The 71,379-nt window shown below is 41.0% G+C and overlaps 6 protein-coding genes across 7 annotated transcripts; 3 read left to right on the forward strand and 3 right to left on the reverse strand.

The window, feature by feature from the left end:
* Positions 1 to 2,450: 2,450 nt before the first annotated feature.
* rps24 (ribosomal protein S24) lies at positions 2,451 to 6,132 on the reverse strand. Of its 2 annotated transcripts, XM_079230194.1 has the most exons (6): positions 6,065 to 6,132; positions 5,249 to 5,314; positions 4,950 to 5,159; positions 4,044 to 4,157; positions 3,074 to 3,094; positions 2,451 to 2,500 (listed from the first exon to the last, which is right to left on the reverse strand). In XM_079230194.1, the coding sequence occupies exons 1-5, from the start codon at positions 6,065 to 6,067 to the stop codon at positions 3,089 to 3,091; spliced, it is 399 nt and encodes a 132-aa protein (XP_079086320.1). In that variant the 5' UTR covers positions 6,068 to 6,132; the 3' UTR covers positions 2,451 to 2,500; positions 3,074 to 3,088. The 2 variants fall into 2 exon arrangements, with proteins under 2 accessions (XP_079086320.1, XP_079086321.1); XM_079230195.1 differs by lacking the exon at positions 3,074 to 3,094.
* A 1,553-nt stretch (positions 6,133 to 7,685) lies between these two features.
* eif4ebp2 (eukaryotic translation initiation factor 4E binding protein 2) lies at positions 7,686 to 13,120 on the reverse strand. Its single transcript, XM_079230135.1, has 3 exons — positions 12,889 to 13,120; positions 10,323 to 10,502; positions 7,686 to 10,036 (listed from the first exon to the last, which is right to left on the reverse strand). Exons 1-3 carry the CDS (start codon positions 13,019 to 13,021, stop codon positions 10,005 to 10,007), a joined length of 345 nt encoding a protein of 114 aa, XP_079086261.1. The 5' UTR covers positions 13,022 to 13,120; the 3' UTR covers positions 7,686 to 10,004.
* A 3,035-nt stretch (positions 13,121 to 16,155) lies between these two features.
* On the forward strand, positions 16,156 to 20,011 carry ppa1b (inorganic pyrophosphatase 1b). The gene is made up of 11 exons (XM_079230173.1): positions 16,156 to 16,245; positions 17,198 to 17,262; positions 17,703 to 17,756; positions 18,024 to 18,143; positions 18,303 to 18,389; positions 18,522 to 18,648; positions 18,740 to 18,867; positions 19,145 to 19,230; positions 19,359 to 19,434; positions 19,545 to 19,584; positions 19,690 to 20,011. Exons 1-11 carry the CDS (start codon positions 16,185 to 16,187, stop codon positions 19,719 to 19,721), a joined length of 876 nt encoding a protein of 291 aa, XP_079086299.1. The 5' UTR covers positions 16,156 to 16,184; the 3' UTR covers positions 19,722 to 20,011.
* Positions 20,012 to 21,792: 1,781 nt separating this feature from the next.
* On the forward strand, positions 21,793 to 24,765 carry sar1ab (secretion associated, Ras related GTPase 1Ab). Its single transcript, XM_079229428.1, has 6 exons — positions 21,793 to 21,956; positions 22,493 to 22,612; positions 22,705 to 22,770; positions 22,848 to 22,951; positions 23,036 to 23,167; positions 23,512 to 24,765. The coding sequence occupies exons 1-6, from the start codon at positions 21,842 to 21,844 to the stop codon at positions 23,626 to 23,628; spliced, it is 654 nt and encodes a 217-aa protein (XP_079085554.1). The 5' UTR covers positions 21,793 to 21,841; the 3' UTR covers positions 23,629 to 24,765.
* Positions 24,766 to 25,535: 770 nt separating this feature from the next.
* Positions 25,536 to 28,217, forward strand: tysnd1 (trypsin like peroxisomal matrix peptidase 1; the record flags this gene model as incomplete). Its single annotated transcript, XM_079230031.1, has 4 exons — positions 25,536 to 26,605; positions 27,169 to 27,299; positions 27,430 to 27,615; positions 27,784 to 28,217. 4 exons carry the CDS (start codon positions 25,536 to 25,538, stop codon positions 27,984 to 27,986), a joined length of 1,590 nt encoding a protein of 529 aa, XP_079086157.1. The 3' UTR covers positions 27,987 to 28,217.
* Positions 28,218 to 29,573: 1,356 nt separating this feature from the next.
* spock2 (SPARC (osteonectin), cwcv and kazal like domains proteoglycan 2) lies at positions 29,574 to 55,069 on the reverse strand (the record flags this gene model as incomplete). The annotated part of the gene is made up of 10 exons (XM_079230219.1): positions 29,574 to 30,582; positions 31,149 to 31,280; positions 32,200 to 32,262; positions 32,861 to 33,079; positions 33,680 to 33,814; positions 33,964 to 34,072; positions 35,798 to 35,903; positions 36,256 to 36,370; positions 43,110 to 43,155; positions 54,881 to 55,069. The coding sequence occupies 10 exons, from the start codon at positions 55,067 to 55,069 to the stop codon at positions 30,428 to 30,430; spliced, it is 1,269 nt and encodes a 422-aa protein (XP_079086345.1). The 3' UTR covers positions 29,574 to 30,427.
* Between the last annotated feature and the right edge of the window lie 16,310 nt (positions 55,070 to 71,379).

The following is a 71,379-nucleotide window of genomic DNA, read 5'->3' on the forward strand; positions in this document are numbered from 1 at the left end:
CCTATGCAGCCCACACACTCTCATCCTCCAACAGTGGCACCAACATACACTTTAGCTGAGATAAATGAGTCTGCCTGCTATTATTTGGGTCAGAGAGGGTTTTAAGATTCTGTACCAGAAGAAATAAAGCATAATTACTTAGGCACCAACATGTTAGATGCCCTTGTGCTCTCCAGGAAAATGGATTTTCCTTTAATATATTCACCTTCATGCCAGGTCACTGTCCACTTAATCAATGGGGTCTTGATACAGTGACTCCCGTTTCTATTGTGTTGGGAGTCAAAATTATCTTGATAAACTGTCAGTGTTTAATCTTAGCCGGCTGGCATCGATTGAAGCAAAGTCCACAGGGAATGCTGGGTGTATATATAGGTCTTTCTGGGAAAGAAGGGTCCACAACTCAAAATGTGTCAATGGAAGTGCCTCCAAGCTACTGTTTCTCCCTTCTTTTCCTTGTAATGTGGGCACTGAGGACTCTGGTGGTGAAGTGTCTGGCCTACATTCAAGACTTAGTAGAGGCTTGAAAATATGTCAAATTGCAGGGAAGACAATTATACAGAGCGTAAGTGCAGTCTCAAATAATAATGCTTGAGGAGGGTGTTACCTTTAAGAAAGTGATGGTCAGAAATCATAGCACTTTAATGCATGGCACATCCACAACATGACATCCATAAAAGAACGAGAGACAGTGTGTGTGTGTGTGTGTGTGTGTGTGTGTGTGTGTGTGTGTGTGTGTGTGTGTGTGTGTGTGTGTGTGTGTGTGTGTGTTGGGGGGTTACCCTGAGGACAACCATTCCCTGGCATTTTAATCACTTCTTTTACACGCTCTCTCAGGGTATTTCTATGCAAATTATCTGAAAAGGTCACGATGCAAAGAGGGATATCTATTATGTTCCAAACAGTGTTTATAAACAGAAAATGGTAAACGTCCACACATAATAGCTTATCTGTGCATTAGTCATAAGGGGTTTTGCCTCTAGGACGAATTACTGATTAATATTTTATCAAACAGGTAAATACTTTTAGTAACTGCTTCAGTGTATCCAACTAGTTATGCATCTTCATCAGTAAAGGGAGTCCTCGTGTGGCCATTTGGGTTACTACAGCTACATCTTTAAACCCATTTAAAACATCACTGTAATACTAATACGTTCAGAATACATTTTACTGGTCATGACGGGAATACGGCTACCAATAAGAAAATCAAACCTTAAAATTAAATTAAAAGTTAAGTACAAAATAGAGAAATATCCCAAAGACGTAAAAAGAAATACAAAGAGGCACAAATAACTTACAAGCACTTTATGAACCCAGTAAGGAATTTCTATTTTAAATCCCAGTTAAAATGCCTATAAATAAATGTCTGAGAAGAAGATCAGTTGTTTGGCTACTGTGAGGTAATGTCCCTGCAGGGCCACTAGATGTCACTATCACCCAGATTCAAGTATGTTCAAGTCAAATATGAAACCAGAAACAAAAGTACACAAATATCTTAGAAAGAATGCAACACACTGATGGCAAAGTCCTGTAAGTTGCTTGAGGATGGCAGCCTCCAAACAACTTGAGTCACAGAGTAGTGAAAGCTGTCTGTAATTCAGACGTTTACAGAGACACCCTGAAACCTGCAAACTTGTTTTATAGCTGAGGGCCTTAACCCTTGTGTGGTGTTCATATTTTTGTTATTCAGCCAGTGTTCGTGTGTCTGATGGACCCCCTGCATTTTTTTTTTTTTTTTTAAATTCAACACGATCACACAATTGTATGTTAAAATTCACATTCTCCCGTAGTGTACTCATGCGTACCACATTCTGGCCTCTTTGGCACGTAGGATACACAAACTTGGAAGAGTTGACTGGCCTGTTCTGTGTAGTCAGCACTGGTGGTGGAGCTCAGACTGGTTTTACCGTATCGTTCCCACCTCGGTCAGCTTCCTCTTTAGGAGCTCCTGTTCCAGCTTTTGAGGTAAAATTGTTGCATGTGATGTTGTGTTCACTAAGTCATGTTCAGGACAACTCTCATTCCTTGATTCTTCTGAGGGGCTCCTCCATCAGGTGCCTGTGTCAACGTCTAAGTTCCAACTATATGAGGAAGTGGCATCACAGGCAGCCAGATCTTTATTCAAGGTTGCAACATTGTCGATGTGATTTCATCGACAATGTTGCAACCTTCTTGAATAAAGATCCGACACTCGTCTGCTCTCACGTTCCCGCACATTTTAGCCTCTTCTCTTGTCTTGCTCATACTCCAATGACGCACTTCAATGTCACACGTTTTTGACATTCATATGTATTCACTTGCTGGCTGATGACAGGGTGGTTCTGGTCTTCATATTGGAACTAGTTGAGGTCAGAACATAGAACCTTGAGGTCAGAGCATAGATATCAAAATGTATGTTCAAATGAATAAGCCCAAGGATAGAGATTTTTTTTCCAAAGTTTATTTGATGACAATATACAAGAACATCTTGAGCACGGAGACCCTCCCTGGTTGTCCGGGCTCACTGTGGGGACAGAACAGCAAAATTAATACAGGGAAAATAAAATTTCTCCAACAACAAATCAACTTCCTTGACAATGTGAGTAACACAAAGTTAAAGAGCGCAAACCGAGCCAACAAATGTTACTTATTTATAATGGCAAGGCAAATTGTTTTAACTCCAACATCATAGTTTGAAGCCTTGTTGAACATTATGACTGAAGTTAGAATTCACACATTGGCAGGCTTTTAGTTCAACTGACCCACACTCCACACACTGAAAAACTAAGGTACACATGCTACACCCTGCCTCTAATAACTAGAGATCTGAAGCATTATCAAAGTGCTTGTGTCTGTTTAAATGTAAGGCAGAGTGTGCAAAGCCTAATGGGTATGCTATTCTAGTGGCACAAAGGACTGGGGGAAGAGGGAAAAACCTATTAGCAGGGAGTTTGAAACAACGTAAGAAGAAGGGGGCGGGGGGGCACTGACGGAGAGATGGCAGGGTAGGTACGGTACATCATGCATTGCACAGCTCAGGCCTTTCAGCTTTTGATGTGCAACACAACGGCACACCATGCTTGTTCAGCTTCTATACCTGCACACTGACACTTCACTTCTGCAAAAGAAATCCATGGGAAGCAAAATCAAGAGCAAAAGATGAAAGAAAATAATGTTAACATGTTGAAAATAAAAACATGGAATAGAAAAGATCTCTGAATGGATTTGTCACAGCTGTACTCAACAAGTCAGATAGAACCAAGCCAATTAAAACTATGGTAGCCAGTTTGTGCTGGCGCTATTACAGATGCAGCTGTGTTGTAAAATTCAGAGACCTTTTCTAGGTGACTTTAGGCAAGAGACGTGTAACATAGAGGGCACAAGAGTATGTTGGGTTTTATCGAAACAAAAAGTACACCAGGGGTTTCTACAGACACCATGTTTTAAGTAATTTCCCCTTTTGGCTGTGGGGTCGTTAGCTTTCCAAAACACGGTCTAGAATACCATTAGTTTTCAGGTCAAGCTATTAATTATTAGTATTAAGAGAAGGATAAGCCAGGTAATTATTCACTAGTGGGTCTAATAATTGTATATCTGATGCATCATGTACATCCAGGGGAAAAGCATTAAGGGTTCATCTCTCAGATGGGTAGGTGAGGGTGTAAAGGGAGAATACTGCTGGTATTTATCACTAACGGATTGTCTGCATACTAAAATTGGTCTATTTATGCACCACTGTTACCTTCTACAGATCCCAAAGAAGATTTGACACGATTGGCAAGATGGAAAAGGAAATGTAAACAGCAAAGGTTGTGAAAAAGAAATGGCAGAAAAAGGTAAGAATAGTTGCAATGAAAGTATAAAAAAAGTGCCCTGAAAATAATTATGGCTTTTGCTTCTTTGTTTCCATTAAGAAAGACATTAAATAAAGTATATTTCCTGATGGCATACTATCACAGGAACACTGTCTTGTTAACAAGCCAGGGCGAGCCAATAGGAGACTACACGCGTTTAGTTACTGTTCATTTTTACTGTTCATTTGTAAGAAAGTAAAACAATCACTATACCTTTTTGCCAGCAGCGCCCACACTGGCCTTCTTGGTGCCTCGTACTTTCTTCATTCTGTTCTTGCGTTCCTTGCGCTGTTTCCTTGAGGTCTTCTTTTTCTCATAGAGACCATGCTGAGGAACACAAATTAACAAGTGTTTAATTTCACATGATATTTTAGTAATTATAACCTACTGATGCTAAGGATACCGTCACAATGATCACATTACTGAAGAAAAAACTAAAACTTGTCATCATACATGCATGAAATTTGACCTCTGCATTTAACCAATCCTACATTTTTTGGAGCAGTTGACTGATATAGGTTGAGCTCAGGGACTTGCAGGGGGCCCAGGGATCGCACCACTACCATCTTGGTTAAAAGCCCACCGAGCCACAGCCGCACTCAGTATTGCCAACCCATAAGATTATACTGGTGGCATACATCAGATGTCTGCATTGGCTGATTAGCTTTTAATAAAATAAAAACTCAAATTGTGCACACCAAAAAAGATGACCTGCATTCAAAACGAATAGGCCACACTATCCACCATCGATGTTTGATATTAATTGTGGATAAGCAACATAAGATAAGATTATCCTTCATTAATCCTGCAGTGGGGAAATTGCAGGTATATCATGTATATCTATTCATACCATCAGGAGCTGATCTGCAAACTATTCAACATGATGTACATGAAAAATGCATCTAGTCAGTGGCCGACAGCTCTGAGGGGAGTTAAGAGTCTCTGTATAAAAGAAAAGGCTGTCCGGTAAAACAATATTTGCCATGAAACTGCCTTTGAGGGGCAGAACAATTCAGCTGCTTGTGTAAGAAAAGTTAAAACGGCTATGCCTTCTGCAGTCATACACCAGTGATTAAATCTATCAAATAATTCACACAGACACAAAGGGACAAGACTCACTCTGGCCAGTCTGTGTTTTGGCTCGTTCTTCTTTGCGTAGTCTAGAGAGTCGTACACCATCGCAAAGCCTGTTGTCTTGCCGCCACCAAACTGAGTCCTGAAGCCGAATACGAACACGACATCAGGGGTGGTCTTGTACATCTTGGCGAGTTTCTCCCTGATTTCAGTCTTGGGGACCGTTGCCTTGCCGGGATGCAAGACATCGACGACCTACAGAGAGGACAGGCAGTGAATACATGACCGTGTCACAGAAAACATGTCTCTTGGTGGCATCAACACAATTAACATTGAACACTTACCATTTGCTTCCTTTGAAGCAGCCGGTTCGTCATGAACTTGCGGGTCCTGACTGTCACTGTGTCATTCTGAAGGAGGGAGAAAGGAGAAGATGAAGCACACTAATGGACAATATTTCAACCAAAAGTTAATTTCCAGCCTGAAACTACTGATATTAACACACCAAAAAAAATAAACCAGGCCGAGCATTAAACTGCAGCTTCCCTCACCCGGCATCAAGCAGTACATGCTGGCACGTTATATTCTAGCTTCTCACGTTGACTAACTGGCTAATATAGCTTGCTAACCAGGACACGTATACGTTTCCACGGCCTCAATGCAGCCCGAAATATAAACACAACCAGTTGATATAGCTGAGCAATATTACAGCTGTTTAATTTCCCTGTTCGTGTAACATGAGGGCCCAGCCATGGCTAACAGTGGAGAGTATGCTAACGTTAGTGGCTGGGAGCTCGGACTTCACGTCCCTTTATTGACAACTAATACAAGTCTAAATACTTCGCTGCGTCCTTTGAGCATCCGTGTAGTTTAACGAGACTTCACGGGGAATATACGGTAATGAAAACACGTGGAGGAAAGTATATAAACCACCCCAACGGAGGTAAATAGTGTGTGTAGCGTCCTGACAAGCATACACTGGGTTAGCATTTTGATGGTGTCGCTGAATTTCCTCTCAGCTCGCGTCAAACCTCGTCAATATCGAGACTAAACGACAGCGCGACCTTAAACCATCACGTATAGGGAATGAATTGTGTTTATATGAACGGATGGCCTCGATGATCATCGGATTTTACTTTATATTTTACCACCAGACTCACCATCTTGACGCCGGGCTCGCTCAGGGACGTAGAAAAGGAGGAAGGACCAGCAGGCGACCGGATTAATGCCTGCACGAAATTGAGTGGGCACGTACTTGTTTTGCCTGATGTAAAAACGTAAACATAATCTAAGAACTCGGCGGAGTTGTTTTTTGTTTTTCTCTAAGCAAACGTAATATAGAGTTAGGACATTATATTGTATTTATAATGCATTACAAATAATTAACCCATAGCATTTGCGTATTTAGGCAAAGTCTGATGTTTATTTCCGCCACCAAAATATTACTTTTTATTTCTGCGTTCATGCTGACAGATCAATAGAAAACATGAAATTTGTAAGAACACACACTAGGCCGTTTAGTTAGACACATTGTAAAACTGTAAAAGTGAAAGAATAAACTGACATTTAGCAAATCGTCACCTGCAGTTCCTCTTTAGTCCACTGGACGTCAGTAATGCGCGTCTGAGTATTGAAGTTGATGCCATTCAGCGTTAGCAAGATGTCAATAACGACAGTATTCATTATTAAGGTATCTACGTTGTAGTTGTGAAAAGGTACAACATAATTGTGTCTTGGGCGTGTAACTACTGTCTAGATGCACCTGTGTACAGCCCTAGCACCACTTTTGTTGTTTAGTTAGGCACTGTATGCGTTTATGTCATTGTATATACTTATATACACTTCATATACACTGCATATACATTTTTTGCACTTTCTTTTTTTTTATTTCCTTAAATGAATAGCTCTGCTGTTTTGTTGTATATATTGAGTATTTTTCATACCTGATATTTGTGTGTCTTCTATGTAACTTTGCTTGCTGCTGCCACAAACAAATTTCCCCTTGGGGATGAATAAAGTATACATCTATCTATCCATCCATCCATCTTATAGTGGCCCAGGGCCAGGGTTTGATGTTGGACCGCCACTGACTGCCACCTCCACCCCTGTGAATGTACCCTGTTGCCTTTATGTTTCCATGGAGTACAGTACATTGGCCATAGCAGAATATGCATGGCAGCGTAATAATTTGCACGGACACCCAGAAACTACCAGAAGTGCTGTACTCCATTAACACCAGCTAGCACCGTTTTCCACATCACAGTTTGTGTTCATTTGCTTAAATACATTTTTATTTTGGAATATGCACCATCTGAACACAATATGAGTAAGTAGGGCTTTAAGGTCAAGTTTCAGGTCTGAAAAAAAAACGTTAAACTAAATGTTGGCATAGGGTCGCCCCTATGAGACTACGGTGGTGTAAATGAATTCTCATCAAATTACCAAAACCAGTTTAGACGCAGTGATCCTGGGATGTTTCAAAGAAATATCTAACTCGGATCGTTGTAGACTGTTTGACCCACTGAAGCATTGTTCTAATAAATGTGCTCGTCTTACTCGTCAGTTGTGTAGCATCTTAACAACTTAAATATGCTTTAACTTGCACCTTTCTATACAACGTGAACAGCTTGAACGCTCTTCTTTCTGACGAATACATTGAAAGAACATCACATGTAGTTCCCTACCCTCCATACAGTTAGTTGTCTAAATAAAGTAAAAATAGAAAAAGGAATCGGTGCAATGTGTGTAAAGAGATTTTATTTTTAGTTTGGTAATGAGTACTTGTGATTTGACATTTCAGATGTGGAAAGAGGGCTCCGCTATGTTGCACAGCATGAAACAGTGTTCCTGAGACAACAAATTGAGAGATATTATGGTGAAATTATACAGAAGAGATTCCTAATCCTCATTGACACAGGAAGCATATTGGCCCTTTCTTACTCGCAATAATAAGTGATTCCATCCATGTTTTTGTCACATCAAAAATAGCAAAAGAAACATACCAAACAGATAATTAAAAACACAACATCTGATTTTCTTTGTTACGGAACTTTATTGATCTTGCAGCAACAGAGTCCACTGGCATTGGAGTTTCATTTAAAAGAAAATTACTTAAAATAAGAGCAGAAAGTTACAGTAAGTTTTGTTTCAAATCCCCTTCAACACAATGTTAAGCCCTCATTGTCAAACCAAACTGATTTGAAATGAATCTGCAATTTGAATTATCATGTTATACAAAGTTTTACCGCCAAAAATGTTCAACGCAAATTGGGTTTAAGCGACCCCTGAATGTATTTGTCACCAAACATGGCCAAAATAAATTACAAAGCCAAAAAGAAAACCTTTGATAGACATCATTTCAGCCATTCAGTGGTTCCGCTCACACAGAGAGACAACGGTGTGTTGTGAATTCATTTTGAGTAAAATGGAAACTTCCTGGTGATGTATTTTCCAAGTAAAGAACTATTACTTGGACACAGTACAAATAACAGACATGACTATGATTGTGATGTAACACAAACAAACAAATTCAATATTTTTGGACTAAGTGAGCATATGGCAGTTTTTAAACTATCTGAACTTCAGAATCGCAAAATTAAATTTGTGCTGCTTGGGGAAGGAACCATTATAATAATAAAAATAAAAAACTTACTTGTTTTGCCAAATTGCCAAGAACAATGTTACCTGTTCAATGTTACAGTGAAAAAATAAACATCTGTTGGAAAGTACAAATTGGTGACTAGGAACCTAATTTGGGTTACTGCATTTGATGTAAAGTAAGGCATGGACAGACATGACACGTGGACAGAATAAGGTTTTGTCCGATGGGTTAAGGACACTAGGGACAGATCGGTACCGTATATGATCAAGCCTGGTGAAAACAATGTCTACTGGTTCTTTGACACTTCATCCAAAAGGCTCGACAGTGCTGATACCCAAACAAATACCCTCAATACTAAAAAACTAAAATGCATTTAAATGCATGTAAGACATCTGGATTTTTTTCAAGTTTAAAAAAAATCTTGTTTTTCATCCAAAAAGTGCCATTGTGATATTAACCATTTCCACATTAATCGAAATATTTATCTGGTCTGGATATTCAAAAACACCTGACAGATGTTGCAGAGTAAAAACTAATTTCTTAGAATTATCAAATTGTGAACAGAGAGCTCCTGCCAACAAAACAAAGTTTCAGCAAAGCTGGAGAAAACGTGTGTTGACTTCTCTCAGCAGGAGAGGAATGTGTAAATAACAGTTTGAGCAAGGTCACATTAGTGATGAATCATTTCTGAAAGTCTTTTCAAAATGAAAATCTTGTTTTTAAATTGCAGGTTGATTATAGGAAATACAATAATTTGATTATTACTAAACAATTAAATCACTGTCTAAAACCCCTTTTAAAAAAGTTTTGGAAACTCTGTTCACAGGCTCGTGTTAGTAATGGAAATGGAAGTCTTGGAATGGCATCTTCACCTTATTGCAAAATAAAAACAACAATAGCATCCCTTTGCATACCATCACTGGAAATTAAACAGACCAAACCATCAATTATAGATTGTGGAGTTTTTCAAGTACTTCCAAAAAACAAAAAGACAGAAAAATCCCGGAAAAAAGATGCTTTCAATGTCTTCAAAACAAAACCAAAGACTGTGATGAATATCAAAGCTTTCAACTGATTCTAAGGCCAGTACTAAAAATGACCACTTCCTCTCCCAATTAACTTGAAATCATGTGTTTTATAGTGTGCTCTGTTAAAGATCCGGACTCACAGAAAGCTGGAAGATGAGCACTGCAATCTGTTAATTGGACAAAGTGTCTGGGTACATAATATTCAGGCCGGCTCCCTCATTGTGTGGTTTGTACAGCGACTGGTAACCAGGGAAATGTATACAAATAAACATAGTTTCCAGAGTTGGCCCCACTGCACATGTATGTATGATACACTGAATCCCCATGAGTTACACACATAACATCCAGCAGCGAGACAGAGAGCGAAAGAAGATGGCTGCCATGAGGGCTCACAACATTGGTTTCTACAAGCCAAGCCACTGGCACATGGGATGCCAGGTCATTTGCTTTTGCTGGTGCGGTTCCAGTCGGTTAGATGTCCATTTCAAACTGAGCATCATCACCTTAAAAACAAAACAAAGACAACACGGTGTCAAGGCATGTCTGGAACAGGGCTGTGTTGTTTGATTACCATGGTGGTCGGCCTTTACTTTAGTTTAGTTTGACATAAAGTCAGGACTGAAATCTCTATGTTGATACAATTCTTGGCACCTTTAAGTAAAACAATCGCAGTACATCATCAGGTGTGTGTGTTTGTCACATTCTTGAGAAGAACAGGACTGGGGACTCTACCAACGGAACACTCCCTGTTACATAAGTCGGTCACTCGATCCATGTCGTAACTCTTACCGGTTGTGGGCTTGCCATCATGGTTGTTAATGTGGTTGTTGGCTTCATTCTTCTTGTTCTCTCTCAGGACATTTTGGCTGGTCACTCCAGGGATGACAGGCAGGTGAACTGGGGGAGTCTGGGCAATGGGAGAATTACGCCTGTCCAGGAGGAACTTACGATCATAGATAATCCGCGTTCCTGCAACAACACACACATAGAAGTTTCAGTTACTCATGCTCTGTTCGAGGAAGCATCTATCAAATGTGCTGTGGGTGGAAACGCTGGCCTTAATCCAGAAGGCCCGGATTAAAGCCATCTGGTCTAAAGCGTCGACCTTTCTTCCAAGTAGTCTTTAGTTAAACACCTCCCCTAGTTTCAGTCTTTTCTGAGGCAGATGCACAAATATACCCCCCAAAAAATATAAATACCCCCAAGAAGTAAATGTGAAAGATAAGAACATTGGCCCGCCAGTGTGGCTGCACTTGTTCTAAGTCAGTAACTCCCAATTTTATTTAACTGCATGTTACTTTTCCCACAAGGTACGAAAGGTAAACTCAAACTGTCAAACTGTCAGAGTTTATACACACAAAAGACAAACGGTTCTGACACTAAAAGCAAGATAGCCTTCTTCATGATTTGGATTTGACTGACAAGTTTGCTAATGGGTTTTTCTTTTCTGCCAAACATCCCTCCATCATGTACTGTACATGGTATTTGCTTTCTAAATAATGCCTTGTTGGCATCACAGCACGTTTGCTTATTTATCATTCCCACATTAACCAGATTCACTGACCTCTTTCACAAACAAAAAGAAAAACACAGGTGTAAAAAATAACGCTGGCTCAGTAACAGTAGTTATTGAAATGCAATATAGCAAATCATTTTGGTCAGTAACACCTGTGTTTGACTGGTGAAAATGTCTGCTGTGACCAAAGGCTGTTTAACTCCCGTTTCACTTCACACTCTCCTCTGGTTATGTCCCCCCTTCCCCCTCCTGCAATCGTCCATGAGCCAAGTTTGAAAAACACTGCTTTAGAAAAGACTCATAACAAAATAATAGTGTCAAACAAAATGTGTATTTGAATTGGATCTAAAATGAGTAGTTAGTTAATTATTTTCATAATCAATTATTATTTAACAGTTTGAGCAGTTTTTCCAAGTGAAAATGACACATATTATTTGTCTCTAGCTTCTCTTATGTGAACATTTGCTGGCTTTTCACGGTTTTGTAGGATTGTAAACTTAATATACTTTGAGGTTTGGACTGTTTTTTGGACAAAACAAGACAATGGAAGAAGTTACATTGAACTATAATGGACATCTTTTTACATGTTTTAAGCATACTATACAAAACCCATTGACAGAAATACTCTATAACATTGTTATACAGTGTCTGTGGTGCTATAAAGCATTTCAGCAGCACAGTGTTGACATATCACATGCTCATGATATATGTGGACGGTATCCCTGATTGATTGAATCATACGTGGAATATGACGAGGCTGACATATACATCATTTGCTTTAAGCTGTTGGTTATCACGCTCCTGTTTGCCATGGGTGTCAAACACCACATGTCCTCCTTATTCTTTAGTAAGTAGAAATGATAAAGTTGTGTTTGCTCTTTCGGAAAACCTGACAAGGTGCCCAAACATGTCATCTGGTATATAAGCATAACAAAGCTTTGAGTTGGTGAGGCAACGCCCTCTCTGATTATCAGGCATTAGTAAACCCTGTGTTAATATTTAATATAATATATCGCGTTAATAAACCCTATTGGTATTGATAAACGCAAAACTGCGAGCTGTTAAGCGGTTACACAAGCGTTAATGATCACTTTAGTTGCTTAGACTGATTATAGTATAGTAGATTATAATGTGTATTTGAGTTGGATCTGAAATGATTAGTCAGTTAATTTATTAACAGAAAATATATGGGAAAATATATGGGCAAATATGTTATTTAAATAATTAACAGTTTGAGCAGTTTTTCCAAGTGAAAATGCCACATTCTTTGGCTCCAGCTTCTTGTAAGTGAACATTTACTGGCTTTTCACAGGTTTGTAGGATTGTAAACGTAATATACTTTAGACTTTTGTTTGGACAAAACAAGACGCTGGAAGAAGTTACATTGAACTATAATGGACATTTTTTACTCATACTATACAAAACCCATTGACAGAAATACACATTTCCATACAGTGCCTGTGGAGCTATAAAGCATTTCAGCAGCACAGTGTTGACATATCACATGCTCATGATATTTGTGGACGTATCGCTACTTGATTTAAAGCACGTCCTTATCTACACTGCAGTGAATCATACGTGGAATATGACGAAGCTGACATATACTGTACATCACTCCTTCTTAACTGCATGATGCATTTTATACAGAATCTCTGCGCTGCAGACCAGCCAATCAGACAGCCGCGAGATGAGCACATGGGCGGGTCTTCACTTTGTTTTTGTTTTGATCATGATGACAAGGCAGCCTATAGGCCACAGTGACATAACAGAGTACAAACGCCACTTCATGACAATGCTCCTCCGATCTGCTTGTAAATAAAAGATACCGCATCGTCCTACCTCCGGGAGTGGTAGAGAATAAAGTGCCTCCAGGGGTGGTGCAATAGTCATGAGGTAGCTGCGTTGTGTCGTTGATCAACACCGTCCTGGTCGGGATAGCCCTGCACTCGCTAAACTGACGACTGGTCGACATTTTCAGCGCCGATACGGTGACAAATCCAGCAGCTAAACAGACAATTTGCGGACGGTGGAAACCCGGGCCGTTTCCCACTCTCTGGTCTCCCTAAAAGCGTTCCTGTCTTGTCCTGTCGTCCCAGCCGTCAGCACCTCCCTCAGCAAAGGCAGGAAGCACGACGAGCAGCGGGCGGATGTGAAGTCAGCTGTGAGGAGCATCAGCAGCCTACTTTGTATTCAGTGGGAAACACATGTCACATTTTTTTGTTTTTGTTTAGAATAAATGATGCATGCGTGTCTATGACCCGTCGGATTCAGAGTCCTCCCTACCTAAAAATATTCTGTTCATAAAACTTTCACAACATAAATAACTTGCCTCATCTTGAACCTGCATATTCTTCTCATCCTTTGTTTCACTCAAAAGTGTTTGCTCGCTCAAGTTCTGCAACGTTGTCGAACAAAAAGACTTAAAACAAGCAGACAACTTAGGCCCAACATTAGATCGCAACATTAGATTCAAGATTCAAGATATCTTTATTGTCATATGCACAGATAACAGACAGTTGTGATGATATATGTGGACGGTATCCCTGCTTGATTTATAGCATGTCCTTATCTGAAAGGGCCTTCTCTACACTGCATGAATCATACTTGGAATATGACTGATACATTATTTGCTTTAAGCTGTCGGTTATCACGCTCCTGTTTGCCATGGGTGGAATAAATAGCGGTGGAATAAATACTAAGTTATGTATCCTGGGTTACTTTCAGAACATATGAGGTACTTTTTGGACAACCTTCCATCTTTTCATCCTACTTTCTAGCCTACTTCTACTCCACAACATTTCTATTTTTATTTCACTACAATTATTGGAAATCTTCTCTCACAATGTTGGTTTGTCTGGTGTCCAGTCTTATTGTGAAGTCCCTGTCTTGTGTGTCCTCTGTGTTCCTGCATGTCCTCCCTTGTGATTGTCTGTGATTGTCTGTCTGCCCTGTTCCCTGTGCATTCCTTTCACCTGTGCTGCCCTCAGTGTTTCCACCTGTTCCTCGTTACCCTCCTCTTGTATTTAAACCCTGTTTGTCTTCTGCCCCCCTCGTAAACGGTCTCATCGTGAGTAGTCTTGTCCTTTGGAGTCCTGGGTTTGTTTTTGTACTTTCCACGTCCCGTTTTTGAAGCCTATCCTAAGTTTTGTTTATTAAATAAATTTACTATGAAACCGTTGCTCTGGCATTTGGGTCCTCTCCTTCCCCCCTCCGTGACATCTTCAGTTAGTTAGTTACTTACTAACATATGATATACAAGTAGCCTACATCTTAGCCAATTAATCAATTAGCCAAATAGACAGATAATGCACTGGCTAATTTCATATTGTTTGTGTGTTGCAAAAGATGCCAAACATTGCATGGTTCCAGCCTCTCAAATATGAGCATTTCCTTTTTTTGGTATCATCATTTTTGAAAAATTAAATATATTTTAAATAATCTTTTGAGGTTTAGACTGTTGGTTGGACAGAACAATTACTGTGAAGGTGTCACTTTGGGCTCAAGGTAATTGTGATTCTATATCTCACTATCTACATTAATTGTTCAAATCAAACCATCAGTCCAATAATGGAAACAATGATTAGCAGATTTGCCCATAATATAAACAAGTATTAGTTGCAGTCCTATACAGCATAATTAAAAATAATCTCCCTCAACAATAGTAAAATATTGCTTTTAAATGAATCTATACTCATTTAAAAGCAATATTTTACTATTGTTGAGGGGGATCATCTTCGGTGGGTTTTTTTTGGCAATGAGTTATTTACTTTTAATATACGAGTTCATTTTCCTGATTACATGCATATACTGTGATTACATGCATATACTGTCAATGCATGTTCGAGGCTGCATTCAAGTGCATCTCGTAATATGTCCACAGATAGAGGCAGAAAATAAGATGACTATATTAACAGTCAAATTATGAACTACTGAACACACACACACACACACACACACACACACACACACACACACACACACACACACACACACACACACACACACATTTAAGAAGATGGAAAGTGTCATTTTACAACAAGCATACATTTCATAGTATATTTAGATAATTTCTTATCCAAACGGAAACTACTTGAAAATAGTTTAAATCTAGTCTAAACTTAAATTCGATCAAGATTGCGTTCGGCACATTTCTCTGAACTTTCCATATTATATTTGCAAAGAATTTTGTCATTTGTGTAGAAAGACTAGCGGGATGCTTTACTTCCCGGTTTTCGTCAGCCCACTATTTCTCCCGACATGCACTTAGACTTTTCTGTACCCTATTATTATAAGTGTCTCTGATGGAGATGCACAACCTATAACTCAGTCATGTGAGATCACAACCTACGCAGCTGGTTTTAATTAAATAACTAAAAGCAAAAAACAAATTCTATTGACTCAGGGCATACATGTTTTAAATATTCAAGGTTTCAGAGTTTAGATATATTTTAACCCTCTGAACCCCCAAACCGGCCGGCGGGATTCAAAAGTCTTATTTAAACAATCGCTAAGACTACAGAGTTCATCATAATCTGTAAAATACAATATTTGGGTCAGATTTACATAATTTCCGACAGTCGTTGAACATATCATGTGGGGAAAACGCAGCCAAAACAAAGCCTAAATACAGCTTTCTTTTTCTTGAAAGTCGTTGGCTCTTCTTCTTCTGTCTCCTCATTGGGTCTTTTCACCTTTCCAAAGAAGCTCTCGAAAGAAGTTTTTTTTTCAAGTGTGTCAAGAGGCACACATTTCAAAATAAGACATCTTTCAGACCTTGATAATTATTCAAACATTTGTTTAATTCATTCTTTCTGTGCGGCCTGGTAACACATCGTGGCTGGGGCTGATTAAATGTCTTTGGTGCCTAAAAATAATCTTTATTTATTTAATACTTTTATAACCACGATAACAGATGACATCATGTGTCATAGTACAACTACACTGACATCGCTGTTCATCCATAGGTTTTGCCTTTCGTCTGTAAGTGCGATAATTCCGATAGCTCCCTGAAGGCATCTTATGCAAAGAGCGCATGCGCCGTGCCCTCTCTTTCAACGCTACCTACTATTACCGAGCGCAGACGTCTCATTCCGCCGCCATCCTCCATCCCAGAGCCAGCTAACCTGCACTCAAACATGAGCTTCACCGTGGAAGAGAGGGGAAACCTCCACTCCCTGAGCTACCGCTTATTCTTCAGTAAGTACACATGATAAAGTTGTGTCATTGTTTGCTACTTTGAGGTATTTTTCACAAACCCCACGGGCTAGCTGCAAACTCCCACGTGTCACTCATTCATTATTGTTGCTGTTATTTGTGTCATCCTGCCAGCGATAGTTTTGACATATGTTCGTACGCAAATCTCCACTTGTTTTAATAATCGTCAATGCTCGTTTTGAGCCCTTTTAAGTTGCGCTTACCATTTTAAAATAGTGAGATAGTAAGATAGTAGGTTTCTGACAACGTCACTGTAAATCTAGGTACTCGTCGAGTTTGCTCTACCATTCTTGTCCTGGACTTTGGAGAAGGAAGTTTGCTCTTTCGGAAAATCTGACAAGGTGCTCAAACACGTCATCTGGTATAAAAGCATAAAACGAAATTTGAGTTGGTGACACAACGCCCTCTCTGATTATCAGGCGTTAATAAACCCCGCGTTAATATGTAATATAATATATCGCGCTAATACACCCCATTGGTATTGATAAACGCAAGACTGCGAGCTCTTAAGCGGTTACACGAACCTTAATGATGACTTTAGTTGTTTAGACAGTTTAGCCCTGTTTACCATTTTCATCATTTCTTGTAGCTCCCCTCGTAGTTTGTAGCCATAATTTAATTCAAGCCTCGTCTGTACTACTAGGTGCACTGCCCTAGATGTGTCATGTAACCATGCATTGAGAGAGGTCATGCTATAAAGACTAAAATGCATTACCTGTAATCCGTGTTTTATTTATTTAGCAACTCAATGGCACACCTTCAGATATAATTGAAAGTATGCACCAATGAAAACCTGTGCACTCCTTTGGCAAATCCACCATGCACAATGATCCGATCTGCTCTGCTCTAGCACACTGGGTTGTTGATAAGCGACCGATAAGAGCCGTCTGTATCTGTCTGCCATGTTCATACAGTGTTTTCATCTGTTTTACAGAGAATGCTGATGGAAAGTATGTTTCACCGTTCCATGACATACCAATGTACGCTGATGAGAGTCAGGTACGGTAGCATCTGTCACCTTTACCCCAGTAAAAATAAATAACTAAATATATATATTTATAGATGTATTTTGTGTACCCTTTAAATATACCCACTGTTTAGCATGTGACTTAAAAAATGCTGCCATTAATATGTAGTTTTTAAAAAACTAAAACTGTTGCAGACACTGAACTGTTAATCAGAAGTAAGGTCATAGTCTATTTGTAAAGGCAATGACCTTTACTCTACAGTGCTATGCCAATACTTATTGTGATTGCAGTGAATTAAGTATTATCTTATCTTTATGAAACAATTATCCTCTTAATGTTTGGACCTAAGCAATTTAAGTAAAAGCCAGAATGTTGCACATTATACAAGCATGTGTTGTGTCATCTTCAGTTGTGTCCGGTACCATTTCAGAGCAATTAGAGATTGTTATGACAGATTATTGTCTCTTACAGAACATCTTCCACGTGGTTGTCGAAGTACCAAGGTGGACAAATGCAAAAATGGAGGTATGAGTTTCAGATAATCTGCCACCATCAACTTTTAGATCAGATCAGATTTGAATAGCTTTGACTTTAGTTTGATCACAATGTCTTGAACAGTTTATCAACCGTTTTTAAATGTTTTCATTAACTAAAAGGGTAATCCGTCATCTGAAAGTTCAACAAGATTAAAAATTGTGATTAACAGTGAATAATTGTGATGAAATAATACTTCTTCTTTTTTTAGCACAAATCAGTTCTTTAAAATTAACAGCAATACATTTTTATTTTCAGATCGCTACAAAAGACCCTTTGAACCCAGTAAAGCAAGATGTGAAGAAGGGAAAGGTGCGATATGTTGCCAATGTTTTCCCACACAAGGGCTACATATGGAACTATGGAGCCATTCCTCAGGTTAGTTTTGAGTTTTTCCAATTTGAATGTGTCCTCCCTAAAAACTGTGATGGCTTTAGGTCGTTCTTGAAGCGTTTAAGATGTACAACAGCAAATGTAATATGTATAAATGTAATTGTACTTGATTCTGTTGGCATTCTTTGTTCTGGGGCGCTTCAGACATGGGAAGATCCCGCCCACAAAGATGAGCACACCGGCTTCTGCGGTGACAACGACCCTATTGATGTCTGCGAGATCGGCACTAAGGTATGTCCTCGTTCATTAAGTAAGTGTGATTATCGACTTCATTGTTTGCTGTGTACATTCATTTTATTGGAAAAAAGTTAATACTGCTGATGTCAACAGAAAATTAACTGCAAAGTCAAACGTCCTCTCTAGGTGTGTTCCCGTGGGGAGGTAATCAAAGTAAAGGTGCTCGGCATCCTGGCCATGGTCGATGAGGGCGAGACTGATTGGAAAGTGATTGTAATCAACGTAGAGGACCCTGAAGCCAACGACATCAACAGTAAGAACCCTAATTATTTCCCTTTTAAAGTTTCTTGGCAGTCCTTCATCAGTCCGACTGAACCTATTATGTTGTCCTCATGAACGTTCAGATATCAGCGATGTGCGGCGCCTGAAACCTGGTTACCTGGAGTCCACGGTCGACTGGTTCAAGATGTACAAAGTACCAGATGGGAAGCCAGAGAACGAGTTTGCTTTCAACGGGGAGTTCAAAGACAAGGTCTGCACCCTAGCACTTCTTATTTAACCTTCCTTTTTACAGTGTCAAATAGTTTTGGATTCATCTTGAGCACTTTGCCAGAAATGCTTTGCTGCCTTTTCAAACCATTATCTCTGCTGTGATCAAACATACTTTAAATGAACAGTGCATGCCCTTTTCAAACATGTGGAAACTTCACTTGAACTACTTTAAATAAATTATTAACAGACTGTTCTTGCATGAACGTTATAAAAAACAACGTACTTTCAACTAAGCACTGTTTTTGTTTTTGTTTTAGGACTTTGCCATTGGAATAATCAAGAGCACTCACAAATTCTGGAAAGATCTCATTTCCCAGAAGACCAACGCTGGTGAACTGAACTGGTGAACACTGTTCTTACTACTTTGACCACGGCTAAAATTACAGCTGCTTTTTAAGACACATGTTAACTGAAAGGTATTCAATTATAGCTTCTAAACTATGAATGAATGTGTCTTATCATGCAATGCAGCAAAAACACATGTGTCTCGCCCAGTGACAGCCCTAACCACTGTTCAGTGGATGAGGCTAAAGCTATTGTTGGTGCAGTAAGTACGATTTTAGTTCTTCCTTTTTTTTCTTCTTCTTCAAAATGACAACACCTGTCAATACCAGGTCTTATTCCTCAATCATAACTGATGTTTCACTCTATTTTTAGACGAGCCCTTCTGGAAAAGAAGAACCCATCCCCTCCTCAGGTAGCTTTAAAAAAAAAATTATATATATATATTCCTGTCAATATCATAATTGTATTTCTGCTGAACATGAGTGAACTGATGTGAGATTGATGCTTTCATTTGCAGTGGATAAATGGTTCTACTATGAGAGGAAGTAAACCAGCAGCGGTCTTACCGATGGGAACCAATGGGATGACTGGATGGGATCTGGATGGTTGGGTGTGGGTTGGCTGTTTCCCTGTAGATGGAGAGATACTGGTTAGATTCTGTGGAGAGAAAAAAAGTAAAAAAATACTTGTCTTGACCAATTCTTTTGTTCTTATTTAACAAAGATCTCTTTTGAGATGTGCTGTCATAAACAAATTACAAGTCCTACTCTTGTAGATACTTGTGCCATCAAGTACAATACCCTGAACTGCTTAAATAAAGCTTATCCGGTTAAATTATCATCAAAGTGTGATTTCTTTTTTGGCAAAACACTTTCTGCAACATAATTTCTTCTAAACTAGGAGACAAGCACTAGTTTCTCTGTTGCTGTTATTACCACAAGTTTAATGAGCTGAGCTGATAGTGAGATAATGTTTAGTAAATAAAGTTGAACTTTGATTTCTCTTTTTGTTATAAGGCTGCCACCTAGTGTTCAGGACCTACATTACTTATATTTGTTCTGCATTTATTTACGGTATACTTAATGTTTTCTCACATTACTCTTTATGATGTAAGTATGTTACAGTAAGTAATTCCTCCGTCTTAATTTGTTTGTGATAAACCTTTACTATCAGGCTCATGCTCTTCCTTTTATTTACATGAACCAATTAGGTATAGTAGCTAAATGAATTCCAGATTTGTATTAGTAGTATTCTGTGCTTGTGAATCCAATCTACTCAACAGGATCACAACATTTACAAAGAAATTAATCTTTGGGTCCTCACAATCAAAATACATCTTTGACAGAACTTTAAATTGTGCTTGAGTACTTCATTTTTTACTTGTGACCAAAACATTGTAGATACAATTACGTATACTATATTCCCACAATTATTAGCAGTAAAATTCCTATTGTAAATGACATTAGTGCGAGTCTATGTTTTTTTTTTTAAAGAAAAGCCTCCTCCCGCCCTCTTAATGTACCGTCATAGTGACGTACTTCCGGCTGGCTGTCAAACCCGTAGGCTACATGACAGTCGACGGGACAGGTTGGACCAAAAAACTGACGGGCATTTAATAAATTCGACAGACGAAGGTAATACCCCCCAATGCATATATCAAGTTCACGTTGTTTCAGTCTCCACATTTTGTGTTCAGTGTAGTTTTGCGCGTGTTGAGCCACTTTCCTGACATGATACAGCTCTAGTTTGGCGAGTCATTCCAGATCTCTTCGCGCGCATGTTGTTTACTAAATGTTTGATTGTTTACTGTAGGATCGCTGGTGTCGTTGCGAATAGCCTCGGTACTGTGGCAGTAATGTGGCAGTAATCGTGAAATCGCGGAAACAAACATGTACGAGGAACACAGTCATGACTTGTGTGGCCTGTTTTATATTGTAATACGTGTTTATTGGTTTTGGTATATAATCTGAGATTTGCATGAAAAGCTGTTCAGTTTCTGACATGAATACCAACATTATAGAGGGTTCACTTAAGTACTGTTGAGTTACAGTATTTCTACCTTGGATTCAAGTGTCCTACTTTATAAATAGAGTTTTGGTGTTTACAACTGAAACACTGTATGATAAGTAATCAACAGTTTGGTATTTTCCCAAAGCTTTGGTCACTGAAGGAATCACTATTCATTGCAACAAGCACATCAAGTCTCATATAGAGTGACAGGTGTGTGTGAGAGAGAGTGAGAGGGTGAGAGAGGGAAGCAGGGGGTGAATGCCGAGATCAAGTGTCCTTGCCACAACCCGTCATAAAAATAGTCAAAGGAAGATCAGTGTAACTTGGTGAGGCAGTTCTCAGAAACAAACTGCCATCTAAAAAAATATTCTGAAACCTGTTTGTTTTTTTGTTCGCCCTCTTTTCCTTTTATGCTTTAAAGCTTGTGTGATTACGCAGAGCTTATACATACCAGCAGAGTAATCCAGGACCGGGAATAATGATTAACAATGAGCTCCAGTGCTATATCCTGTCCTTTTGCAACACTTCATTAAATGCTATATTTATTGTATATCTTGAAGTGCTGTGTTGTTTCATGGGACTTGTTCTTATCTTCTCATGGAGACTCGGTTCAGGTCTGACTGTAACGTAATTACTGTCCTGGGCTGTGTTCTTCTTTAATGTGCTACAATAAATACATTCAGTTATATGATCTGTATTACAGGGAATCCAGAGAAATGTCTTTTATTTTTGACTGGATCTACAAGAGCTTCAGCAGTGTCTTGCAACTATTAGGTAAAGTACTGCACATACTGTACATGTCAATAATATAGTCCAGCCTTAAGTACAATAACTTTGTTGTCATGTAAATACATTGATAGAGCCAAACTAAAATGGCTGGAGCTCATGAACCACACTGAATGTATGCATGGATATAAGGTCTCTCCAGAAAGCAAACTTCTCAACGTTTCTTGTGAACGTGTCAGAAAAGATTGTTTGTTTGTCATTTTCAAATAACTGTCTGTCCCTTTGCCAGTAGAGCTCACGGAAAATATGGGGCTACAAACAACATAAATCTCACAATGTATGACGAATATACAGGTTGTTTCAAGTTCAAGGATATTACTCCAAAATAAACCCAAACCTGAGTCATTAGTGTTTTCATATTACATGTGCAGAGTTTCTATTTATTTTTGCTATCATCTATTTATAAAAATAGATCCCAGTCAATTTGCATAAATGTAGAAAAAAAACTAACTAAAAAACTAACTAAAAAAGTTGACAGTGATCTTATTGTAAATTAATATGGTTTGTTTTCTGTTTACCCTCAGGGTTGTACAAGAAGAGTGGCAAGCTTGTGTTCCTTGGGCTAGACAATGCTGGAAAAACTACACTCCTGCACATGCTCAGAGACGACCGGCTTGGACAACACGTGCCAACACTACATCCAAGTACATTCAGCGAGTTGACAGCATGTCGTCTGTTCCGTGGTCAGTTTGGTTTCATCTCTTATCTAAAGTCAGTGCTTCCCTTCTGTCCTCAGCATCTGAGGAGCTGACCATAGCTGGGATGACCTTTACAACATTTGACCTTGGAGGTCATACGCAAGGTAGGAATAAGAAAGATGCAGTTTGATGCACTGCCAGCTGTGTGTACATACGTGCTGAAATTGTGTTGCTCTCACAGCACGAAGGATCTGGAAGAACTACCTCCCGGCCATAAACGGTATCGTCTACATGGTGGATTGTGCAGACCATGAGCGACTAGCAGAGGCTAAAGTTGAACTGGATGTAAGTTAATCATATCTGTTCCTGCTGTATGCGACACTCAATGGAGTTCTCTTTGGTGTATACTTGAACCCTTTCTGTCTGCAGGCCCTGTTGACGGATGAAACCATCTCCAACGTCCCGGTTCTCATCCTGGGGAATAAGATCGACCGCCCAGAGGCCATCAGTGAGGATGGGCTCAGAGGAACGTTTGGCCTTCATGGACACACATCTGGAAAGGTACTCAACACACAAGGGATTCAATGGTGTGAATGCAATCTCTACATTGGGAAGCAGGGGAAACACTCAAACAGAATATGTTCTATAGTTACTCTTTACTCTGCTTTATGTTTGTGTCCATGCTGCCTAATTGTTCAAGGACATTTCCACTGAATAATAAGTGTGCTTCACAATTCTTGCAAGGCCACATACCTCCCTTTCAGCACAAAAGAAAATAATTTTTCAGGGGATCGGGTTCAAGATATTGATCGTAAATGTTTACTGTCCATGGTGAAGTGGGTTGAAATGCTTGTGTTGGGAATTAATATCTGTGGGTTTGGATGTGTCCTTTCTTTTCTTCTTAGGGCAAAGTGTCACTGAAGGAGCAGAATTTGAGGCCAATGGAGGTTTACATGTGTAGTGTGCTGAAGAGACAAGGATACGGAGACGGTTTCCGCTGGCTATCCCAGTATATTGACTGATTCATGTTCTTGTAACCACCTCATTTACCATGCTACCTGCACACAGAAAGACATGTTCCACAAACAACTACCTGCCATAGAGATATTTTGTTAACTTTACCATAATTAGGACTTGTGTTACGAGTGTTTTGTGTTAATATACCTTGTATTCTTCACGAGTTCAAAGAACACTATCATATCAATCATACCACAACGAGTCAAAGATTACGTTGTGGATCATCTGTCTGTATTGTTCAGATTGAGTGTGGAGAATAATCTTCATGGTGTGGTTTCAACCTTTACTTAAAGCCTGTGGCGAATTCTTTCTGCCATATAGAACATGTCATCGCTGTGAACCAGTTTCTGACCCGGGTGTATTTTTAGCTGCTCGTGTAGACTTACAGTGAAGGTCAATTTGGTTAACATTTTGTGTTTGAGTACAATCTCTTCCTTGATTGAGAGTATTAGAATTATATATTCATTTACCCTACTTCTTTCAAACTAATGGGAATCTTGAAAACCATAAGATTTTTCATCTAAGAACACATTTGTTTTTCTGAGAAGTGCTGCAGAGTTAGTGCCATATTTGTTCATAAGAAAAGTGTTAATACAGTAGACTGCTACCTCCAAGGATACTGGCAGGTCTACTGATTTCATGTTTTTTTTCTAATCGTTGAAGGTTTACAACTGCAGGCCAATTATATGAATGTGACCACAAGTGCATTAACTGGCATTTTGCTGTGATGAGCTTTATTTGATAGCACAGGACAGCGTCTAATAACTGCGTCAAGCACAGCCAGGTGATGTGACAAAGTTGGATGCCAAACTACCGGTTTTCATGATAGTTTATTGCTGTGAAACAACTCGAGTACTTTGTGATTAGTGGCTGCTCAAAACATGCAGTGATATGAGAGTACTTGGTTGGTGCTTAAAAAAAGAAGAAAAAAGGCACACAAAAATATGCATGACATTACCTCTTAGTGCAATATTATACATTCTTTTGTATACAAGCTCTTATTTATATTTTGCAATAAAAACGTGTTCTGCCTTATGTTACATCAGGCCGTGAGCGCTGAAGTAATGTATTGGTTACAAAAGGCAGGTAATAGTTATTAAATGTGTGAAGTTTGAGTCCAATAAATATTTTTGACAATCTTATACATCTGTCTGGCAAATTTGTATCTATTTTTGGTCAACCAATTCCAAACACATTCACAATACTGTTGTTATTATGACCCCATAACACTATCATTATGGTCAAACGAGTTTTAAGATACGGTCATTCCAAAAATAACGAAATATATAAATAATGAACAGCTAACCCAGCTAAACTACAATATCGGAACTTTTTTTGCAAAAAAAAAAAAAAAAAAAACCTCTATTGTACACTGTTTGCAGTATTATTAAATATGCATCAGCTGTACAGCTGATCCAAAAATCAGTAAATATACCAGTCTGTTCCATTTGACCATTTCTTTAAAAAAGACAAATGTCACCATTAAACACCTAGTTTTAGATATTACAATGAACGGTTATTTAGGATACCTAAATGATCCCCAGAACATTAAAATACCAAAATGACACTATTGCAACGGTGTAGCGCATTAAACAAGGTCCCGCCCCCTTATTTCTCATTGGCTCAGAGATTAACATTTAGACCAATCACATCTATCTGAAGGAGTTTCTTTTCTCGTGAACCAATGAGACTCAAACAGGAAGCTAGACGACAGATTTAACGTTGTAAACACTACAGTAGAGAGTATTAGCAAAAGAAGACGACTTTAAGTTTAAATTCTGGGTCAGTTTGCGACACCTAAGGGGCCTTGTCCAACCACTGGTCTCTGCTGCCTTTCAACGACTCTCCAGTGGCGTCAAGTTGTTCAACCTTGTCATCGACCAACTTCTGCAGCGGCGTGGGTAAAGTCCACATGGAGGTGCAGGAGGTGGAGACGTGTTGCTGTGTAGTCCAGCTGTTTGAGGCTCTCTCAGCAAAGAAACCTCTGAGCTGCAGCGGAGTCATCGTGCATCGTCAGACTGGAACCGTAATATGCACGGGCCTCCCGTTTTCCCGTTTCACCACCGACAGAGAGTCCCTCTCCTCGGACCGCGGGTTCCTGTCGCCGCGCAGCTTCAGTGACAAACTTAAAATCCGCGTCAGCTTTTCGACCTCCGTCCAGTCTGCACGGGGCGAAGCATCCTCACCCTCCGGGAGCATCGCCACACGTCCGCGGGAGGTCGAGGCCGAGCTGCTGATGCTGGTGAACTGCCTGGAGTTCAAACGGGCCTTCCAGAAAGTTTTCCAAGAGACGGACAAGTGGCGTTTCCATGTCGATGAAGATGACGAGGAGCTACTCAGAGACGCCCAGTCACTCAGCTGGTTCGCTGTACTCAAGGCGAGTGTGGTGGCGGACAGCAGCCCACACACAGCGGGGACTATCCCCTGGCAGAGCGGCGCATGTCTCCAGAAAGGCTGCCCGGTGGTGGCGTGCGGCTCCCCTTTCGGCTCCCTCTGCCTGGATCTCTTCGGCAGCAGCCTCAGCAGGGGCATCGTCAGCAACCTCTCCGGAGAGGACAACGCAGTCATCCTCACGGACGCCCGGTGCTTGCCAGGCACGGAGGGCGGAGGGTTGTTCGCGGTGAACGGCACGGACACGGCGCATCTCCTCGGACTGATCGTGTCTCCATTTGGGTGGAAGGCGAATGAGTGGATCGGCCTCACCCTGGTCTGCTCGGTGCACTTGATCTTCAGGAGCATCGTCCGCTGCACGAAGACTCAAGACCCCCTGCGAGATGTTTGGCTCCTCCCGGGAGACGCAGGGACTCTAGTGTCCACCGCGGCCCACGAGACCAGAGCTGTGAGGTGCCCCACGGTGTGCCTCGTGGACAGTGGCCTGTTCTGGGGCTCCGGGGTCGTAGTCGCCTCTCGGCTGGTTGTGACCTGCCGCCACGTCGTCAACGGGAAGTCGACGGTCACTCTGAAGTTCCATCACAGGGACAGGTGACCACATCTTAACCCCTGTTGAACTCAACAGCTTTCCAAAAGTCTCTATAAAACATGTTATCACAATATTGGTGGGTTAACATTCTTCATTTTGTGCTACACCAGGTACTACCAACCAAAGATCATTTAAAGGCCCGTCACACCCTTGATTCACACAGGTGTCACTTATTTAGCCTAATTGGACCTAGTCTCAGGACTGTGTGTATGTGGACTGTATATCCCTTTTCCCCCACCTAATAAGGCTACCAGGCCCTATCACATCAGAAAGTTTATTTTAACTGTATTCACATCATCACATCAGAATGTGAAATTTGTCCATGTGTTTTCACAAGGTATGTGTTTGTATATGTGTCATCAATATGTGGTTAATTACCAGACCAGTAACTACTTAAGTTCCAACTATCTTGAGCGGATATTTAATCAGACAGATGAAACACCTGTGTGGGTTCAGGGCCTTTCAACATGCTGCAATGTTTCTGATCACAGTGTGTACTGATTTGGTACAAACAATGCAGAATATATAATGTTTGCTGTTTGTTTTGGCGACTTCTGCTTCACAGAGTCCTTGATGCCGTGGGTGATGTGCTGTTTGCCACTAAAGCCTCCTCATCCTATGATTTGGCTTTGGTGCAGCTGAGGGACTCCGTCACAGAGGCTGTGGTCCCTCGCATGGCTCAGAGTTACAATCCAGGTTTGATTTCAGTCTTGTTTAGGTGAAACATTTTTTTTGGGGGGGATCATCTGACTTTATCTTTATCGGGTTCTTCACCCAAATTAAACTGATATAAGATTGATGTTCAGCTTGATTTGTCTGCCTCCAGGTGAATCTGTAGTTGTGGTGGGATATGGAGGCTTGGGTCAGAGATGTGGTCCGTCCCTGACCTGTGGTGTCCTCTCCAAAACCATCAGCTTGAAGGACCAGCCTGTCATGCTTCAGACCACTTGTGCAGTACAAGCAGGGACCAGCGGGGGTGCTGTGGTGCGGTCATGCTCGGGAGAGCTGCTGGGTAAGAAACCCTGCAACTACAGTCATGTTCTCTTTTTGATCAGTGGGGGGCATAAGATGACCATAGCCAGTTATACTGTAACAAATCACCCATGTGTAGAGAGAAGGCAGCTATACACGCTGTATTTACATTTTAAAAACTATATTATGATTATTTTCTGTTTTGCAGGTATCGTGTCCAGCAACACAAGGGACTTCGCTGCCAAAGTGACCTACCCGCACCTCAACTTTAGCATCCCAGTGACTGTTTTCCAGAGATTGTTGCAGCGATTTCACCAGACAAAGGATGTTCATGTGTTCAGTGTGTTGGATAGCACAGAAAAAGAAGTCGGCACAGTGTGGAGGCTGCAGAGTGAACAAAGCAAACTATAACGGAGGACCCGTGCAGTTTAAGATATGCTCGAGAAAAGGATTGGAGGGTTAAGATAATATGGATTATATGAATAATAATTTTAAATAATAAAATCAATATTATATGTAATTTCTTACACCGTTGCTGTTTCATACCTCACTTTGTTACAAAGACAGACTCAAAGTCACAGATCTGACAGAGAAAATGCATTTAAAATGATGTATTCCTAATGTTGATACTCACCAAGAATGATACAGTATACTGGGAAATATTGATGTTAAAATTGGCATACCTGCTGAGATTGTAATTATAATAATAAAATGGTTTATTCTGTTGACTTTTCTGTACATCACAAATGATCCACATGACAACTAAAATACCACAGAAATTTAGAGTGAGAGGGCTGAATAAAGTAGGATTTAAATACTCATATTACTTCCTATGTAAATTCACAAAGCACCAGATAAAACAATGGCAGAAAAAGTGCATCATGACTCAGGCTTATAATGTAAGCCTGAGTCATTTAACAGTTACAATATGAAGAAAATACATTGCACTTTGCATGTGTTTTAATTTAAATCTGGATCTGTTACATATGCTTTTTTTTTTTTTTACCAACCAGGAGGACAAATTAGCATTACTTGCAGGTCGCTGAAAATGATTGGTCCCTTTGGGTAGCCACAGACCTGCTGTCAGTATCAGGTATTCAAACATCTGTTGGCAGGGCTTCCCACTCACAGCTAACACATTTAAGATTTCACCCACTGGGACATTACTGGTACTGATTTCCATTATCACCGAAATGTGAAACTGAGAAATGACATTTCAGAGGATTGGTTACTGTCCGTTTTTACAATGCTAAGACGAGCTCTCTTGGCCTGAGCCGCCAAGAATATGCATACACTGAATCAAACTGTAAGGTTTCTATTTCACTGTTCCCAGACTGAATATTCACAGTGGAAAGGCTTGAGCAATGTCCCGAGGGGCTGAGGAGAGTCTTCTATAGGCATTGTGCTGTTAGAAGTGCTGATATGCAGACTGTATTTCATTTCTGCTGGTTTCCCATAACTATAAGCTACACTCCACTGCAGAGGAAGGTACGGCAGGAGTAGTGAGCTGACAATAAGATGTGCTCCTCAGAGGACAAGTCACAGAGAGATTTATGTCTTTGACATGGTAGTTGTTAAGATGGGCTGCATCATTATCTATTATAATGTTTGTTATTGATATTCAACTTTCAAGAATGTAGTTTAACTTGACATTTTTTTAAGTTGATTACTTAAGTGGTAGATTTCACTTGAAATAAGAGCAAGATTTTAAGAGTCTGTGTTTTAGGACCTGTTTAAATGAGGAACAAATAAACATTTGGTCGACTAAAAATGGTCAATGCTTTCTGAAAACCGCCACACACACACACACACACACACACACACACACACACACACACACACACTTATTGATGTTATTAGTTCCACCTGTGGTTTTCTTGCTATAAATAGTCAAAAGGTTTACAGGGAAAAGGGTCCAGTAAACATGCTTACAAGGAAACATTTGACAAGGAAAGAAAAAGGAACAAATGCACAGACTTACATGTACGGTGGCTGAGCCACATAAACAAGTTTATTTTATTTTTGTATTTTTTATTAAACACAATAATTGATCCACAGTATGATATGATGTACTCTTGTCAACTAAGCAGTATATTCTGCCAGTCTTTCAAGGCATTGATAACAGGACTAATAGGTGACAATCTGTTTTCTGATACACACATTATATACAAGCGAAAGAGTGATGCGTGAGAAACATTTTTTCATTAAGTCATGAATGACTACTGTCACATTTGAGCCAAAGCAAACGACATGAAAACGGTAAATTCAAAGGGTGCTTTTCAATATTCAAATGCGGCTTCCTCTCTTTATCGCCTGTTTCCTGCCTGAAATCAAGACTGGTTATCTAAATGTCATTCGTCTGCAGAAAGAAAAGATGAAAGAAGCCAATTTGGACTATTGATAATGCACTCTAGAATTTTCAATGCAAGCACATGACAAGCACCTTCAACTGCTTAAAGTCACCATTATGCATCAGCTAAAAACTGCTCAAAGGACTTACAACAGAAGAAAACAAAGATTCACAAGTATGGGGGTCAAACTTCTCTAGACCTAATTAATAGTGATATGTTCCCTTCCCCTGTCTGTTTAAAGTATATCCTGTAACATTAAATACGGCCATAACATATGCATATTCCCTCTCCCAACCCGTGCAATCTTTCGCTTTTTCATCAGCAAGTGTTGCTCTGAGTGTGAGAGCGTCACTGTGTCTATCTCTTTGCAGTGTGTGTGTGTGTGTGTGTGTGTGTGTGTGTGTGTGTGTGTGTGTGTGTGTGTGTGTGTGCGCATGTGTGTGTGTGTGTGTGTGTTCAGGACCATCAAGATGCTCTTGTAGAGAGGTTGGACTACATTGTTTACCAGATATAGCCCCCATCATCCACCTCCCCTACCTCTCCCTCTTCCTCTTCAGCCTCTTCAGCCTCTTCTGCAGTCTCCTCAGCCTCTTTCTCCTCCTCGTCTTCCCATCCAACCCCACTTCCAATATCACCTGAATATGCCATTTCATCATCTGTAGAGAGACAGGCAGAATGCAGGGAGATTAAATGATCCACTGTGGCAATCTTGTATATTGCAATCAATTCTGTTCAGCTTCCTCTCAACTTTGATGAAGTTCTTTCAATCAATGAGAAATGCTGAAATCAATTTAAAAACATTGACTGCAATGGTAAAAAGGGGACATGTGTTTGACTTTGTCTGGATTTTAATAACTATTTCTGAAACTTGCCAGAGGAGCCATTCTTATTAAGCGCAGGTTCAGTCCAACCAGCCCTCATTTATCTTGAAAGACTTTTCTCACAGTGACAAAGTGCCGCTTCAGAATGCAAATGACTCCGGACACATGAATGTGGCACTGGTCCCTGCAGTGAGTTATGTTGCAGTGGGCCTCAGTCCTTTAACATAAAGAAAGCCTTGTGCAGAAGGCATGTGGGGGTGCGCTAGAGATGTGGGCCAATCCGCATTTTCCTGCTACATTCAGCTTTCAATTTTAAATTCTATTCATATATATATATATATATATATATATATATATATATATATATATATATATTAAAAGCTGAAACCGAGGGGATTTACCGCAATCTGGCTTGCCGTGCATCCTAGATCCGGCTACTTCTCCTCCGTTTTGGTCCACACACCAGCACTCTCCCCTGTCACACTGCTGCTTCCTGTAGTAGCCGTCCTCATCACAGCTTGGGATGAATCGACCTGGCGTTCACACGCAAAAACACAAATGAATAAGAGTATATGGTAAACGGGTATGGTAAAGCGATCTTAACACACAAGCAGATGAACACATCCTGCATGATGCCTCATCACACACATCGCCAGGGCCAGGTGAGAATGCAATGCAGCATATGTGGCAGCCAATTCCATATTCCATGAATACAAATATGCTCACGAAGCAAGACAGGGGGGGGGGGGGGGGGGGGGGATAAGTATTAAGAAAAGTCAGCATATTGTGTGTGTGTGTGTGTGGGGGGGGGGGGGGGGGGGGGGGGTAACTAATTATCACAGGATAAGAGAGAAGGACTCAGGATTGGAAAGTTTTCAATTTCTCAGCATATGAAATACAGCCTGTGTCCACACAGTGCAGAAAGCCAAGAACAACATACTGGAGGTGCATGTATCACCATCTTGTAAGCTGTTTTCCTAAAAGAGAGTAAATTCATACTCTAGAGTCATACTCTTCAGAGATGAAGGGATCTGTCGTGACGTTAAAGATTTCAGCGAATAATGTAAAAAAGAAAGCAAAAAAAGCAAAACACAAATGAGATGGGGAAAAACAGAAGTGTCCAATCTTTCAAGGGAACATCTGAGCGTCGGGCTGGCAGCCTGCCCTGTGTCCTTGGAGAGTCCTGACTCAGAGCTCAGTCAGCCAGCCAAAATCTGCAGTGCGCACATGCGTACACACACGCACATTCACATATGCGCCCGCTCACACATACATGTAAGACACACTGATGGCTGCTTTCCTCTGCCGTCTGTCAGTATCAAGTTCTAATCCACCAGACTGATCAGGGACTAATCCCCGCCTCCTGCTTGTCATCTGCTGGATGAAATCCCTCCACCAAGAAAGACAGATCCAATTGGGCTGAAATGCTCTAATGAGGAGACGGATACCTACCAAACCTTCTTTTGCCGCCGTCTAATACTTGGATCCTCTCGAGATCAGCGAGGCAGGGCGGCTCTTAAAGAGGACAGAAAATAATATTTTTTTAACCAGAGAATAAAACATAACAGGGAAAATAACTACCTAACATCTGCCAAAAACAATCAACAGTTCAAATGAAAGTATCTTCTGAGTGTAATCAATATTTTCTAATCACCTCGTACAATTTTAAAATCAATTCCAGTGCTTTTCCATCTCAATCAAGCGAACTGTGTGAGCGTGCGACTGCTTTGCTGGTTAGCTGAGGCTCAGTCTCTGAGAGCTGTTGGAGAACCAGGCTGTCAACATGCAGCAGGAATGTTTTTAGCTCCTTGTGGTGACCGCTTCACCCCTCAGGGGAACGAGAGGAGGAGCAGGAAGACAAACAGTGACGGACCAGCACATTACACAGAGATGGCTACACACCTGAGGCGCAGTTAAGCACCTTGCAGTTTGAAGGGGAATATGTCAGCACAGAGGTACGTGACTATGTGTATGTCTGTGGACACACACACACACACACACACACACACACACACACACACACACACACACACACACACACACACACACACACACACACACACACACGCACACACACAGTCTACAAATCTCCCCTCCTCCCCAGAATACTCACTCTCTCTCCAGAAGCAGAGACACCACTCGGCAGTGGAGACCTTGCCATCCCTGTAGGAGTCACATGAGTTGAAGAAGGGCCGGATGCAGACCTCGTACTTGTCCAGGTTGATGGCAGCCAGCTCAGCCTGGTCCAGGTACAGGTCGCCATTAGTGTCCAGCTTGGAAAACATCCAGCCTATGGAGTCCTTACAGCTGGCAACCAGGCTCCTGTCCAGCACTGCAAACACAAAGACAGACAAACAGACATGCATTGTTATCCAGCTGCACAGATGGAAAGTGAAACCATGCCAATGTGCTCAGAATTATCTCCTGTTTCCAATGCGAATCATTTTTTGAATTATGTTCAATGTTTCCAAAAAAAAAAAGTTCCATCCCCAAAAACAGCATCATTATAATTTTTTTTTCAAGAATTCCCTTCCTCTCACGTTACAGCCCGGTTGGTGCTTCTCGGGCACTAACTTGTGGCCGAACAGGTCCTAAGGCTTCCTTCCTTTTGCTTTGAAGCACAGCATGTGATGACATGTTATCTTGATCCATCCACCCAAGTGCTTGGAGTTTCTAGCCCTGAAACTGTTTTCAAACACGTTTGATATCCACCAATCGGTTGCAAGACTTATCCAGTGAAAGGTGGAGGCAGCACCAGTTGAACTGAGGAGCTGAGGTTGTGGGTTATTTTTTATTTTCCCGATGTACTTATTTTTGCTTTTCCCAATTAAAACAAGACTTCAACTTTTTTTATTGACATGTTTTATAGAATGCAGCCTGTAACTGTATTGTAACTCCCTCTTAATGAAGTCTGGATTTATTAAGCTCTAACCTGATGTGGTGCTGGCTGCAGTGGTTCTGGCCCTAGTCTTGCTATTGTTGTTCTGCTTGGCATTGCTCTGCAGCAGCTGGAACCAGTCCCTCAGACGCTCCCCGAGATCAGCCAGATCCTGTCCGGTACAGCTCTCTGTGGAGGCCAGAGGGAGATGAATAATATGATATTTGTTGCACCTTTTCATGTATTTATGATGATGGTTGTGTGTGTGAGAGACATACAGAATAAAAGAGATTAGAAGCCTTGTATTGTTGCTAATTAATGTTATATATTAATCTTACCACGTTTACTCTCCATGGATGTAGGGGCAGCAGTTGCACAAGGACACAGACCTGAACACTTCAGGGTAAGATCCTTCCCTGTAAGACATGCCTGCTGCTCCAGCTTGCACTGCAACACAAACACACAAACACACTCATCAACACACACAGGCGACATCGAGAAGGGGACACGAAGGTGAAGTAAAATTAGTTACTGCCGCAAGATAGATAAAAAATTCATGAGGAGACCGACTGTATGCCTTAATTCAAATCTGAGATTTGCTCCTGAATGTGCTTTTCAACCTCTGCTTGCACACAAGGTCAAGAATAGTGATCCAAAAGACGAAGCATAAATCAATAAACACATGGGTTTCTGTCACCACGAGCCACCAATTGGTCATTCTGAGGCTATATATCATGGCTCTTTGTCTCAGTTTTTCCGCTGACAGTCTCATCGCACTACTCTGCTCTGATTGTGCAAGTTGTATGTTACGATTCACCACACAATGCTTTGCACAGTGTTTTAGCATGTGCATGAAACAAAAAGCCAACGCTCTGAATACATGTACATCTGACATGTACATCTGACAGATGTCTCTGTTAGTATAATAAGTGTGTAATAGGTGTCAAGACTATTTTAGCAATTATATATCACACCGTATGCTATTATAAAACATGCAGAAAATATATGATGCTGTAGCCACACGTACAATATGTTTACTTCTTTGTTGAGGGGGATGCTGTACAGTTACACTGCCAATGCACCCTCCTCCTCCACACAGTGATTATTTCTACCGTCTTTACTTTTCAGAGAAATGCACAAGTTAATTAAACCGATACAGAAAAATAAATGTTTATTCCTGTATGTTTAGACTTAAGCCTGCACTGCTTGTTTTTTGGCCAATTGGGTGCAACAGAAACAAGCTGTAAACACAGAATCGACATATCAACATCTCCTAAAGTTCATGATGAACGTGTTAGCAAACAGATGTATATTCAGAAGACAATGAAGACATTGTTTCAGAGTTCTGCTTCTGGCCAGCTCTCATTTTATAGGTCCAACATTCACTCTCCTTTTTGCTCTGCTTTACTCTCCAACAACCCCTGAGGGAAATATCTGTCTATTTAGCTGCTAAATGCTTCATTATGTTCCCCAGCTAGTTGCTAACTTGGTCTGTTTGGTGCAGGCCAGGTAGTGTGTGGTGGGTCTATCAGCAGATTTAACTTCATGGTCATTTTGGAGGCTGTAGTATGTGGTGCTGTTTTACTGTATTTTCATGTTTTACTCTTCCCCCACTGATACAAATGTGTAAGTCATAATGCAACACCTCTCATAATGATTCAACATAATTCTACAGCACCTCAAATAACAGCTTCCAACATTACTATAAAGTTGAAGTCTAAAACATTATACATACACACATTATAACCTTCATAAAGGTAGAATTTATTGCAAAACTGTTGTATTAGACTGCATTGGTGTTCCTAATGAACTGACAACTGAATGTATTTAAAAGTATTCAACACAAATGAAAATGCTTAAAACAAAACCAACAATAACTAATTCAGTTAATTTTACATTTAAGAATTCTCAAATTGCCTCCATAAGGTTTTTTATGTTCATTTAATGTCCATGTTTCTTCATTGTTGAGCACTTTTCCCTGCATTTACAGTATAAAAGACGCTATAATACACATTAAGGATTATTATTATTATGTTTTAATAACAATTTGCTTGGAATCAATAAATTGGATCGCAGAATTTTGTAAAAACATACAATTATATGATCATCATTAAGACATGAAACCACCAAAGGTCGATAAACCGATAATATTGCGCATTTGTTTCTGTGTACCTTTGAGGCATAGTTGCGTCTGTCTGATCCACACACAGGCCCAGTGGAGGAGATGGGACAGGGCTGACAGTTTCCTTCAGGAGACCTGAGAGCCGGCTGCTTCAATCTGCAGGACAGAGGACATTCAAACACTTTAACTCAAGCTGAGACAGCAACGTGCTGTGCTAATTCAGAGAACAGACACAGCAGCACCAACCTGAGCAGGAAGCCAACTGCCCTCCTCCATGTTGTCTGAATGTATTAACTTATCATTTAACAGCAGGCAGTCGTACTGCACTGGTGCTCAAACAAAGCTTCATTATGATCACATCCCAAACAGCACACGCCATTGTGAACTTGCTGGTGTAGACCTCATGTTATTGTGCATTAACAGTGTGTGTGTGTGTGTGTGTGTGTGTGTGTGTGTGTGTGTGTGTGTGTGTGTGTGTGTGTGTGTGTGTGTGAGCCTACACACTCACCTATGTTCAAGTTTCTTGCGGTTGACGCACACAGCTTTCTGGTAGCCCTGGGCGATACACACCTTGTGTCGGCTGCACTTAACCTTCTGACAGGGGTCCTTGGTGGTGTCTACATCTGGGAATAAAATATAAAATTAGATTTGTAATGAAGTATCATCAGAGCTTCACTCCTACTCTATTCACTATTCTCTCTTTCTCTGCCCATTATCTCTTCACTCCCAGTTTTGAATCCCAAATTTCTCTCTTCTATTTGCTGAGCATAACTTGAGTCAGTCTTAAAGTATTAGAGTGGTGCAAAACTGTTGTTCTTGCACTGTAACACATATGCATCTTGGGTACTGTTCAATACAAGTTGATTTGTGCTGCAGTAGAATGCAATTGCCACACCTCATTAACAGATTTATGAGGTGTAATAATACAAATGTAGTATTACACTTAATATGTGACCTGCTAAGACCAATACTTTTTGCAATGTAGGCTAAAGCCTGCATGGCTAGCTCACTCTGCTCCATCCATCCATCCATCACACTCTAGCAGCTAATGCTGAACTGCGTGTCAGCACCCAACACACACTCATATGTCACAGATGTCTGTTCCTAGGCACCCAGGTGCCCGACCTAGATGTCACACTCTATTCTCTTCACATCCCACAGCCTTCATTCACCTCCACTATCCATCAGTACAGTACATTGAAACACAGATTATTCACAGACTGCTGCAGGTTTAGTCGACATGACGAAGGGGCTTGAATTTATCCCCTGCTCTTACTGTATCCTATTTTATGGCACCATTATAATTTCGCAGACAGGCTTTGGATCGCCTCACTTGTCCTCTCCGGTAGCTGGATACATAAATGCTGCCAACATCACAGGATTATCTAAGCAAACCGACAGATATCTGATTCGAGAAGCAAATCCAAAACAATACACCCGCCCTGTTGTGGCTGAGCTGGTTGTATAACCGACTGACTGCTCTAACTGAGAAACAGTGAGGCTCGAAGGCATTAATGCCCAGATGCACTCTCATCCATTTAGACTGTCAAAAGTGGAGCCTTAGGCCCCTCCGTCTAATTCACACCAGTGCATCAGCAGAATCAGGTTGCAGCAGCCCATCAAAGCCGTATGCTACTTCCTGACACAGGACAAGGAGATTAAGGTACTAATGGGGATACAGCACGGTGAGCAGGGCGGCAAGTACACAAAACAATGTATTTTGCAATCTGTCCAATGAAGATTTCACCAATACCTAAGCAAAAATAAATTAAGAATAACAGAAGCAGCATACAGAGATCAGATAATCCTGCCTTCTAATAGTAAAACATTTGTAAATAAATCTTGTTGGTCGCGAGCGGCTACAATGCTGGCACGCCATGGTGTTGTGAGTACAGCAGCATAAGGTGGCTGCCTGAGCCTCATGTTAACTTAACAGGCTTCCACGGATTAAAGCGGTGCCTGCGATGATGACGTTCCCATAGCAACAGGCTTGCTCCGTGGTCCGGGAATCATTTCTGGGTTGACTGTGATTTGCAGCTCAATCTGGTGTTTCTGAGAACTCGCTCCCTCTCCGTTTCTGAAACCCCCCGTTGTGCAATCATGGCTATCAATCTTTCTTCCGTTCTCATTCCTTTGTCTGCTCAGATCAGACATCTTCATGTTGTGTTCTCATTCATGTTCTCCCTGCGTGTTCATTATTTTCCTCATGACGTCCACCCTCTCTCGATTCAACCCCAGATGCACCTACTTCCATTCTTACTTTTTGAAAATCTCTCCTTTGGTATTAAACTAATGCCTGCAGCAGTAAAGCTCTCCTAATTAGGCTCCCTGTGCTTCAGTCTAATACAATCCAGATTTGCATACGGTTTATCCCTGCAGATTGAGGATAACAGAAGCAGAGCTCAGGCCACATCCTCATCATCAACCCACTTATCTACTATTTACACACTCAGTCTTTAACATCGTTAGTGCTACCTTCTAAGTAGCAGTAAAGCCAGACATGTCTCTGGTATGTCTGTTTGTCCGGTTAATGCAAAAACAGGCTTGAATTCCCACAGAGACTAAATATAATCAGCAGGAGAATAAAGGTTGAACCATAAACCTGCATCAATTGATTTTTGTTGGGCAGTGCAACAAGCTGGACAAAAAAAAAACATTATCACTGGTGAAAGTTACTGATTTACATCATGTTGTCTACACGATGCATCTATAAGTCCAATATTCACTCTCCTCTTTTAGCTCAGCTCCACCAACTCCTAAAATGCTGAGAGGAACTGTAATGTCAGGTGATGAGTCTCTGTTGGTTCATGACGACATAAATCATACAGCCATTTGATGAATTGGTAAAGGAATGGATGCTGAGAAATTCGCTTTCTTGTCAAGTGTTCAATGGATAAGTAATTGCGGTATTGATCTTTTTTTCTTTAAAGAAAGTAAATAAGCACATTTCTCAAAATGTCAGAATATTCCTTCACATACAAATATAAATAAGTGCAGCTTTAACTCTCCTGAGAACATGAACATGAAGTAATATAACTAAAAAGGATTTATTTTGGAGCGTAATTAGAGGTTGATTAAAATACATTCATTAGCAAGAAGATGATGTGAGGCATGTCTGCAAAAAGATTGCATTTAAATCAGGGTACCTCCAGGGGTTTCCAAGTTAACTTTTGCGAGACTCTTTAAGACCTTTTCAATAACACTTAAAATGAAATTTAAAGCCATACTGGCAAAAGTATTAAGGATATAATTGAAAATCAGTATTAATTTAAAGACCAGAAAATACTGATTTACCAAGTATTGAATTCTATATAAAATGTACCCTTCGTGTGTGTGTGTGTGTGTTTCTTACAAAAAAAAATGAAAACGATTATTTGTATTTGTCACGTTAAGAATCCCCATCCCGCTCCATGGTCACACATATCATCTATTGGTCACGAAAACACCGATATGAAATGAAGCTCATTAGATAATAAGATAACAGGCACAGCATGCAGCAAATAAATCTGAAAGTTCAGCTATGCACTCTCGCTGTGATTAGTGAAAAAGGTGACACAATATAAAACATAAATAAAGTAGGGGATCCCATTTTTAGTGATTTTATTACACAAATTAACCCCTTTGGAGCATTTTGAGATTAGAATACAACGTGAAAATACGTTTTGAAAGACAAATAACATGTATTTCATAATAATATATATTATAGGATTATAATTTCCATGCATTAATGTGCTCATCACGTTAATGTTGGAGTTGGTCTAAATGTATTAATGTCTCTTATATTACTCAACATCCTGCTGGGTAGCTTGTAAATGTACCCCTTCCCTCAAGTAAACTAACATTACAAGTACCTCAAACCTGTACTACAGAACAGTACTTGAGTACAAACAGAATTCAATATTTGTAATGCTTTATCAATACTTGTATACCTCTCAGGTAGCCTGTAAATACATCAGGGACATGCTGAACCCTTTGCAGCCACCATGGTATGCAGGGTTTTGGATTTGATGGTAGCAGCCCCAGCTGCCGAGGAGGGAGAGCGGGAAGGGGTGACACTGGACAAATTTGTGGAGTGTGAAGGTGAGATAGGCAACAGTAGACCCTGGAGGACTGTAGCGGCTGCTTTTGGAGGTTGAAAGTTGCAGAAGTGTGTTTGTGTGTGTCTGTGTGAGCTCCAAGCAAATGTCAAGAGGAATCCAACCCTAGACCTTGTGAGTGTTTTCCCCTTTGTGTCTGCCATTGATCTGAATTCATAGATTTTCAAGAATGTGTCTACACCTTTCACCTATGAGTGCTGGACACAATGCATATACACTTGTTTGTTCTGACAAGTACACAGTACAACCACTCCAGACCAACCATAACAGCAAGGTTATTCAATCAGTTGCTGGTTTGACTGTAGAAATCGACAAATTCTCCCGACGTCTCCCTCACTCTGCACCCCGCTGGCTGAAGTGGAATCAGCCACTATGGTGCCTGCATGCAAATGTCCACCTCAGTCCACTGTTGGCGTTGACTGTCTGTGTGTCAGGCGTGTTGACAGTTCAAGAGCCCCGTCTCTCTCTTCATGGCAGCCTAGCAGTCTGGGCTGCCTGGCAGAGAAATGAGGGCTGCAGGCTCATCCGAGTGCTGGAGTGAAGACATCACGCTGATTTAGTTATTTCTCACAGGGACAAATCTCCTCTTTCTGCTCTTGCGCTTCATTAGGCCACTCATAAAGGAAGGCAGATCAATGGAGGGAGATAGTACACTCATGTTAAAATGAGAGAACGGGTAGATGAAGGGCTCTATTCTGTGTGAAATTAAAGTAAAAAAGTACTATTCATCTCACTACCTAAGGCAAGCGTATAAAGCTTTGCTAAAGTTGAATAAAAGCTGCGCACACACAGTTGAACCCAACATGTAGCGATGCCACTTGTGAAGATGATCTATGTTTAATAGGTTGGGGTATTGTTTCAACTCTATAGCATGCCAGAGGAAGATTCTGCAAAACCCAGAATTACATTGATTCTCTCACCATCACATTCGATCATCCAATGGTAATGTTCATTTTTTTCATTGTCAGTATTTAGACATGGCAACTATGTTATGATCAAAGATTGGGAAAATTGTTATGGCAATGACAGCGCTGGTCGCTGGACGCAAATCACAAGATGCAGAATTGTCTAGTAATGTCATTGGTTGGACACTAGGATGGTTATTTAAACGCACTATTATCGTTTTTTGGGTGGTTCAGATTAATATTTCTGTAAATAAAAATGCGATTTTCAGGATGTGCTCTTCTTCACAAATATAAATGAAGCCCCTAAGATGACACATACGCGACATAACATCTTTACACAGCTCATTACAGGTTCAGTTGATCATGTTTCTCTTGAACAATCAGCTTCCTCTTGACAGACGAACAGAGCTCAAAGACATCCTTTCCATTTCCACTTTTTCATTTTCACCCTATATCTCACTTCTACACTTGTAAACTTGCTTCATCTCCCCCAGTCCACAATTTCCCCATCATCACACTGAATAAGAGTTGGCAGGAATAATGTTGACGTCAGTCACTTTACACTACATCAAGGCTTATTAGCTCACACCTTTGTCACTCTCTTCTTGGGCTTTTACTTCCCTCTCTGGCCTTTCATTGGAAATCATAATTAGTCCTTCATTAAGCCCTTGGAAATTTCGCTAATGGACTCTGCCATTCCGCCGACGCATTTAAGCTGCAAATCAAGCGACAATGGTTGAGGACATGACTCTGTCATGACTTCATCTTGCAGGGTCAATTAAGGCGTCTCAGCAGGAGTCAAGGAGGAGACCTCAGACGGTCAGCCTCTACAGATGGCTCCTGATCGACTGCAGCACAGAATGAGAAAAAAAGGATGAAGCAGAACAAAGTGGTGATGGGTTGGAGTCGAGCCAATGTTTAGCATTTCCTGGAGGATGCATATCGGATCCACTCAAGCAGATAAAACCAAGCGCTAACATCTTTCAGCCTTTTTCCACCGAGGAGCAAGTGTGGACAGCGAATGACCCCAGAATATAAACACAGCATACACAGTGCTGTCGAACACGATGCACCACTGACAGTCTGAGAAGCATCACAGTTCAAATGCAGGCCAGAGATTCTGTCTCCATGCTACGGCACAGGCCATTGACATCCAGTTATTAATAAATCATGTGGCTTTGCTTTAACTGCATCAGCATCCGTGCGTGATGAGATATTTTGAGCACAGAAAAAGAATTATCAAATAAATTGCCGGATTGTATTTAATAGTTTTTTCATCTTGGACCAATATATGTTGATATACTTGTGAACATACTTGTGAATATACTTGTGGATATGCTGGGTTTTGGCTGTTAAGCTTAGTGTCATCTTTAAGATCCCTTCAACATATTTGACAGGATAACATACTGTTTTGCAGGTGAATACACATTTATCTATTAATGGAATTAATTTTACATCCCTTTGTTTACAGAGTGAGCATTATGGGTTGAGCCTTAAAGTCCCAGTGAAATGAAAAGTAAACAATTCCCAGGTTAAATCCTGTGTCCCCGTGGTAATTGTTCTTTTTTTCTTCTATTTGCCAAATGTGCAAAAAACAAATCTCTGTATTTTGTTTTCAGTGAAATGGTTTAAAATGTTGATGACTCATCCTGCACTTGGACATTTAAAAAAATGCATCCAATCAAAAATCGATTTTGGGCGAGCCACACCGGCTAGCCGCACTGGTCATAACAAAGGAAAACTTAGTTGATGTTCTGTGTCACTGCAGCGCGTGGAGTACACACAGATGAACATCCAGAAAATTATGCAAAACAACTGGCTGAGTTTTGCTGAAAAAAAGCTTGAGTGCTAGCACCACCAATCAAATGCAAAGGATTTGATTTCCATCTTGAAACTGTACACCGCTCAATTATTCAGTTTCACTGTGAAATACGTCACAGTACAGATATCAGATGCTCTAACTCTTAACTCTGACTTTAATGTTGCGAGGCTAGAAGCTTTCTTAATGTCTGTTTCACGTGCTTTGCTCCCACAGAAGAAAAATATTCCTGCCAAGTGAGGTGAACGCACCTTTACTGCAGAAACCACCCGGGCTTGAAATCAGCTGTCAAGCAGCCAAGATTTATCAGAATTTCATAATGGCGAGCTCAAAAGGAGAGTTTGACAACTGCCCGACAGGAGAGTGTATATGAGTAAATGAAGAGGCAGCTGCACTTAAAACATCCTCCAACAAGCTACACAACTGTGGATTTAAAGTAAGCTCTAACAGAAGTATTCTATCAAAAATGTTCACGTGAAATGCCATTCAAGGACTTCCCTAACCACACAGTAAGAAAGAGATGAGATGGTGGGAGACTTACTGTCATTAGAACCTTGATTTTCATCCCAGGTACGGACATAATCATCCTGCAGAAAGCATCAAGAAGACAACAGTTATTATCAGGTGCATAGAACGAAGGCCTGAGTGCAGTGTGGTTGATAGCATAACTACACTCGGGAAGACATGTGTATGACTGTAGATGTACATCTGTATGGAAATGAGCCTGACAAATGTGCACCCGATGCCTATATGTGTGAGACATATACACACACACACACACACACACACACACACACTTAATAAGAACATGAATTATTCTAATTAAAATGGGCAAGTTGAAGGGAATTTGAAATATTAAAGGATGGAGAATTAGAGATAAAGACACACAAAGAGACAAGGAAATGAGACATGAATGAATAAGACACAGTAACAAAGGCAGCTGAAGAACCAGTGTAGAAAAGCTGCACACAACTTACCTCTACCTCCTGGTGAAATGACAGCAAAAGGAGAGAAAGGAGCAAATATTAGTGAAAAAGAAAAGTGTAATTTTAGATACAGGGTATTAAACTGCATTCAATGAAACTGAAAGGCTCTACAAAAAGACTATTTATGTTCATTGTACAGCCCAAGACATCCTTATTAAGATACCAATGATCAAAAACCTGATTAGATATGATTGACAGTGGCCCAGAACTCTTATTGGTGCACAGAAATACATGACATCACCTTTTCCAAATCCTGCCCAATTTAAATCAGTGAGAATAGCAAGTAGAAATCATAAAAGATAAAACATATTAGGGATGCACAATTTATCGTACTGTTGGGACTTCACCATGTGGGTATGACAAAGAGAGAGATTGTACTGAAACATTCTTCTCAGTATAGTTTAGTTGTATGACAGCCAAAAGGACTGTCAAGCTGTTTTGTGTTTAGATACAGATCTTTTTCATGTGAAAAAAGTTATATTAAAAGTTGAGTAATGAAATACTGAATACATTTACAACAGCTTTGCTTTTTTTGTATATGAAGATATCTTTTCGTTTATCTCAATTAACCTCTTAACTCAAAACATACATGTGACCACTACATTAGACACATGTATGGCTGTATTTCCTGAGAACATAAGGGAATCCCACAGGAGACATGTACAGATGTGAAGCTTTTTTGAGCATATTGCTGCATCTGAAATAATAAACATGAGTCATTTTAAGGTATTCACAATCAGCCCCCTCTCGCCTCCTTCCTTGGAGATGACTTACTCATCACCGTAAACATATACTGTACTAGAAGTGTGTGGCAAACAGCTCCCAGGGAGGCGATAAATCCTGACACAACACATGAAATAAGCAGCCCTCATGAGAGCTGGGACCTTCTTCTTTGATCCGCACAGTTTCATTTCACAGAGGTAAATATTTTCATCACCAGCGAGGACTCCATTCGAGTCTTGAAATCTACTAAACTGTTGCTGCTGTTGCTCTGCTCATCCTCTACTCGCTGGAGTGGCAAGTTAATTTCCCCTGCTCAATGACAGAAAAATCACTTCCAGTGAACTCTCTGTTGTCTAAATTTTAACTCAACACTCCAGTAAAGCTTTATGAATGATTGCCGGTTATGCAGTTTAACCTTGATGGAGTCACGTATTATCATGGTAAGAACTCAAAGGGTTTACGTCCTTGCCATTAATTTGACGCCTCTCCTGTCTTCTTTATTGATGCTTCAGCTCCTGCATTATTTAGCAGCCTTTCTGTATTTGTGTTTCTGCCAGGAACGATGAGGGACATGTCCTGCTGTGCTGACAGGACTGGAAATCAATGATCTCATGAAAGAGAGGCTGCAGAATATGTATTCAGGGGAAATAAATTCTCCTGAGTGTACAATGAAAGTGAGCATGAGACGCAGATCATGGTGACAAGTTTGGCACACGGCAGAGAAGTTATATATGACTCACAAAGCAGAAACAACTGACATGATTAGAGGACGCGAGCTGAGAGGTGAAGCGTCCTCTAATCAGCTGTATTCAGGAGCTCTGTGATCTACCTGTTAACATCAGAAAGAGCTCCTCCCTCAGCCGGTTCACCCTGTCGCCTATAGCTCCTCAATTTGACTGACAGATCGCAATCCCTCATATCTGTAGGATGAGGATCATGACCCGATGAGCATGACCACTGTAAAATTGGACTCAGCTCAAGTGGAACTGCAGAGTGTCACGACAAAAGCAAAAAAATGACATTGGTCTTGTTGGGTGGATTGAAAAAGAAGAACAGGAAACCCATTGAAATAAATGTGTGTGTGTGTGTGTGTGTGTGTGTGTGTGTGTGTGTGTATATCGGATAGGTCGTGTGTGACTGACATTCTGTGTTCACTGTGGTTATCCTGAGGGGTTTGTGCGTGTTGCCAGTGACAGCGAAGCGCATCGCTGCTTAATCAGTAACAAAGGACACAGCAATAACACTGTCATGTGGAAATCTGTTTGCCGGATAAAGGTTTGTACCTGACCTTTTCTCATGATTAGCGTTAATATCTGCCTTCAGTGGATTCATAAAACACATGCAGAACAGCACAGAGCTACAAAGTGCGAACAGACAGTCCGTAAATGAAAAAACACGATGGGTCATGGATTCTCGTCCAATCTCCTTCAAGATAAATTGATGCAAAAATATTTGATTTTGTTGTGTTTGTTTCTTGATGAAAACCAAAACAGTACAGTAAGTTTCATCAAAGTCAGGTGACACGCTCTAGACACAACGTCCTCCATTGTTCTCAACTAACAGGGATCATGAATGTACACGTTTTTTTTTTGCTGACACAATGCAGTTTTTTAACACTGACAGTTTCATCTACTAGAGGACGTATAGGCTGGCGAGGATTCAATCAGTCACCTGTTGTATAGGATGAGACTCAATGCCACTCTACACTGAAGGTCCTCCTTAATGTAATCTCCTTCCAGACTTCATCGAGGACCCGGCTGCAAGCCCACCACTTCTGCTGTTGAATTCCTATTTTCCATCCTCTTCCCAGTCAACTCTGTCGACAGCCAATGGTCCTTAAGTTAATGCACGTATGCCCTCAAAGACGAGAATCACTGAAAGATGTGGGTGCAGAGGCTGACCATGTACCAGGAGGATTTCTGACAGATGGAAAGCATCAATAGGCTGATCAGCAAGCAGCAAAACTTCCCTTATCATCCCAATCCTGAAGAGTGAAAAAATAACTTGCAGTGGATTCAGCTATCAAAAAAAAAAAAAAATATATATATATAGATATATATATATATTTTTTTTTATTGTACACAAATCTTGTGGAAACACACTACTGCAATACACTATGGATACAGATGTTGGATACAGATGTAGTATAAAATATAAATCCAAATCAAATTAAAAAAATACATTGCCCCGAGGTTGTCTTCAGCAGCGATGCAACATACGGCACCGTATCACTTCCACCCACCTTGAGATTCGCATTAAGACTTGCTGTTCACACAACCTCTCAGCTTTGGTTTACAGATCACATGAGACACGCCTGAGATGAAACAAACCCCCTCAACAATATTCTCATCCTATATGTTCTCCTCTTATCGGCATGCACACTGGGCTGCAGGGCACGAGAAGCAAGAATGCTGATTCCTGTATTTCTACATGCACACGGGGCTCTGAGCTGATGCGTAAAGATTGCAGAGGCAGAGCATCAAACATTGAGAATCTGGTCTGCTTCCCCTGCAGGACGGAGTCAAGAGCACGCCTTATGTAAGAGAGCTGGGAGGACTGGGAAAGCAAAATGTATAAAATAAATAAAAAGAACAAATATCACAAATTAGCCTCCTTAAAAAAGTAATATTGAACAAATGGACCTCTCTGGAAATTAGCAAATAACTTATTTGCTTGAAAACAATATGCACAACTGAATTGGCTTATAGTTGTTTACTAAAATATTTTGCGTATTACAGTCTTTTTCCGGTCAGCAACAGCTGTATGTGACCTTGTAGCATCTGAACGGCCAACAGGCGTCTTCATCAGAGGAACCTCACAGCTTTCTTGGTCCCCGTAGGGTCTGTCTGACCTTAAATCCATCGACAGGTCCGAGCTCACACTTGACTTGTTCTCTTTCCCACTATTCAGAGAAGTTAACTTGGAGAAACTGCTGCTAGCCGTTGTTACCAATACACTTAATTAGCTGCCTACAGTTGAACACTTAGCATGGGTACATGTGTGCACACACACACATACAAACACTAATGGTCAGTCTAATTATTATCCAAGTTTAAATAGAGAAAAGTGTGCGTCCTACTGCAACTATCGTTCCTCCCTTTACTCAATATAAGTCTCTTTTTTCATCAATCCATTTGCCACCATAGATTTGTTTCTTCCCTCTCGACCAGAAGTATCGCTCCTCTCACGTAATTGTTTTCTTTCTCCTGGCACTGTCTGATACCTATAACCAACCAAACAAAATAGCTGAAACTAAAGGCACAATATGTCTTTATTTTTACCTTCTCTATTGTTTAGACTTTTTTGTTTTAACGATTTATTCAATACATTACACCGTACCGTGTTTATGTTTTTCTTAATCTCTCAGTTCAGCATTTTTCTTTCTTGATAAAAGTACATTACTTTCATTTCATAATAGATACTTTCTATCCACTGCTCCATGTATTGCTGCGAGCCTAAATAATGCTTATTTTTTAAATGTTTTAGTTTTTTGTGTGGATAATTTCACCATTTTAAATTGCTTCAATTGAATCAGAATTGTTTTGTGTGGAATCGTAATATTACTGAAGAAGTTGAACATGAAAATTGCCAATCATTACCCTGGCTTTAAGCAATGGATTTAAGGAGCAGTTAGACTCTACACCCTGGGCGAAACATAGACTTTGGCACAAGCAAATCTGTGTTTCCACATTGATATCCTGATTTATTTCGGTGTTGATTTATCCTCCGTTTTGGTGATATGTTGTATCTGCAGAGCCTCAGGTGTATTTTCACTCTGGGCACAACAATTGTAAACTGCATTTCGTAAACCTGCAATAATTTGACGTGGAGATTTGTCAAACATTTTTCCCGCTCTAGGTTTAATGACAGCAAGCTTGACTTCATTATTACAGAGCTTTCCCTTTTCTAATAATCCCAGAGCATTCAAATACTATTTTAAGCCACAAATTAAAAACACTAGACAGAGAATGATTGAGGACCTTATGGCAAGAAAGTTTGAATCTGACCAAAACTCAGATTGTGGTCAGATTTGGATTGTGTGTGCGATACATTGATTAGATGCACCAGTTTGCACAAACAACATGCAATTACAACCTAGAGAGTTGTCCCTTTCATATGCTTTAGTTTACAGATAGATTTCCCTTTCTATCATAAAACACACAGATGAATAGACAGAGTCTGTTGTCTGCATTCCACTTCTCCTTATTGTTTCAAACATGCGTACCTAATCTCTTTCATACCGAAGGTGTTGGGCAAAAGGTATTCATTCACGTCTGTGCCACTCAAATAGAACATATAATTATTTGTATTCCATAATAATTCCCTGCCTCATTTAAGAAAGACTCTTCACATATGCCCTTCAGCCTCAAGTAGAGATGAGTGACGTCATAAATGCTGTGACATCAAAGTGAGGATAAAAGGTAAAATACAAACGCTGACTGAAAATTGCACTCAATTATGTACACTTTTGTTTCAATTTCACCAAATACATATGAAAAGGCACAGGACAAAAAGTTGACTGGATTCAGTGAATTTGACAGAAATGTTGATGCTATGCTTTCTTGCGTTGTTCTTAAAGTCATGCACACACAACAGACACACCTACAGTTGCAGCTTTAAAAAATCATACTTTCTCCACAACGTCTCTGTGCACTCATGCCAGCCCTGTACTCACTATCTATAAATAAAATCAGGCCTTGTGAATGCAGTGCCCTGCAGAGAAGAAGAAATAGTCTGCAACTCACAGGAGAATCTGTTACAAATGGAGAACCTTCACACTACAGTGAAAAAGCCAAGCTTAACTGAAAAACAGACATGCAACAATGGAAAATCAATGAAGTTGCCTTGGTAGGAGCAACAAGAAGGATAAGAATCAGCCAACAGATTGGAGACAGGGGAGTCAAAAACAATGTAATAGAATAAGAGTTTCAACCCGATCAGCAGCAACAAAGGACTGAAACCTGGCTCATCAAGTGGAAAAGGCAGACTGGCTGTCATTTCTGGTGCCTGACAACTGACTATAGTCAGCTTCCTCATATCTAATGCACTTCAAATAAATTCACAATACTACTGTGTTTCTTTTGTTTAGTTTGCACTGATAGCGTTGTTAGCACCTTTAGCTATGAGCTGCCGGTATATTGGAGTCGCTAAGAGGCAATCAAAATACGGGTCTGTCACCTTTAAAGTTGCCAATATATTTCAAAATAACAAACTTGTCTCAAGTTAGTACCGACATGGCCAGCTCGTTTCCAAACAGGCATCTCCCCTCCAAACACTGTGGTTTTGTGTGCATATATCTGGACGTGTGTGCATTTTTTTCAACAAGCCCACTCAATAGCTCTCAGGTGCTAAAATATCCAGTTGTGCACTATATTTTGAACCACTTCAAACGTTTTTTAAATTCTCCTGTATCAGCTATACTGTGCCTATTGGAGCTGATCTTGCACTGGCTGTGACTCAGTCTGGCTCAAGCCCAAAGGTAATCAAGACTTGGGTGGCATTTACTGTATGGAAAGCTACTGCCATTAGAGTTATTGTTACTTTAAAAAAAAAAAATTAAAATTTTTTTTTTATTGAACCGGCCTGACAAAATCTCAACAAGCCCCATGCAGTCTCATAAAAATGTAAGTACATTTTTCCGAATGAGAGTTAATCCTGAAATACAGCCTACAACTCAAGTTACAAACTGTCCTATTCTTTTCTGAATTTATACAAACTAACGTCACACTGACACACTTTTATTGCCGATGATTGGGCTATTTACTGCACATAAAGGTTTTTTAACTTCAGGAGGTCATTGGAAGTATCCCACAAAGAGCTCATTACAGGCAGATTCCTGGTTGTCGGGTGTTCTCTGCAGTAAACCATCTATTTGGCATATTGACTCCGAGGTCAAGTCAACACAGAGGCAGGTCACGCCGAGAAGTCATGTGTGGGAAATGCTGAAATGCAGGCATTTATAGCATCTTTAGGGAAGAATGTAGCATAAAAGGTGTCTTTTTTTCTGCCGCATTTAGTAACAGCTGTATTCTGTTTCATAAACAACTGCATCTGCTAAGAAATTTGATATTTATTACCTTTCTTCACTATTCCCCTCCCTCTGTCACTGCGGCACCTGTACCCTTCAGCTGTGGCTGTTGTACTGCAGTGAGGAGCAGCTGTGGCTGTGCAAGCATGGCATGATGAAAAGCTGTTTATTTTTTCTTCTTCTACTTAATCACAGCCCACCTAAAGGCCAAGACACCACACAAGGCACCAGTACCAGTAGTCCCTCCAAACCCTGAACAACCGGACCAAGTTTCCCGACACTGTTGGATGTGATCGAGATCCATCTGCTATATGCCAACACAGCTCTGGCCGATTGCATCTCCATAAAGAATCTGGACTATGAAAAGAAATGACTCTTACCATAACAAAGTATGACAAGATAGACTAATGGATTTCTGATAAAGTCGTATCATCATTGATAGCTTTAATGCATCAGTGGCAGTCTTTACTAGCATCAGAGAGCATGGGGTAGTCGAGCGCCTGTGCGACAGGAGAGCCAGTCTGAGCCGGTGATGATAATGTACTGTTCATCTGGTCTTTAATGGAGTATTTGGCTCCAGTGTTGCATATGCCATTATCCACAATTATGTTTTGTATGCTTAAGTGAAATGATAAAAAAAAGGGGCACTGATGAGTGCCCCACATTCACAAAGTGTTGAAATTGTGCTGGATTGGAGCCACTTTAAGATTGACTTTAAAATCAGGCAGGGTAGTAGAGGTCGCGAAGGTAAACCTCCCGTCAAATGTTTTTGCCAGATTGCGAGAACCTTCTGCAAATGCTTCCCTCATTCTGCATATTTACTACACAAGGATCTGATGTTTTTGTGCTGGTACAGAGTTTTTTTTCTCTTAAAAGTAAATTGAATGTATAGGAGGTGCAGGCAGGATTGGTACTGAGTGGTCCAGAGTGGAGAGGTATGTGTTTGTAAGATAAGGGTTCACTAGGCACAGACAGCGCTGGGTAGAAAGCAGAGAAAACAACAAGAATATGAACCAAAATTCACATCATAAACACTGAGCTCTTTCTTTCATGTACATGCATGCATGAGGGATGCTGACAATAAACAGCTTCCTGTAAGTTACAGTCCTAATAATTCATCCATTTTTAGTCATATATCTGATTTTATCTTGAATCAACAGAAATAAAACATACAAGACCAATTTCATAGCTTGGTAATTTTAATGGACAGTATCCTAATTACAAGAGAAGTTGAGCACAAAAATTTAATTTACTGTTGATTTGCCTTTAGTAGACATACCAAATTGGATCCGCAATGCATAAAATGTATTTGACTGTATTAGCCATTTAATTTCACACTGAAAATAGACAGAGCCTCGACTGGTGAGATGACCCAGTTGACATATAAATGTTCCTATAATTGAGTCTCTGAATTTCTGTGGGCTGAACACATTTTATTTATTTAAGTGTCTGGTCTTAAAATAAAAGTGAGTACACATTGAAAACAATGTTATTTGTATTATTCTATATCTGTATTTTATTTCTAGAAACTATGTCTCCATCTTTCATTCATCCTTTATAGAGCCGTCTAGTGGTGCATTATTAGTAATAACTTTCTGGTTGTTTAGAATAATAGAGAGAATAAAGATATTGAGTCCATGTTATACCTGTTTTAATTTCAACTAACAGTACTTCATGTCTTTTTCTAAGATTTGAGCAAATAACACCAAGTGGTTGGGTTATAGCTCTGAACTCAGTTACCATGACTGCCTTCCCTGTTCCCGTTTTCTTTTTTTCCTGGATTTGGTGCATTAGTAAAATGAAATGTTGAGTGCACCTGTCAGATTAAAGGATTGAAGGTATCCCATTCTATTATACGTTGACTGTAACTATTAAATCTAATCGCCTTGTCTTCCTGTGAAATAGATTGAATTGAAGTGTGGGAGCTATTTTTATTGGACGAGAAAGAGCCTCTTATCCAGATTCTGCTTTTACATTTCACAAGAGTATAAATATGAAGTATCTACAGTGTGTATTCTGAAGGCTATGCATTGTGTGTGTGTGTGTGTGTGTGTGTGTGTGTGTGTGTGTGTGTGTGTGTGTGTGTGTGTGTGTGTGTGTGTGTGTGTGTGATGGTTTTAATTGCATTTGTGTGTGTTTGTGTACATGCTAAAGAGAGAATGAAAGAGGTTGTCTTTCATGTTGTGCAGCTTTGATTATTGCTTTCCAGCGTTGGATTAATATTAAAAATTCAGCTCTCAGAGGACTGTGCAAGTCAACATCACTTTGTGTAATCTGAATACCTATAACTGTGTCATTGGCAGTCCTTTATACATAAACCATATCATTCCCAAAGCATGAACTGCTCATTTTTTGGTTCAGATTTGTATTTTTGCTCAAAGACCAACATGATAAACAACAATTAAATGTACATTCAATATTCAGCAGCTCTAATTCTGAATCACCAAGGAAATATTATCACAAATCGTGCTTCAGTTGAAGAAGTTTGCAGTTTGAAGGATATGAAAAAATCCTAATAAAGGATGTTAACTCTGATTCCACCCTGCAGCAGGACTGGTGAGCGGATAGAGTCATCAAACCCTCAGTGATGCGCGCTCCATTTCAACACCATAACACAGAGACTGCTGTTGCTACGGCAGCAAGCTGAAATCAAAGTGGTTTCTATTGGCGATTCCCCCCGGGAGTTTCACTGGTTCACTTCTCTGATGTTTCTACTGTCATCATCATCATCATCACCAGAGACACCACCGCTCTTGCTCTTTAACGTGCTCGCGGACGCACTAACACGCACAGATGTAACAGCCCCGACAAAAAAACACACTTCTGCACTTGTAAGCTGGATCACACACACGTAGCAGCGTGCACATTAAGACAATCACCTCTGGGAATAAGGAGCATGAAGGAGACAGTGTGCAACTGGAACTGTTTGTGTTACCCAGCAGCTTTGATGATAAATCAAGGGAAAAAAAGGGAAATCAGAGCAAGTGACATCTTTCTACTAGACGGCAACCCCTTAAGCAAAGTTAAGAAGAACTGTTTATCTCTTGGGATGCTCCACATATTCTGTTTGTGTTCGTGTTTTTATTCACTCTTGGTGGGATTTTGTTGTGCACAGCCAATAACAATGCTCTGAATTCAGTGTGAAGTTTCCGCTCTAACATTTTGGATCAAAGCTGTGTAAATATAGAGCAGCATCCAGTGAGTTATAATCCCACAATAATTCTGACTTAATCTTTCCATGCCCACAATTTCATTACTTCCCTTAATACAGTTCCCGAGGACATGCTCCTTAAGTAATAACAGTCAAAGTAATCCGATCCCAGGAGGGGTGGCTGCCAATTTTCACACGCATTCACCTTTTCTTCAGGGACGTCCATAAGGAGGCGTTATGAATGCGGATCAAAAATGACACCAAAGACTGTGATGGTTATTACTTGTCAAGGCTTCTCCTCCTGAGAAGATCTGGCATTGTTCTCATGGATGCTCGAGCCGAAGGCAGCTGCTCACATTTCAAATCCAATAATGATACCCATCATGTGATAGTTACTACCCTGGATCTATTAAAACCCAATTAACAGGAGATATAAGGAACATAATCCAACTGCACTATTGTCCAAATCCTGTTGGGGTCATTAGTAATCATTTCACAGAGCTTGCAGGTAAAATTCTGTTCATACATTCACAGACAGGACAATTTATCACCGTCCATAACCTGCAGGCTTTAATCAATCCCTGCAACCCAGTTCAGTCTGTTCAGTAGGTGAATAAGCACATCAATCAATCCCCGCCGCCTCCCTGCTTTAATTGCTTAATTCTCTTGTTCGTGAAATCTCCCGGGACACGTCTGGAAACCGGTAACCCATATTAAGGGCAGTATGATGGAATAGGTCTATACGGCTCCTGCTGTGCAAGTGGGACTGAAACATTAATTGCTTATAATTAACCAAGGGCCCATATACTAAAAGTGGAAAGAGTAATAGCGACGGTGGCTTTATTTTTGACCTAGCAATCATGGTAAAGCTATCCAAATAAATATCACTTTAGATATCCTGAATTTTGAAGTGTCAGATAAGTAAAACATCCAGTCTTATGGCATCAGGACATTTCCCTTTGCTATTATCCCAAACATATACGATTCACATATAATATTCACATACATTTTGAGAAATTCTTTAAAAACAAGGACACAATCAGGCAAAATCTGTAGGCTGCATGAAGAGGACATTCATTAAAAATAAAGAATATTGTGAATGTGAACACTTACAAACACAATACCTCCATAAGCTATGTTCTGTTTCCATCTTCTTATTGGTCTCAATTCTATTTTGGCCATCCTAATAAAGACGTTTCAGTGGTTATAACTGAATATTTTCGCATGTTTAAACATTTGCTCTAAAGTGTGTGTTTCTACGGTGTGGGAATATGCTCCAATAACAGAACCAAGTTTGTGTGTATTATGCAGGCTAAGAAAGTGTGTGATAATTATAATTTTTCCTGAATGGCCGCGCGTATTTCCCCATCAGCGCCTCTTGTACCGCATTACCGCGCATCTCACAATCAACACGGAGGACTTACATCTCTGAACCGATTCCAGTGCTTGATCTTGCGGCTGTACTGTGAAATGGTGGATAGCCACTGCTCGTCTTCCATGAAATTCCCCGGTTTTTCCGCTTCTTTGACGCTCTTCACGTCGGTCTGAAAGGTAGACCCCACGAGCATCGCCAGCGGGACGAGAAGGCACGCGATGTCCGTAATTTCCACCATGGTAGCGGACAAAAACACCTCGCGCACACCGGCTGTCGGCTTTCCTCTTCTGGGAGGGGGAGGATGCTGAGGCTGGATTGAAACTACCAGCTGATTAGCCTATAGGATGCTCCTTCTGCTGCTGAGAGAGAGAGAGAGAGAGAGAGAGAGAGAGAGAGAGAGAGAGATGTGATAGTATTCAAGGTAAGTCAGTCCTGGTCTCGTGTGACGGTATTTGGTATATGTTGTTATCAATATGTCACAGATTTATTAGCATTTTAATGTGGAGGTTGGTGTTTACACGCTGCACCTTCAAAAGTCAAGTGACTCATGGCTGCTCAAGTGGGACAGTTTGTTTGGTATGTGGGGCAGTCTGAATTAAGGGCTATTTCCTTTTTCTCGGATTCATCATTTAGTCTTTAAAATGTCAGGAAATTGTGAATAATACCTATAACAGACAAAGAAAAGTGTCAAATCAACCCAATTAAGAACGTTTGGTATTTTTATGATTGAATAAAAATAATAAACCAATTATGATGCTGATTATATTCATTTTCCGACGATCAACCAATCTAGTCTGAATTAAAAAAGTTATATATTCCATTATTCAGTTTGGTGTTTTTATGTGTATTTATTTTGAATTACACTATTTTACCAAAGAATGCAAGGTCCACTCACTAGCTTATTCCAGGGCCTTCAACCACATCACTTGGTCTTCATCGGTTGATGGAATACACTCAGTTGTCATGGAGACAGATGTATGGACACTGCCGTTCAGATTTCATCCATAGAAATTTGATGATTTAATGGTAATCAAAATTTGCAGACTCAACTAAGAACAACTGCATTTGAGTTTTATTTTAAAATTTACCAGATGAAAATCCTTGTTTTATGAATGGCCTCTGAAATAGTACTTTTCCCTGCAGACGTTTTACATTTGTCGTTGCAGAAAAAGCACAGGCGCAACTAATGACATTAACGATGGCTTTGTCCCAGTAAACCGAGCCTGTGTACATAATAGAGGGCCTTGGAAGTGGATGTGGACCTTAAATGCAATGTAGCCTGTTATGAATGAGCTAAATCAACATCTCTATCACACATCTTCACAGAAATGTAACCTTTAATGACTCACAAATTAATTAGCAGAACTATTGTATTGACGTGTGATGTTACTGTAAACCGGTGGTCTGGAATAAACAAAACAAATTGGTAATTGCATACATTTTATTGCAGTATGTCCACTCCTACACAAAGAGAGAATAACTTTCCAATTGTTTTCCATAACCGCCACCATAACAGCGACACATTGTACAACAACAAGGAAAAGTTAAGTCTGTGTTGCCGCTCTTTTTTAGAACTGTTACTTGGATTGAGAAAGAGACAACACGAAGAGGAGGTTAGTAGATTAGTTTGCGCTTGAGCTCAGTTCTGCCGTGTTCAGATTGCCCACAGATAATGGCCGTGCTTTCTGATATACAATACCGGAAGCAGGAAGTCAGGACACGCGCTACAGTGTCTGAATGTATCTGCCCTGTCTGTTGTATCCATGCTTGCTACAGTCTCAGTCAGTCCCCAGAGGGACATAGTAAATCACAGCTTGTAATTGAAATGCTGGATTAACTGATGCCATCTTTATTTCATCCTGGAGAGAGTGTCTTTGAGGCCCTCTTAATAAAGCATGCAGGCAGGACACAGGGCTTCATCTAATCTCTCAGCTGAAAGCAATCAAGTTTCCGAGCAAAGCTAAAGAGAGGGGAAGTTGTTCATATTGAACACAATGCAGAGATTGTGATGTGATAAAATCAGTGTCTGAAAGCAACAAAGCATGTCCTAATCTATACACACATTATGCAATACATACTGGGATGCTCATTTTTTACTACACAGCTATGCACTCTGATTTGCAAAAAAATGATGTGTGCAAACAACAAATCTGCATAATGCAGTTGGTTTGAACTGGACTGTCCTCAGTTTGTGCCCTCTGCTATGAACTAATATCAGAGTGACATTCATACCGATGCCTTTTCAACATACCGCTCAGCTGCTTCTGCAATCAGCCAGCTTCATCCTCAGCGACATTAATCAAACTAAAAGCAACGAGTCAAAATAAGCAAAATGGCCTTGTGATTAACATTACGCATGCTTTAAGGCACATATTAGGTGAAAAGCTTGAGGCAGCTGCACTGGGAGTCAGGCACAGGCCCGTTCATGAATCCACAGACAGATGTGATGTGACAGTCACAGAACATGCATCCCGATAGACGAGGGCAGAACATGGCAGGCCAACAATGTGCATCTCATTTATTGGAGCAAGTTAAGGAGAAAAGGGCCAGAGTCACCCAGCCATAGGGGGCTTCAGGTAATCCCTTAATAAAAACTATAGGGAAAATACATTCCTGTCAGTCATGCGAGTGTGGTTGCTCCAGGTCTGATGCTTATGAAGCATAGACAGGGAATCTAATTGTGTTGGCAGGAAATGTAATTATCAAATGAAGCACAATGAGAAAAGATGGTTGCTACTGTCAACAAGAACAGGCGCCTTTCACGTTTAGACATAATGCTTGGTAGCCATGGGCCACTCATTGAGTCCAACGGTGGACTACTTAGACGCTGCTGAGATTATAAAGTTGTGGATTTGTGTTTTATGTTTAGGAACCCAAAGATCAAATAGATACTTAGAGTATCTTACTACTAAAATATATAGATTAACAAGGGTTTATCTTTGTAGGTGTTGGTAGGTGGATTTTGTTGCACTGAGGCATGCTTGCTGTTTCTTCCTGTTCCCAGTCTTTGTGCTAAACTAAGCCAACTGGCTGCTAGCGCCAACTTTTTTTTCAGTTTACAAATAGTGGTATTAATCTTGTCATCTAACTCTGAAAAAAATCCTAAAACATCTAACTATTCCTTTCACGTAAAGTAATAGAAATTATAATGCACATTCAAAATGAGTCCAATAAAATATGCTAAACATATGAATGATATCCAGAATACTGTCAGATTCAAAGAGCAGTCACAACAGCCCTACAAGTCTTGTTTAATTCCAAACCAAACACAAAAAGGAAACATTGGCAGCATTGCTAAATAATGCACATGGTTCTAAAATGAGAGATAGCTTCACTCAGGGACAAGTCACGGTAAGAGTAGTTATAAATAATGATCAGGATCCTTTTCTCTGTCTGATGTCATGTGGTTCATCATATATGCATAGGCTTTCTCACTCCTGCACCTGTCACTAAGCAATGCAGCCTCTGTGTGTGATGACATTCAATCAATATCAATGACAATGCACGATAACACAAACAGGAAACTGCAAATAATCCAGTTCCTTTGGGTGTTTTATGTCAAGTCGGTCGTCAGAGAAGAGAAACAAGGGGATACCTTAATTATGTGCATTCAGTGCTCATGTCCTGCCAATGACAAAAAAAATCTGATTTAAATGTTTTATACGGTAGTACAGGAAAGTTAATCTAAAATGAAAATCACAAGACAAAACAACTTGATATGAGATAAGTCAAAAAGGTAAACAATGCAGTACACCAGACAGTGGCATTACACATTCATCGTCTGCCTGTTTTGCATGATTCCATCATAAAGGCCCTTTTCACAGCAGCCATTTTGGCATGTCACAGCAGGGTAAACACAGATGTAATTGATCAAATTAATTTGCCAAAGTTAAGTGATTGCAGTGAGCCAGCATGACCTGGTCCACCTAAATGGAACAGTCACAATTAATGTTGTAGTTACACCTGTATTTACGCTGCAATGGCATGTCCATATGGCTTCTGTGACAAGGGCTTATTGTTTTATACAAACTACACTGCACTCCTGCTAACCTTGTCTTTTTCATAATTGAAAAATTAAATTGCCTTTATTCGTCAATGTGCAAGCCGATTGACCCAAAGCCAGGAAGTGATACGTCATCAAAAGCAGGCTACCTGTGCGTTTACAATACTACCATACTGTATAGTATGCACAATATTTAGTAAGTCCCTACACATATGTCAAATGTAGTATGCCAAAAATATTATACTATTAACTATAATGTCCTCCTACATCTGGTCATATTTTGCAGTATGCAAGCCAGCAGGATTTCTGGTAATTTTGACCGACAATCCTCTGCACTATATGAGCAAGAGGTTCAAAGTTCCATGTTATGACCAAGTAATATGTCCCAATTGAAGGCATACTGCATGCAATAGTACATACTTTGTAAAGGCAGCTGCAGTATGTACTAAAAGTAAAAATAAATATAATATGATTTGGAAGGCAACTTACATTGATATCAAAGGGCTTTTTCAGTTGGTTTAATTAATTTCATAAACCAAAAGAAAACCCACTCGTATTATTAATAATTCAGGGTCAACCAAAAATTAAGTCCTATGCACTCCTATGCTAATATCCCAAAAAGTGTTGGCTATTTGAAGGTGGTGTGTAAGGACTTAATGCGTTGTAGAGTGTGCACCTCAGCAAAACTTGCCAAACATCTCAGTTTCTCCTGCCCCCCTCGAGAGTGCAGGTCCGTTTCTGCTTCCTCCAGCAATAAATCAAAACCTAAATGGGCTGCTGTACAAGCTCCGACGTCAGGTGTCGCAGTGAGTCCTGCACTCAGAGCGTAAGATCAGATGACAAAGGAATAAGATGCTACTTGCTTGAATATGGTGGTGTAATGATGACTTTATTTCTTCATATTGTCAGTACAACCACGCAAACCACCCCACTTTTCATGTCATGAGCAATGATAAAAACATAAGGACAACAAGATTATTACACTACAGCTTGAACCCTGCTCACAAACAGCATGTTGTTGCTATAGCTACAGCCTAGCAAACACAATCCAGGGACCCTTTTACCCCCTCCTGAATTAATTAACAATGTGAGCATATTTAAGAGTCTGGAGGAGAAGGCTGTATCTGAGCTAAATCATGTGTAAATATATTGCATTCTCCATTTAAGTGCCTCATAATTGCTCTGGATTCTTTAAGACCAATTACTGAAATAAATAGTTCTTTGGAGAGAACAATATAGCAAGCAAAGGGTTTCTTTGTGATGCTACAGAGCACCTAAGATAAAGCAACTTGTTCCCAAAAAAAATCCATTCTTAAGAATCCATTTGGTAGCTGATTTATTATAAATGAATGACATAGCCCAAGGCTGGCTCGCCTAACAGCTCTTTCAGGACTATTTCAACTGTAAAACACAATGCCTGTCAAGCTTTATTTCCTCTTATCCATTTTACTTTCCCCCCCCCCCCCCCCATGACATCATGCAAATAATGTTTTGGCAAAAATAGTGTAGGGTAGAAGCTTAGGCTTAATTAAAAGCAGGGGCTTTTCTAGGATTCAAGGAAAGGGGGGGCTTAGCCCCAAGGAAAATGTCATGTTTGCACGCGGCAATTTTTTTTGGGGGCCATTTGGTGCCGCGGATATCCGTTGTTTCAGACAGTTCATAGATTGAACCAATCAGAAAGAGTGGGATTTTGCTCTGTAGTTTTGCTTGCATTCATTCAGTGTATGATAACAGAAGACACAGAATTTCAGGGTTATAGTGAACACAAATATGAACTTTTCTCAAATAACGAGAGAGAAATACCTTTCCTGCTTGTAAAGGAAAGACGGATAAACTAGCTTTCATATCCGCGTCACTCCCAAATCCAATGGACCTGACACTGTCAACTTTTGAGTTGTTTACTTCTTTTATTTTGAGCAGGAGGGAATAAGATCTCCTCCAATGAATCGCCACCTTAACGTGGTGGAGGAGTTTGAGTGGCTCAGTGATCCTGGGAGCTATGTTGTCCGGGGCGTCAGCCCCTGGTAGGGTCTCCCAAGGCAAACAGGTCTCGGGGGAGAGCCCAGACTAAGAGCGATTCAAAAAACCCTGATGAATTGCAGCCCACGGACTAAAGTTACCTCGCCCGGACAAGGGAAACCGGGGCACCCTCCCGGAGCCAGACCCAGGAGGGGAGCTCGTCGGTGAGCGTCTGGTGGCCGGGCTTTCGCCCATGGGGCCCGGTCGGGCTCAGCCCGAAGAAACAACATGGAGCAGCAGTCACCCCGTGGACCCACCACCCGCGGGGAGAATTATCGGGGTCGGGTGCTATGCAGACCGGGCGGCAGGCCAGGCAGGAGACCTGGGCGAGCCGATCGCCGGCAGCATAGACTAGCTCTAGGGACGTGGAACGTCACCTCGCTAGCGGGGAAAGAGCCGGAGCTGGTGCGGGAGGTGGAGCGGTACCAGCTAGATTTAGTTGGGCTCACCTCCACGCACAGCATGGGCTCTGGAACCAAGCTCCTGGAGAAAGGTTGGACTTTGTCCTTTTCTGGAGTTGCCCAGGGTGAGAGGCGCCGGGCGGGAGTGGGGATACTCACGAGCCCCCGGCTGAGCGCCGCTATGTTGGAGTTTTCCCCGGAGAACGAGAGGGTCGCCTCCCTGCGCCTACAAGTTGCAGGGAGTAAAGCTCTGACTGTTGTTTGTGCTTATGCACCGAACAGCAGTTCGGAGTATCCGGCCTTCTTGGAGTCGGTGGGAGGGGTCCTGGAAAGGGCGCCGCCTGCCGACTCCATAGTTCTCCTGGGAGACTTCAACGCTCACGTGGGCAATGACAGAGAAACCTGGCGGGGCGTGATTGGGAGGAACGGCTTGCCCGATCTGAACCCGAATGGTGTTTTGTTGTTGGACTTCTGTGCTAGCCACAGTTTGTCCATAACGAACACCATGTTCGAGCATAAGGTGGCTCATAAGTGTACCTGGTACCAGAACACCTTAGGCCGGAGATCAATGATCGACTTTGTAGTCGTATCATCTGATCTGCGGCCGTATGTCTTGGACACTCGGGTGAAGAGAGGAGCAGAGCTGTCAACTGATCACCACCTGGTGGTGAGTTGGATCAGATGGCGGGGGAGTCGGCTAGAAAGACCTGGCAAGCCCAAACGTGTAGTGAGGGTGAACTGGGAACGTCTGGCGGAGGACCCTGTCCGGGAGGTCTTCAACTCCCACCTACGGAAGAACTTCTCACAAATCCCGAGGGAGGCTGGGGACATGGAACCCGAGTGGACCATGTTCAAAGCCTCTATTGTGGACGCGGCTGCTCGGAGCTGTGGCCAGAAGGTCATCGGTGCCTGTCGTGGCGGCAACCCGAGAACCCGGTGGTGGACACCGGGGGTGAGGGAAGCCGTCAAACTGAAGAAGGAGGCCTTTCGGGCCTGGCTGGCCCAGGGGTCTCCTGAAGCAGCTGACGGGTACCGGCAGGCCAGAAGGGCTGCAGCTACGATGGTCGCGGATGCTAAAACTCGGGCATGGGAGGAGTTCGGGGAGGCCATGGAGAAGGACTTTCGGTTGGCCTCAAGGAAGTTCTGGCAAACCATCCGACGGCTCAGGAAGGGAAAGCAGGGCCTATCCCAGGCTGTTCTCAGCAGGGGGGGGGAACTGCTGACCCGGACTGGGGACATCGTCGGGCGGTGGAAAGAGCACTTTGAGGAACTCCTAAACCCGGCTAACATGTCCCCCGGAGAGGGGGCAGCGCCGGAAGACTTTGGGGTGGTTTCTCCCATATCCCTGGCAGAGGTCGCTAAGGTAGTCAAAAAGCTCCTTGGTGGCAAGGCGCCAGGGGTGGATGAGATCCGCCCTGAGATGCTGAAAGCGCTGGACATTGTTGGGCTGTCTTGGTTGACACGCCTTTTCAGTGTCGCATGGGGGTCGGGAACAGTGCCCATGGACTGGCAGACCGGGGTGGTGGTTCCCATCTACAAGAAGGGGGACCGGAGAGTGTGCTCAAACTATCGTGGCATCACACTGCTCAGCCTCCCGGGAAAAGCCTATGCCAGGGTGCTGGAAGGGAGGCTCCGACCGCTTGTCGAACCTCAGATTCAAGACGAGCAGTGCGGATTCCGTCCCGGTCGTGGAACAGTGGACCAGCTCTTTACCCTTGCAAGACTACTGGAGGGGTCCTGGGAGTTTGCCCAACCAGTCTACATGTGCTTTGTGGACTTGGAGAAGGCTTTCGACCGGGTCCCTCGGGGGTTTTTGTGGGGGGTGCTGCGGGAGTATGGGGTGCCGGACCCGTTGGCACGGGCTATCCGGTCTTTGTACGCCTGCAGTAGGAGCTGTGTTCGTATCCTCGGTAGTAAGTCAGACACGTTCCCGGTGGGTGTTGGCCTCCGCCAGGGCTGCCCTTTATCACCGGTCCTGTTCGTGACTTTCATGGACAGGATATCTAGGCGCAGCCAGGGGGCGGAGAGGATCCGGTTCGGGAGTCTCGGGATCGCCTCTCTGCTGTTCGCGGATGATGTGGTCCTGTTTGCCTCCTCGGATTGTGACCTCCAGCATTCACTGGGGCGTTTTGCAGCCGAGTGTGAAGCGGCAGGGATGAGAGTTAGCGCCTCCAAATCTGAGGCCATGGTGCTCTGCCGGAAACCGGTGGATTGCTCCCTCCAGGTGGGGACAAACTGCCTACCCCAAGCGAAGGAGTTCAAGTATCTCGGGGTCTTGTTCACGAGTGAGGGTAAGGTGGAGCGGGAGATCGACAGACGGATCGGTGCGGCTGCAGCAATAAAACAGGCGCTGTACCGGTCCGTCCTGGTGAAGAGGGAGCTGAGCCGGAAGGCGAAGCTCTCCATTTACTGGTCGGTCTATGTTCCAACCCTCACCTATGGTTACGAACTCTGGGTCGTGACCGAAAGACCGAGATCTCGAATACAAGCGGCCGAAATGAGCTTCCTCCGCAGGGTGGCCGGGCTCACCCTTAGAGATAGGGTAAGGAGCTCGGACATCAGGAGGGAGCTTGGAGTCGAGTCGCTGCTCCTTCGTGTCGAAAGGAGTCAGCTGAGGTGGTTCGGGCATCTAGTCAGGATGCCTCCTGGACGCCTCCCATTAGAGGTTTTCCAGGCACGTCCAACTGGTAGGAGACCCCGGGGAAGACCGAGGACACGCTGGAGGGATTATATCTCCCGGCTGGCCTTGGAACGCCTCGGGATCCCCCAGAATGAGCTGGAAAGTGTTGCGGGTGAGAGGGAAGCCTGGGTCGGCCTGCTGAACCTGCTGCCACGGCGACCCGACCCCGGATAAGCGGCTGATAATGGATGGATGGATGGATGGGAATAAGATTTTGATCAACATTTACATCTATTTTGTTGTCTGTGTACTTTTTACAAACCAGTGATATTTTATGCTCATTTGGACACTATCACTGAGATAAAGATGAACTAGTTCAGTGTCAAATATACCATTCAATAGAAGAAAAAAACAGGAATAACAAAAATTGTAAACATTTCAAGTACATCTTAATTATCGAATGATTAATATTGTATGATGGTACTCCTTGGTGTAGTTTACTTGGAGCTAAACTCCTTGGTATAGTTTACTGTGAGTTAAACTCCTTGGTGTAGTTTACTTGGAGATAAACTCCTTGGTGTAGTTTACTTGGAGATAAACTCCTTGGTATAATCCTGCTGTGGTTAATGAGACGTTACTTGGCACAGTGAGAAAGCCAGAGCAGCAGCCTCCCCAAGGTCCTAGTGCCCATAGTTAAGTAGGCTATTGGATTGTAATTTGAAGGGGGAGGAAACATACAAACCAGAATGCACGCACATATATAGCATGTTAGAGTTATAAATAACTTGTCCATGTGAGAAACAATAGTTTAATTTAATCACATCACCAAAATAAAAAAGATATTTTTTTTCAAGCCAAATTATTTGGAGGGGATGAAAAACAATTTAGGGGGTCTTCAGCCACCCTAAAACAGGCCTAACTGATTAAAAGACATATTTTCTGTAATATGCAGTGACACAGTCCAGAAGCAGAATAGTCACAACTGTGTTTATTCTGCATGTACATACATGAAAGACTTTCATTGTTATGCCAATGATCAATTATATCTATCGATCAAGCCAGATGAAACCAATCAGGTCGCTAAACTTCAAGCGTGTCTTAAAGACATAAAAACTTGGATGACAACTTCCTGATGTAAAACTTAGACAAAACTGAAGTTATTTTACTTGGCCCAGAACACCTCAGAAATCAATTATCTAATGATATACTGTAGTTTCTCTTAATGGCATTGCTCTGGCGTCTAACACCACAGTAAAGAATCTCAGAGTTATCTTTGATCAGGGCTTGTCCTTTAACTCCCACGTAAAACAAATCTCAAGGCCCGGCTTTTTTCACCTACGTAACATCTAAAAAAAAAAGAATCAGGCACATCTTTTCTTAAAGTGATGCAGAAAAGTTGATTCACGCATTTGTTACTTCAAGACTGGATTACTATTACTCCTTATTATCAGGCTGCTCCGGTAAGTCTCTTGGGTCTCTCCAGTTTATCCAGAATGATGCAGCTTGTGTACTAACAAGGACGCGGAAGAGAGATCATGTTACTCCTGTATTAGTTGCTCTCCATTGGCTTCTCCTCACCTACAATTCCTTAACTGGTGATGCACCATCATATCTTAAGGAGCATATTACCCCACCTCACCCCGATCCATGGCCTCTTGCCATGGATCGTGGCTGTGTCTGGAGCCGGTCCTGCCTCCTGCCATTGTGGCCCTGCTGATGCCCCTCCTCTCTATCTCCTTCTGCTGACATGAATCGTGGTTATCTGGATCGTGGTCCATGCCTACTACTCATTATATGAATAATTTCCATCATATTCATTGAATGTGCTGTAACTCTGTTACGTTATTCATTCTGTACACATGACATCTATTGCTTCTGTCCATCTGGGGAGAGGGATCCTCCTCTGTTGCTCTCCCTCAGGTTTTTTCCCTTTTTCCCCTGTGAAAGGGTTTTTACTATCTTTATTAGGGGGAGTTTTTCCTTATCTGAGCTCCTGGGACAAGGATGTTATGTGTACAGATTGTAAAGCCCTCCGAGGCAAATTTTTGTATTTGTGATTTTGGTCTATACAAAATAAACTGAATTGAATTAAGAAGCTATGTTTCAACAATATGGTATGCCATAAATAAATGATAGTATAGTTAATCAACAAATGCAAGAAAAAGTATAGTTTGCCATAAAAAATGAGAAAAGTCAAACTATATTATGTCAAAAATATCATGATAAAGTGAAAGTGTAGTATGTAATAAATATGTGAGACAAAAAGTCATTAGTATGTCATGAAATGCAACAAAAAGTCATAATGCAGTTTGCAAATAAAAAGGCTATAGTAAAAAAAGTCTTAGGGGCCGATCACATCAGACGCGACTCTCAAAAACGCGTTGCGACCAAAACCATTGTTTTCCTATGGTACGGCGCACCTTTCATGCACGCTTTTTAAATGCTGCGCTTCACGATTTTCTAGCGTTATTTCGACGTGCCTAAAAGTTGAAATATTCTCAACTTTTAAGCGCCTTGCGCGGAGTCGCACAGCTCATCAATGTCAGTGTGTATCGCCCGGTTGCGCACGCAGGCCCGCTCCACAAGCGCACCAGGCTGTTTTGCCCGGCACGTTTTTGCCAAGGCGTTTAAGAGTGACTGTACTTTTAAAGTCGCGTCCGTTGTGATCGGCCCCCTTAGTGTGTCAAAAATATCTGAAAAGTTCATTGTATAGTTTTCCATTGAATTCAAAGTATATCATGAAATGCAAAAAAGAGAAGCATAGAATGTCATAAAAAGTCATAGTATGTATGGCATGTCTAGAAAAATTGTAGTAAATCATAATATAGTATGTTGCAAAAAGCCATCGTGTGTAGGATGTAGGAAAAAAGTGGAAGGGCATCGCATGTGTACAAAAATCATGAAAAATATATCTAAGTCACACAAACTTAATTGGGTTGCATCATTCAAGCTTGGTCAATTTAGCTCGAGCAGGCACAAATGCTTAATGTGGGTAAGATTGTTGCTTTGCACATAACCACGTAAGTAAGGTACAGAGCTCAAGTATTTATCCTGGCGCTGTTATAAGGAATGAATTGATAACCGCTTAACCCTGCCGTCTGACTATTTATTTTAAGTTACTGTGTGGTTCAACTTAAGGGAATGAATTTAAGTCAAGCTTATCTCAAAGTAAATCTTTTCTTTCTATGCTTTATTATAGATTATTTTACCCATTTCCCACTGTCCCCGTTGTTGATCTTAACATAAGTCTCTCCAGTAACTCACTTTGTTCTAAAAATCAACACATTTTCCTCACTGCACATATAGCAATTTGAGATTATGAAATATAAATGAGAAATTTGACTTTCAATATGGAAAAAGGGCTTTCCGGCTAGTCCTCTGCAGCTACTGTCTTTGAATGCTATTGTTTCATCAGCTGCAACATGCTGAAGTTCATTACCCATATCAATATGAATATGCATCGCCATCTAGCGGACAGAAACATGTACTACAACAGTGGTCACACAAAAATGTAGTTGTAAAATATGTCATAATAAATGTCATACAAAGTCACAGTATAGTATGCCATAAAAAATGAAATAATATAGTATGTCATGAAGAAAATATGAATCAGTGTAGTTTGGCAAAAATAAATACAAATAAACTACGAGTTTGAATCCAGTGAATTTCAGTAAACCTGCCCGAAAGTCATCTTGTCCTAAAAATTATCGAGCTAACTCAGTAAACCAGATACGAGGAATAGGGCCTTAATCAGGAAATGGAGATCCTGATTTTGCGCTCAAATCCTGATCAGGGGTGTCCACATTTTTTTCACTGAGGGCCACCATCACCAAGGATAAGGAGTTGGGTTGAACATAATTGGGTTGGCTGTGATCCATCCAGGAGCAACAATGTTCAACATAATAATAATACTTTGATATAGGGCTTTTCTGAATACTCAAAGACGCTTTAATTAGGAATCATTCACCCACTGATGAGGAGCTACCATATCAAGACTATATAACAACCATACACCGTAGGCACAGCTACGGGAGCAATTTAGGGATAAGTGTCTTGCTCAAGGACACATTGACATAGGCAAGCGGACTCGGGGATCGAACCGCCTATCCTCTGATTGAAGGACGACCCTGCTCACCACTGAGCCACAGTCGCCCATATAATATATATTGTACATACGTATACTTTTGCATCTACTATGAACTTATCATCATAATTCTCTAAAAAGCAATATGACACTACGAAGGAGTTGTAACTGCGTTTGTAAGTATGCTCATTCAGAAAGAATGAATGAAAAAAAATCATGGCTGGTTTTATTTTGAAAAATTACCGGATACATCCGTCTGTGCGTAACTTCATACATAACCTCAAAAATGAAAGTGAAAAAAGTCTGTTTCAACTCTGCTGGTGTTCTGTATTAAAACCAAGGCAGAGTATCCTGAGATTGCCAAAAAAGCTCTGAAAACCTGCTTCCATTTCCAACATCCTGTCTTTATGCAGAGGGTTGCGGAGTAGACTGGACATACATGTTTAAGTTAAGTAGTAGACTGGACATAAAGAACACACGTCGGGTGTCACCGCTCCCGTCACCCCGAGATTAGAACCTGTCCGTGAAAATATTGTCTTCACGTAGCCGGTCCTCTACATCCTCTAGATGCGCTCCAGCGCTCCCCAGCCTTTATTGCAAGGGTTGGGGAGCGCTGGACTAGAGGATGTAGAGGGTAAATGCATAATATTGTGATTCCCCAAACCTGCTTGCGTGGAGTCTGTGTTCCACCACAGTCCCCAATGTTTTTTTTCTTTGTAAAGATAGATATAATTTTGTAGCGAGTAACGAAGGTTTCAGGGGAAATGTTTAGGAGTAGAGCCAGGTCTGCCAACCATAGAGGGTCACTCAATAACTCGTTTAGCCCCACATTTGTCGCAAATTCCAAATGGTTTGCATACCCATACTAAATACAGCATATCTCCTCAACCACAAGGGCTATTTGAATAATTTCAAAAGGTATAATATACAGAAAACACTTGTGATAGCAGTTAAGAGGTTCATAAAAGCAGTATATGTGTTACTGATTTATTAGTTAATGATAGAACACAGAAAAGAAAAAAGAAATGTTCTCTTTTTTTAACTATGCACATCATCGCTTTTTTCTACTATAAAATAGCACTATGTGTTAATAGTATCTCTGCAAAGTTTGACTTTGATTAAGTGAAGTTAAATATTTTTAGTAATTCATTTAGTGCAGATTTCGTGAACCGTAGGTTTAGGTCCACTGAAAGCAAAAATGCCACAACTTTCTTCCTGGACCTTGGACGCCTCTGGTTCCACAACAGAGAGACTCTGCTTAAGCAGATACAGCAGTACATACCAATCAAGTACTGTTTCTTCCATAAGTAAGTCACATTTCAGTTTATTGGCTGTGAAAAAATGCAATGTGGTTGATATTTTTCTGAGGCTTTGTCTGACAGTGGTTTTGGCACAATTGGCGGACTCCGTAGGTCGTACGCTTTCCAGAAAGGTGCGCCAATCATGTGTGGCACCAAGCTAGGGATACAACAAATATATATTTTCATAACTTGGGGAACTGTCTTGAGTCCTATTTATGGTTTATGTTAATATATTTGGTTGAATTGTGTTATAAACAAGTAAAATTGACTTATATGCTATTGTAAGGCCAGGCGTGGCAGTTTTTTTGCTATGTCACATCAGTGGCGAGAGACAGCGAGTGCGATCACTGGCAGCGGCGAGTCCGCGGCGAGTGTGTGGCAGGCGTCAGGACAGCGGCGAGTCAGTGGCGTGTTATCGGCGAGCCAGCGACGTGTTAGCGGCGAGTCAGTGGCAGGCGCCGCTCAAGTGCCAGCACTCCTGGAGAAGCTGACAAGCTGAGTGGGTGGAGCCACATTTCCAACAGGTCATCTGCTGTAAATCAGTTTTATGATCATAGAATGGAGGAACTGCAGGGTTTTTTTCTTTTGTCAATCCTAAGTGTACAGATAGATATAGATAGATAGATAGATAGATAGAGTGTGTTTTTTTGTAGACTTAATACTTACAATATGCAATAGGTTAAGATATTTCTGTATAATACTGATGTACTATATTGAATATTGTTTTGCTACTACATTTCACTTCATAATATATTACACTTATAAACCATAATATGTATAATGTACCCACCTTTTTTTAATAAAAAAAAAAATATATATATATTTTACCATGTCATGTCATACTTTTATACCATCATTAGAAGACTCTATACTTTGAGGAGACGGCACTGTTGGTCTAAGCTAAACACTGGAATGATTTTTCTACCATGTAAACCTGAACATGCACACCTCTCTTGAGTGTGACAGCAATTATAATCGCACAACCAGTGTTGGGGTAGTTACTCAGAAAAGGTAACTAGTTACACGTTACTAGTTACTTCTGAAAATTGTAACTAGATTACTTTACTAGCAGTGTTGGGGTAGTTACTCAGAAAAAGTAACTAGTTACAAGTTACTTCTGAAAATTGTAACTAGATTAATTTACTAGTTACTGCATTTGAAAAGTAACTTCACTACTAGTTACTTTACTTTCCATTTTTTTAAGCAAATTAACCGCAAAGATAAATGGACAAACATCATGGCCCTTTCATCACTTTATTTTCAATGTTCAATAAAGGGCATCTCTTAGCCTTTCCACATAGTGTATTGTAAACATGTAAAACAAAATGGCATATAAAACTCAGCCATTAACTTGAACGAACATTAACCCTGTTCACACTGTCTGACCAAAGAAATATGCCTCACTTTAAAATCCACAAACAGGATACAAGAGGCTGTGTATGGTGGGGACATTCAGGTCGGTCAAACAGCATAACACATTAAAAACAGGCTTTTGGAAACATGAGACCCCACTAAACCAAATGGGGGCCGACTCCTAAGAACAAAACCAGCTTGTTATAGGAATCATTGTAGTGGTTTAAGACAGTGTTTTTCAACCTTTTTTGAGCCGCGGCACATTTTCTACAATAAAAAAATCCCGCGGCACACCAACAACCCAAAAAGTTACAGAATGTCACAGTATTCAGTGTTTCCCCTAGGTTTACAGCTTTAGGGGGGGGGGAGCGATTGACGGACATACTACATTGTGGCACCTCACAGTACTACAAAGTAATACTTCACAGTACTAGTGACTCCATCTGTGCTTTTATAAATAATAGAACATTGAAATCACTTTCAATTAAAGCAGATTGCTCGATCAGACAAAAACAAATGTGTACTTTGTTAGAAAAATGAAAATAAAGTTATATCCGTGCAAAAAATAACTAATATTTAGTTACAACTAAATAGCTTATTGTGGAAAACAACAAGCTATTTTTTTGCAAAACAGAATGAGTGCAGATGTGTGAGCATAACGTTGTATCATTAATAGTGGCTGCAGTGAGCTGCTTTCCTCTACAACTCTTTTTAAAACAAGGTAGATTTGATAGTCAATGACTATAGGAAACTACTAGGCCAGCCAC

Source organism: Taurulus bubalis, assembly GCF_910589615.1.
Source record: "Taurulus bubalis genome assembly, chromosome: 14".
NCBI classification, from domain to species: Eukaryota; Metazoa; Chordata; class Actinopteri; order Perciformes; family Cottidae; genus Taurulus; species Taurulus bubalis.

Coding starts and splice junctions, on each gene's coding strand:
- rps24 (XM_079230194.1), bottom strand. Junction 5,160..5,248: donor TGCTTCAAAGGAAGCAAATG/GTAAGTGTTCAA, acceptor TCCTCTCTGTAG/GTCGTCGATGTCTTGCATCC. Junction 4,158..4,949: donor CAAAACACAGACTGGCCAGA/GTGAGTCTTGTC, acceptor TGTGTTCCTCAG/CATGGTCTCTATGAGAAAAA.
- ppa1b (XM_079230173.1), top strand. CDS start 16,185: ATGAGCTTCACCGTGGAAGAGAGGGGAAACCTCCACTCCCTGAGCTAC. Junction 18,649..18,739: donor TGAAGCCAACGACATCAACA/GTAAGAACCCTA, acceptor ATGAACGTTCAG/ATATCAGCGATGTGCGGCGC. Junction 19,231..19,358: donor AACGCTGGTGAACTGAACTG/GTGAACACTGTT, acceptor CATGCAATGCAG/CAAAAACACATGTGTCTCGC.
- sar1ab (XM_079229428.1), top strand. CDS start 21,842: ATGTGCTACAATAAATACATTCAGTTATATGATCTGTATTACAGGGAA. Junction 21,957..22,492: donor CAGTGTCTTGCAACTATTAG/GTAAAGTACTGC, acceptor GTTTACCCTCAG/GGTTGTACAAGAAGAGTGGC. Junction 22,613..22,704: donor CGTGCCAACACTACATCCAA/GTACATTCAGCG, acceptor TTCTGTCCTCAG/CATCTGAGGAGCTGACCATA.
- eif4ebp2 (XM_079230135.1), bottom strand. CDS start 13,021: ATGTCGACCAGTCGTCAGTTTAGCGAGTGCAGGGCTATCCCGACCAGG. Junction 10,503..12,888: donor ATTCTCTACCACTCCCGGAG/GTAGGACGATGC, acceptor GTGTTGTTGCAG/GAACGCGGATTATCTATGAT. Junction 10,037..10,322: donor TGATGGCAAGCCCACAACCG/GTAAGAGTTACG, acceptor TTTGTTTTTAAG/GTGATGATGCTCAGTTTGAA.